General features: G+C 36.6%; 3 protein-coding genes across 3 annotated transcripts in view; 1 reads left to right on the forward strand and 2 right to left on the reverse strand.

The window, feature by feature from the left end:
* Positions 1–39,943: 39,943 nt before the first annotated feature.
* Positions 39,944–41,127, reverse strand: LOC149235227 (RING-H2 finger protein ATL8-like). The gene has a single exon (XM_089461313.1). The coding sequence runs from the start codon at positions 40,795–40,797 to the stop codon at positions 40,090–40,092; it is 708 nt and encodes a 235-aa protein (XP_089317439.1). The 5' UTR covers positions 40,798–41,127; the 3' UTR covers positions 39,944–40,089.
* A 9,401-nt stretch (positions 41,128–50,528) lies between these two features.
* Positions 50,529–51,382, forward strand: LOC149235228 (casein kinase 1-like protein HD16). The gene is made up of 3 exons (XM_089461315.1): positions 50,529–50,720; positions 50,866–51,054; positions 51,151–51,382. The coding sequence occupies exons 1-3, from the start codon at positions 50,541–50,543 to the stop codon at positions 51,208–51,210; spliced, it is 429 nt and encodes a 142-aa protein (XP_089317441.1). The 5' UTR covers positions 50,529–50,540; the 3' UTR covers positions 51,211–51,382.
* A 19,966-nt stretch (positions 51,383–71,348) lies between these two features.
* LOC149235229 (RING-H2 finger protein ATL80-like) overlaps positions 71,349–72,089 on the reverse strand; it is a 1,351-nt gene continuing 610 nt past the window's right edge. Inside the window, exon 1 of the mRNA XM_089461316.1 lies at positions 71,349–72,089. This exon is cut by the window's right edge and continues 610 nt beyond it. Within this exon, the coding sequence (XP_089317442.1) occupies positions 71,663–72,089 (427 nt within the window). The 3' untranslated portion in view covers positions 71,349–71,662.

The raw sequence follows: 72,089 nt of genomic DNA on the forward strand, positions 1-72,089 counted from the left end.
AGTGCTTATATTTCTTCTATAAACTCCTATTTCCCCTTTGTAGCCTAAGATTTCTATCCTTAGCGCTTTCTAAACAAAATTCACATTAACTTCTAACTTACTATGTAAATCCCTATCTATTTCCCCTTCCCCTACTAAAATATGTTAAATATCCCCCTTATATACATATCCCCTCCTCTGGTTGAAATATAACCATAAGTATTGCTTGGGAATTACTAAGTTTGCCTGAAACTTAGTAAGAACCCTCATTTTGCTCACCTAGCCCTCTTTCCATGCTTCAGACCCCTTCCGATGCATTAAAAATCCTTCAAAGGCATTCAAAAACCCTTTGAGTTCATAAAACCCCTCTCCGATCAAGGGAATCTCCCTCTGATCGCATTGACCCTCTTCCGATTGAATAATTCCTCCTCCGATGAGCTTTCCTCCTCTCCGACGCGATATCGCTGTCAGAGGTCGCAGCATTCAATTATCGGCCCCCTTTTATAACACCCTGATATCATTACGCGGATGCGATTTCGCAGTCGGTAGTTGCAATGGTTTAATTCCCTCTAACATTCCTCCGATCACTTCCACCGATGCGATATCGCTATCGTATCCGAAGCGATATCGCAAGTCGCCCCATTCACCCCGCTGATGCGATATCGCCGACTTAATCTTAGCTGTCTAATCGCCCCCTTTATCCAACAACCCACATCTAATCGCTCCATCGCTATTTGTTAAAAGCCTCCACCCCCGATAGTCGATCGCCGATGCGATATCACCAATCGCGCGCCAGCCGTCCGATCTACCCCCCTCATCAACAGCTCATATTATATCGCAACCCCCATTTTGCTATCGCTTATATAAGAGGCTCCGACCCATTTCCCTTCGCTGATGCGACATTCTGAATCATCCTCAACCGTCCGATCCGCTCTCCTCAATCCGATGGTGGACGGAAGCAGTGAGCTGGCAGTGCGTTGGCGTCCGATAGAGGGTGGTTTTTCCGCCGTACGCAGGGACGCGTGCCCTGTTTTCATTGCATCGGGCCTCCTCTGACACTTACCACCCCCGTACAATAAGCGGTCCGATAAAACCGCTTACCGCCGTCTGCCTCCGCCCCCATGACCCCGCCGATTGCGATATTGCGATTTGATCGCAACCGTTGGATCTGCCCACGCTAGATCCAACGGCCCTGATTTATTCTGCGCTACAGTGTCGCTCCCGCTTGTTTTTCATTGAAATTCCTTTGTAAAGTGGTTTTTACTTTATAAAGGAAAAGGGGGCTTTTTCTTATGTTTTTCAATCTGCGCCCGCGCGCGCTCCAACTCCAAAGGATTATGGTCATTCTTCATCCATTTTTTATCGCTCCAGCCCAATTTTGCTCCGGACAACGAGCACGGCCCCAGCACCAGTTATTAGTATGCAAATCCTCCTCTATTATGCGGTATTTCTTCCTTTGTGACAGTATTTTGATCGGCCAAGCACCGATATAGTTCTAAAGGCCACAGAAAGCACAGTAGCAGTCAAATCTCGCCATAAAGTGGCAGGCAAGGGCGATTTTGCAGTTAAAAGAGTGTTAGAGTAGCGTCAAAGAGTATCAGTGGGGCACAAGAGTCCCAATTCAGCGAAAAGTGTATAAGTGGGCATAAAAGCCAAAGCAGAGCATTAAAGAGGATCCCCACAGGTCAAAGAGTATCAGTGAATACTTTAAAGCTACATCAGATCAGTTTAATGCACATTAAAACCCACCAAGAGCAGCAGAATCGACTAAGAAGTGCAGATAAGAGATTAAAAGCGCAGTTATTGTAAAATGGCCAGCACACAGCTAAAGGACACCTTCAGGCCTCAATTTTGATGCGGCTGCCTCCAGCGCAGCAAAAACAGATATTTGTTACATTTATTTAAGGATAAGTTAGGTTAATCAGGGTTATTGCTCCAGATCTTTTATCAGATCTGTTTTGTAGATATTTTTCTTATAAATACCACCCTGAGCAATGTATTAAGGGTTGGTTGGTTGGTAGTTTTCCTGATTCTAGACTTGCGCTGTAAGCCTGAGAGTTTCTATAATCAAAGATTGCTGGAATATTTGCTTCTGAACTGGTTGGTTGTGGTTTTAATGGCTGAAGAGCTTAATATGGAATTCTCGTGCTTCCTCATGGTTCAATAAGTCTTTCCTACCTCTGTTTTTCAGTTTATATGTGTCTGTATCATCTATATATCACAATCTAAGCTGCAGAAAGAAAGAATAGCTCAGAACTCTTTCTATATGCTCTGTGCTCAATTTCTGTGGTTTTATATGTTTTCCTCTGAATTAGTGATGAATATGCATACTTAATTGATCATGTTTAAGCTATTTCTCTCATTTTTGAATGCTGTCTAGGAATCCTTCATTGCTCCTATTTAGCCTTCATCCACTTTCCCTCTTTGGCTGGATGAGAGATCCTTAATTGCCTCTCATCCCCTGACCTCCATTTCATCTTAATTCCAGCATTTAACATTGTGCCATGTGTAGCTATCCTGCTCTGTATTCCTCTCTTCTACCAAAGAAAACACACCTATCAGTTCACATTCATTGACTCCATGCCCAATGGTCTGAATTTCTCATCCTTTGCATGCCAACTCTGTCTGAAGCATCAACCATCCCACCAAACTTAATCAAACCCATGTTCATCATAACTAGCCTAAAATCATCCCTAAACAAAGCTAAATCATAAAGAGAGAGCCCTCTCTGATTGCAGGTAGGCTAGGACCTGCAATCCAAAGATTGGTCTGTGGTTACCTCGGCCGTATTCCCTTAGGAGTCAAAGGGAACAACCTGAGTGATAACATCATTGGCGACTCCACTGGGGACCTGAATCATTTTTGTTTATCATCGCAAATCTAAGTACTTGATCAGTTGCCTCTTGAATAAATCATAACATTTGTTTTGAAAAATCACAAAAAATCAAAATAATCCGAAAAATCTCAAAAAATCTCGTTCCCTGGAGAAGATCCCCTTTTTCTTCAGGATTATTTCATGTTTAGCTCTGATCTGTGATGGTGGACAGAGATCAGGCACTTCAAAGTTAATTCATCCACCTGGCGACTCCACATCATTTTCAATCAAGACTCCACTGGAGGAACGAACCTGAAAGAGAAGTATCAAAATATTTTTGTTCAGAGATCCAGAGCTTCAAGTTTCAGAGCACTTCTACAGCCAAGTCATCCATATTCCAAAGCATTGATAGTGAGACAGGATGACCGGGTTTGTGGAAGATCGTTCAGTAGAACAAGCTTTAGATGAAGCCAGGGAGGCGTTATCGCAAATGGAGCCTGATGAAGAATTTTTCAGATTGGTGTTGTTAAAGGTCAAAACAGCAGGACTCTCGCATAAGACCAATATCAATTTTCTTGAATTAGTCATTGAAAGATATGAAAATGAAATTGAACTTTTGCATTCTCAAATTCAGCCTTATGATTTTCGCGACCCTAAAGAATTCTTGCGAAATCTTCCTTCTCCAAGTCATGAGGAAATTGTACTACCTTCTGATTTGCAGATTGAGGATAATCATGCTTTCACATCTACCTCTCCAAGCACCTTTTCTACACCTTCATCCACTACACCTACTCCTTCTATTATTTCCTCTTTCATCCCAGCTGTTCCAGCTGTTCCATTTCTTCCTGTTGTTTCATTTATCCCTGTAAATATGGACCAAGAAGGCCCAGAAGAAGCTATCACGCATTATGCTTTTGTTGATCCTATAGCAGATTATATGGAGGTTCTTCTCAACTCCAAATCTTTAGCATGTTTTCTCTATGAGGACCAAATACATCAGCAATGGCCTTTCTATGTCACAATTTTGATTATAAGGGCACATGATCGAATTATGCCTCTAATTTCACTAACTATCAGTCAAGCAGTTCATTTGTTTCTGCAGTTGCTTGATTGGCTTCATTGGCACTTTTGCGTTGTTTAATTCAACCTGGTTTTCAATAAATTAGAGTAGGTAGGTAGGATTTTTGGTTTTTTGTTTGGATAGCAACTTGCTGCAGTCGAAGCCCGAAGAGAAGGCCCTAAGCTCCTCAAGTATGCTGTCATGTTCATAAATAAAGCAACCAGCAAAGGGAAGTTTTCAGTTTACAGCAAATAGTTGAAGATAAGGCCATCTGACCTGTTGTTCTTGACTTTTCACAAGGAAAAGCCATCCCCAAGTGGAGCCACTGTTAGCCTCCTATTGCAATAGGTTTCATATTTCATGATTGACAGTGGAAGTGCCAAAAATGTTCATCTTTTCCATGCTGCAAAAGTTCCATTTTTGAAGGATTTCACAGTTAAGGGAAGGCCAAACAGCTTAATCTTGGCTTCCCTAGGTTTAAATTGCTTGTTTTAGAAGATAGAGAATAATATCTGTCCAAACTGTTTAATCTTGGCAGATCATTAGATAGGTAGAGAAGCTAGGGTGCTCAACAGCTTAATCTGAGCCCCTGGAAGAAATAAGGGTAGATTTAGATAGGAGGATAGCCAAAAGAAAAGAGGAAAAGCTGGGTTTGCTAGTCTAAGTGCACCCAAACAAAAAGAAGAAAAAATGTTAGGTAAGTAGGCTGGGTAGGCAGTTTTGAGGTTGCAGAATGAAGAATTGTGATCAATTTTGTGTTTCAAAGTGTTAATTTACTTCAGATCACATGTATAAAGACATATCCCCTTGGAGCAGCTCAAGCGAGGCATGACTAACTTCCCCTTCTTCCTTTTCCCCAAATCATTCACTAATTTCCCCTAAAAGATGTTAAGATCTGCTTAATATCTCAAAAATTCATCATATTCCATAAACATTTGCCTAAGTAAAGATCTGCTTTACTTAGGAGTGCTCATATTTCTTCTATAAACTCCTATTTCCCCTTTGTAGCCTAAGATTTCTATCCTTAGCGCTTTCTGATCAAAATTCACATTAACTTCTAACTTACTATGTAAATCCCTATCTATTTCCCCTTCCCCTACTAAAATATGTTAAATATCCCCCTTATATACATATCCCCTCCTTTGGTTGAAATATAACCATAAGTATTGCTTGGGAATTACTAAGTTTGCCTGAAACTTAGTAAGAACCCTCATTTTGCTCATCTAGCCCTCTTTCCATGCTTCGGACCCCTTCCGATGCATTAAAAATCCTTCAAAGGCATTCAAAACCCCCTTCGAGTTCATAAAACCCCTCTCCGATCAAGGGAATCTCCCTCCGATCGCATTGACCCTCTTCCGATTGAATAATTCCTCCTCCGATGAGCTTTCCTCCCCTCCGACGCGATATCACTGTCGGAGGTCGCAGCATTCAATTATCGGCCCCCTTTTATAACACCCCGATATCATTATGCCGATGAGATTTTGCAGTCGGCAGTCGCAATGGTTTAATGCCCTTTAACATTCCTCCGATTGCTTCTGCTGATGCGATATCGCTATCGGATCCGAAGCGATATCGCAAGTCGCCCCATCCACCCCACCAATGCGATATCGCCGACTTAATCTTAGCCGTCTGATCGCCCCCTTTATCCGACGGCCCACATCTAATCGCTCCATCATTATTTGTTAAAAGCCTCCACCCCCGATAGCCGATCGCCAATGCGATATCGCCGATCGCGCGCCAGCTGTCCGATCTACCCCCCTCATCAACGGCTCATATTATGTCGCAACCCCCATTTCGCTATCGCTTATATAAGAGGCTCCGACCCATTGCCCTTCGCCAATGCGACATTCCGAATCATCCTCAACCGTCCAATCTGCTCTCCACAATCCGACGGTGGACGAAAGCAGTGAGCTAGTAGTGCGTTGGCGTCTGATAGAGGATGGTTTTTCCGCCGTACGCAGGGACACGTGCCCTGTTTTCATTGCATCGGGCCTCCTCTGACACTTACCGCCCATGTGCAATAAGCGGTCCGATAAAACCGCTTACCGTCGTCTGCCTCCGCCCCCATGACCCCGCCGATTGCGATATTGCGATTTGATCACAACCTTTGGATCTGCCCGCGCTAGATCCAACGGCCCTAATTTATTCTGTGCTACAGTGTCGCTCCCGCTTGTTTTTCATTGAAATTCCTTTGTAAAGTGGTTTTTACTTTATAAAGGAAAAGGGGGCTTTTTCTTATGTTTTTCAATCTGCGCCCGCGCGCGCTCTAGCTCCAAAGGATTATGGTCATTCTTCATCCATTTTTTATCGCTCCAGCCCAATTTTGCTCCGGACAACGAGCACGGCCCCAGCACCAGTTATCAGTATGCAAATCCTCCTCTATTATGCGGTATTTCTTCCTTTGTGATAGTATTTTGATCGGCCAAGCACCGATACAGTTCTAAAGGCCACGGAAAGCACAGCAGCAGTCAAATCTCGCCATAAAGTGGCAGGCAAGGGCGATTTTGCAGTTAAAAGAGTATCAGAGTAGCGGCAAAGAGTATCAGTGGGGCACAAGAGTCCCGATTCAGCGAAAAGTGTATCAGTGGGCATAAAAGCCAAAGCAGAGCATTAAAGAGGATCCCCGCAGGTCAAAGAGTATCAGTGAATACTTTAAAGCTACATCAGATCAGTTTAATGCACATTAAAACCCACCAAGAGTAGCAGAACCGACTAAGAAGTGCAGATAAGAGATTAAAAGCGCAGTTATTGTAAAATGGCCAGCACACAGCTAAAGGACACCTTCAGGCCTCAATTTTGATGCGGCTGCCTCCAGCGCAGCATAAATAGATATTTGTTACATTTATTTCAGGATAAGTTAGGTTAATCAGAGTTATTGCTCCAGATCTTTTATCAGATCTGTTTTGTAGATATTTTTCCTATAAATACCACCCTGAGAAATGTATTAAGGGTTGGTTGGTTGGTAGTTTTCCTAATTCTAGACTTGCGTTGTAAGCCTGAGAGTTTCTATAATCAAATATTGCTGGAATATTTGCTTCTGAACTGGCTGGTTGTGGTTTTAATGGCTGAAGAGCTTAATATGGAATTCTCATGCTTCCTCATGGTTCAATAAGTCTTTCCTACCTCTGTTTTTCAGTTTATATGTGTCTGTATCATCTATATATCACAATCTAAGCTGCAGAAAGAAAGAATCGCTCATAACTCTTTCTATATGCTCTGTGCTCAATTTCTGTGGTTTTATATGTTTTCCTCTGAATTAGTGATGAATATGCATACTTAATTGATCATGTTTAAGCTATTTCTCTCATTTTTGAATGTTGTCTAGGAATCCTTCATTGCTCCTATTTAGCCTTCATCCACTTTCCCTCTTTGGCTGGATGAGAGATCCTTAATTGCCTCTCATCCCCTGACCTCCATTTCATCTTAATTCCAACATTTAACATTGTGCCATGTGTAGCTATCCTGCTCTGTATTCCTCTCTTCTACCAAAGAAAACACACCTATCAGTTCACATTCATTGACTCCATGCCCAATGGTCTGAATTTCTCATCCTTTGCATGACAACTGTGTCTGAAGCATCAACCATCCCACCAAACTTAATCAAACCCATGTTCATCATAACTAGCCTAAAATCATCCCTAAACAAAGCTAAATCATAAAGAGAGAGCCCTCTCTGATTGCAGGTAGGCTAGGACTTGCAATCCAAAGATTGGTCTGTGGTTACCTCGGCCGTATTCCCTTAGGAGTCAAAGAGAACAACCTGAGTGATAACAGTGAAGACAATTGTTTTGCTACGCAATACCTTAATCAGAATGGCCACATATATCAATTTCATTTGGGATTCATAGATTCAAGATACAGAGTAGAGTGTGTTGTTGGACCAATGGTGGTTTTATCCTTACCAACAAAATGCTCCCAAACACACAACTATTTTGTAGTGAATCCATTTACAAAGGCATTTAAAAACATAGGGCCAGTACGAATTGGAGACTCGGGGTTCTTTTCATTATTGGAAAATGTAAGCAGTAGAAAATATGACTGGGTTGTTCTAAAACATATCTATGACGGAATGCAGTTTGAATTTTATGTTTGTAGTAGTCTTGATAGGGTATGGCAAAGGGTTGTTGTTCCATTTGGTGGCACTTCACCCCCCAAGAATGTAGTGTTTTATAAAAGTAAATTGTTTTGGCTGTATCTCGACAAGGAGTATGAAGATTATCCTCGGTACGGGTATACAATCTACTGGTTTGACATAATAAAAAATGAGTGGGGTTTTTCATTTGTTCCAATCACTGACATACGTTGTATGTCGTTAGCAATATACATGAATCAGTTGATATGCCTTGTCAATGATGGGTCCACTTCTATATGGTCAATTGAAGAATTAGATCATTTCCAATTTGGTCAGCCGTGTTTTGAACGAAGAATTGACTACTTTGAAGATGATTGGGGTTTCAGATGGAAGTTTTTGGAAGAAATTTCTGCAGATATAAATAGCAAATGTCCTGGCTATCTTCTGTTCCGAACAGTCCATGGTCTAGTTCTTATGTGCAACAGCAGTGAATTTCCTTTCCTATTATATGACATGGTAACTTGCATCTATTTTCTAATAAATATTGATAATTCAACTAATGAGCGGATGTCTCGGTTTGGTACCCAGCACAAGAGGACTCCAATGATCTGATTGAGTATGGAGATGTTTTTGCAATCGCTGCTCGTATGGATTCTGTTGATGAGATTCCACCATTCGATATGGTGATGGATTCTTAGGATATTAGTATTCTTGGGAGTTCTTATAAATATTTCCATTTTATATACTCTCTGTGGTTATGGAAAATATTTCCATTTTTGCCTCTATACATACTGTGTGTCTTTATGGTAATACTTTAAAATTATGTTTGTATCAGGGAAAATTTTAAGAACCCCCCCTTAAATTTATAAATATAATAAATGGGCGAATCTCCATGGTATATAGGAAAAATCGAAGGCGATTTTATCAATAATATAATATGTATATATAATTTTTTGGCGAATCTCTCACCAGGCATGGCGAATATTTTACTCAATTATAAAATCTTGTAAGATCTTGGCGAGTCTTTCACTAAATAATAAAACTTTGTAAAGTCCTAGTGAATCTTAGCATAGGCTACATGCTGGTTTAATTCCCCCATTTAAATAGGCTACATTCCAGGTGAATACCATGGGTCAATACCATGTGCCATTTTGGTGAATACCATGGGTCAATACCATGTGCCATTTTTATTTTTATTAATTCTAATATTATGGTTAATAATGGTTTTTTGCATGGTATTAATAACAATCTAGTCCATGGTATTTGTCCCATAGTATTTTGGCCATAGGTTTCACCTAAATATAACCCATTTTTTGAGTGTTCGTAAATATAAGGTGACTTATGGAGTAAATATAAAAAAATGTTTTATTTGTTTACCATACCTCTCGTTTATTTATATTTTTATTAATTTACCATACTCTTTTACAAATATGGTATTTGGCCCATAGGATTCACTTAAATAAAACCTCTTTCTTGAGCCTTCATAAATAGAACGAGGGTTATGGACTAAATATAAAAAGAGGTTTTATTTATTTATGATACGTCTAGTTTATTTATATTTTTATTTATTTACCATACCGTTTGAGTAAGTATAAAAAGACATTTTATTTATTTACCATACCTCCACTTTACTTATATTTTTATTTGTTTACACCGTTACATGTATATAAGGTGACTTATGGAGTAAATATAAAAAATGTTTTATTTATTTACCATACCTCTCATTTATTTATATTTTTATTAATTTACCATACCTATTTTATAAATATGGTATTTGGCCCATAAGATTCACTTAAATAAAACCTATTCTTGAAAATGGGTGAATGGATTCACTTAAATAAAACCTATTCTTGAAAATGGGCGAATGGAAGGTTGTAAGTCCTAATTTCAAGGGCTAAATTTACCTTTTTTACCCTCTCCCTTAAAATAAGGTGGGCTATTCGAGGTGATTTGTAAAAATGTACTATGATACAAAATATTCGCCCACTAAAAATTTAAAGCGCCTTAATTTCGCCAAAGGGCGAACATTCGCCCCTAAAATTATCCTTGGTTTGTATAGATCTTTGTGATGTAAAATATTAAATATTGTTTCGGCTAAAGTTTTCTTATTTACATGTAGATGTTTCTCAATTTTATGCTTTTTTCTTTGTTTGTATAATTATAATTTCTATGATTTATGTTATACATTATATTTGTAATGGTTTTTGTCATTGATTCTCAAATAGTTTTATATGTTTATGTTCATTTTAATATTTATATTTATATTTTGATAGTATATATAGTTCCAAATTTTTAGATTCTTGTGTTGCAATAGTATGGGTTCCATTTTGATTATAATATGATACATGGAAATTTAGACTTCTTTTTTTGTTTGAGCCATTTGGAAGAATTCATTTGTTTTTTTTGCCATTTTGAAATTATTTGTTTTTGTTTTTAGGCATTTGGAAAAAGCCTTATACATTTTCATAAGTTTATATGGTTGGAAAAAAAATAAGATATACACTTTTTATGTTCGATGTTTATGATTGCATAATGAATAATTATTATTCATTGTAGACATGTCATATGAAGGCACAAGCATGCGTGCAAGAAAAAGAACTTTGTCATCACAATCACGTGAGAGGTCTAATGAAAGTCGTCGTTTGCGGTATCAACAAAATAAGGATGCGATAAATGAGCGTAGGAGAGCTGCATATAAGAGAAAAATGAGTGAAGCCACTCTTCAAAATGATTCTATAGTTCCTTGTAAGTATCGTAGTATGGATGATATAATGGAAAGAACATTTCCTATTGATAGTTCATTATCAAGATATGCTCCTCCTCAGCATAGTCTTGTTGTTCGATGCTCATCTGAAAATGTTCATAACATTGGGGAAACATCTTGCAATCGGGAAGAATGCCATATCGATATTGTGCATGCAAATGTCCACCCTAACCCTTTCATGTGTCCAATTGCATGTTCTGATGGCCAAAGGTTGCAAATAAGCCATGGTTGAGGTAATGATGACATTTTGTGTGATGATTTGAATGATAGTTTACTTGGCCATTTGTTTGATAATTTGGATTCAGCTGCTCAAAACAAAATACCTTCAAATCCCGCTTCTCAAAGTAATGTGGTCCCACCAAGAGAATCCATCATCCCTGATAGCATTTTTTGTGGCACAATGGAGGTAACACAATTATATTTTGGTTTTCGCTGCAATAGTGGTTGTTCAGCTACATTCCAAACTAATGTAAATTTTCAGTGTTTTTGATTTGCTTTTCATTTTTTAAATTTCTAATTGCTTAGACAATGAATTTTATGGCATCTTTTATTTTCTTTGAATAGGACAGAAGTCATTCCAATAGAGGCATAGAAATTAACTTCATAGATGTTACATCTACTGATGTTAGAAGTGAAGAGGAACTATCTCATAGCATTCATCCACATCGCCAAACAAATGTAAATGTTGAGTGGATTTGATATTTTTCTCATTTTCTCATTTACAGTTGCCTTGAAATTGTGTTTTCTAACATTTCATGGAGAAACCATGATGTCATCTCGTTAGGTTGGCCAATTGGAATCCAAAAGATCAAATTGTAAAACTATTGTAGATGTATTTGATTTATTTTCAATTTTTGAATCTTTCTTTTTTGGACATTTAGTTTTATAACGTATTTTATTTCTTTGAAACAAGAAACAACTCATTTGAATAGAGGCAAAGAAACTACATGCAAAAATGTTCTGTCCACTGTTCTTAGAATCCAAGAGCAACCATCTCATAACCCTCATCCACGTGAAGATAGAAATGTAAATTTTGAATGCATTTGATTCTTTTTCATTTTCTTCATTTATAGTTAGTTGCAAATTAAATTTTAAAGTCTTTTATGACAAAGAGACCTTTACATCCTCTCAGATTCGCAAAATGCACACCATAAATTTGGAAACACATTCTCATAGATGCATTCCACGCGCTTCAAATTTGCGAAGGGAATCTCATGTTCTTGAAGATGAAGTAAATGTTAGAAGAGATTTTACTCATCAAAATGGTTTTCAACATGGTTCGACGAGTAGAGATCATATTCATTTTGATGAAAACATGATTGCAGTGCATAAAAGGTTTCGAGCAAAGATAGATAGCTTGTCAGTTGTCCAGATGTGCCACATTTGCCAAGAATCATATCCCGAAATCCTTGTTGTGAGACATTCTGAAGGACCTGTTTGCAGACGATGTAAGAGTGAAAGAGGAGCCCATCGTTTTTTTTGGTATAATAACATGGATCCTGGTGAGCAACCTCATATTTTAAGAGTTCTTACTCAAGTTGAAGAAATGCTAATAGCACGTGTGAATCCCATTTTGCAAGTGACACATGCTCGAGGTGGGCAATATAAGTATAGTGGTCATACAATTAGCTTTCCTCAAGATATTTCTACAATTGTACGAAGCCTTCCCCGACGTGTTGAAGATATTGACTTTCTAATTGTGAGGAGACATGGCGCTGAGTCTAAATATTATGAATGTTATGTCAAAAGATCTCAAGTGATGGATGCATTGCTTTTCAAAATCCAGTGTGATCAATACTATCGAGATGTTGTAATTGATTATGATTCAGTGAATGCTCTACCCGAAAGATCAACAGATGTCTCCTCCAGGCTTAAATTTGTTGATTGTCATATTGAAGAATCTGAGATCAATGAAACTAATAATGAAGAGTTTCATGCTGAGCATTTGCCCTCTCATCCTTCTTCCTTTGTTGCTCGCCTACCAAATGAACGCAGAGAAGTGGAAGAAATTAGAGCATTTCTTGATAATGTTCATTCTTCACATGTTCAAGACATGGATTGGCCCACTATTGGAACCTCTCCAGTGAATGAATATAATACAGAGGGGTTGTTCGATATGGCATTCCCAACATTGTTCCCCACTGGTGATGCTGATTGGTTGCAACCATGTATTTGTAGTGTTGAAGTTCATGAGTATGCATTGCATCTTCTTAGGTACTATGATCAGAGATTTGGAAGCCATCCCCAGTTTCAATATTACCTATTAAACATGATAATGCGGCATCGGAGCCAAGCAATTGCTGCAGTTTTTGTAAAGAGACATTTACATGATAACTCACCTACAACAGTTGAGGAGTTGCGTCACCAACTATCCGATTTACCAGATAATAAGATGGCTGAGCATCTTATGTGGTTTGGTTCTTCTCTGAGAGGTACAAGGGCATATTGGACTAAGTGTCGATCTGAATTAACGGACATGATTACTCAGTTAGGATGTCCATCTTTATTTTTTTACTTTGAGTGCAGTTGACACAAAGTGGCCAGAGTTACATAACCTCACGCCCATACATTCACATTCTCATTCTTCAAATGAGAATCATATGAAAATTAAGAATGTTATCCAGTACCCTCATATTGTTGCAGCATTTATGCACCACAGATTCAATATTTTTCGAGAGGAAGTTATCCAAAAATACCTTAAAGCTAAAGACTTTTGGTACAGGTTTGTGTTGAATTTTTTTTCTATACTTTTTCAACTTTTATTGTGATTCTATTTATATTGTTTGTAGTAACTATATGTTCATTTATTTCAGATATGAGTGGCAACACAGAGGTTCAGCGCATATCCATGGTTTCCTATGGTTAGAAGGTGCTCCTGACATGGAAATACTTGATTGGTCAAATAGTTCTGATGTACAACTTGCAAAGATGTTCTTCGACAAATATGTAACTGCATGGAATCCACGTGACATACATCGTCACAACATAATGGTTCCATGAAGCCTCAATGATGACCCTTGCCTGTTGAATATTAGTCAGATTTTCTCTTGTAATCCTCATAATGATTACAAAGAATTGTTAAACCGTGTCCAAAGGCACACAAAGTGTATTATGGATTCTTGTTTGCGCAAAAAGGGCGCTATTCTAACATGTCATACAATGCTCCATGGGATCTTTGTGGTGAATCAAGATTGTTCATAGATGATCAAGGAAGAAAAAAATATGAGCTAGCAAGAAATGATGACAGGCTTAATGTACATAACATTGACCTTCTAACAATGTGGCATGCAAATGTTGATTGCCAGCCAGTGCTTTCTCGCTATGCTGTGTTGAAATACATTGCTAAGTATGCATCGAAAGCAGAAAAAAGGTCTGAAAGTTATCATCATATGTTAACTAGAATTTCAAATTCTATTAGCTCTGAGGATCCTGCTTTATGTGCATATAGAAAGTTTCTTGCAGAAACGATTGTTGACCATGACATTGGAGCACAAGAAACATGCCATATGTTGCTTAAGCTGCCTCTTGTTGTTTGTAGTCGGAAATTTGTTTCCTTAAATGTTGGAAGAAAGGTTTTTAGGAAAATATCAAGGGATGGCTTGCAATGTTCATCTAAGAATACTTTCGTTCAACATTATCAGAAGAGACCTTTTTTCCTTAAACATCTATCTTTGATAGAAACAGCAAGATCTTGGACATTTGATAGCAAGCGTAAACAAGATCCATGGAAGGCTAGAGATGTTCATGCTATTGTTTAGGTTTGGCCACGGTTTTATTCTATTCTCAGTGAGGCTTCAAAGGAATTTGAAACCTTTTGCTGGTCATAATTGCTATTGTACAAGCCATTTCATGACATTTCTGCAGAAATTGGCCTTTCAGCTGAAGTTATTATTGAAAGTTGGAGGAATTTTTGATATCGAGCATGGCATGTTGATCGACTCCCATCAATTATAGACAATATTGAAGATGAAGAACATGGTGATTTTTCTAACCACGAAATGAATGTTGAAGATGATTTTCAAGAATGGCAGATTTTCTCTTGTTTGGTTCCACCAAACGATGTGAATGTTTCTGATCTTCACACCCTTGGTCGAAGGGACTTTGATGTATCCTTTGATTGGGAAAGTACAACTATTTATGACGACCGTGACATTGGAGCACAAGAAACATGCCATATGTTGCTTAAGCTGCCTCTTGTTGTTTGTAGTCGGAAATTTGTTTCCTTAAATGTTGGAAGAAAGGTTTTTAGGAAAATATCAAGGGATGGCTTGCAATGTTCATCTGAGAATACTTTCGTTCAACATTATCAGAAGAGACCTTTTTTCCTTAAACATCTATCTTTGATAGAAACAGCAAGATCTTGGACATTTGATAGCAAGCGTAAACAAGATCCATGGAAGGCTAGAGATGTTCATGCTATTGTTCGGGTTTGGCCACGGTTTTATTCTATTCCTGGTGAGGCTTCAGAGGAATTTGAAACCTTTTGTTGGTCAGAATTGCTATTGTACAAGCCATTTTGTGACATTTCTGCAAAAATTGGCCTTTCAGCTGAAGTTATTATTGAAAGTTGGAGGAATTTTCGATATCGAGCATGGCATGTTGATCGACACCCATCAATTATAGACAATATTGAAGATGAAGAACATGGTGATTTTTCTAACCACGAAATGAATGTTGAAGATGATTTTCAAGAATGGCAGATTTTCTCTCGTTTGGTTCCACCAAACGATGTGAATGTTTCTGATCTTCACACCCTTGGTCGAAGGGACTTTGATATATCCTTTGACTAGGAAAGTACAACTATTTCTGATGATGTTGCAGAGGAAGCTACTAATTTTATAAGGAATGCAAAATCAGCGGGTGATATTGTTGACCTTTCAAACAAAACATTTGCATCTCCAGGTTCTTTGTCAAAAAAACAACGACTTGCTTTTGAGATTGTGTTAAGGCACTTTGCTGAATATGAAATTCATGAAGCTCTTCTTATGATTATTCAAGGCACTGCGGGCACTGGGAAGTCTTTCCTTATCCATTGTATTTTTGAAGCTCTTTCTAATTCATCAAGTGATGGAAGAAGCCCTTTGCTTCTTCTTGTGCCAACAGGAATAGCTGCTTTTAATATACATGCAAAAACAATACACTCGGCTCTAAAAATCCCAATTAAAGATATGCAGCCACTACAGGGGCAGTCACTTGCAGTATTCCAAGAAGAAATGTGACATGTTAGATATATATTGATTGATGAAATGAGCTTTTTAGGATCAAGGTTGTTTATGCAAATAGATGCTCGGTTACGAGAAGCATTTCCAGAGAAAAAGAATTGTCCTTTTGGTGGGAGATCCATCATCCTTGTGGGTGACCTTGGCCAACTGCCTCCTATCAGAGATAAGCCTTTGTATGCAGGTAATACAACAGGGAAAGTCTTGTGGAACAAATTCAACATTGTTGTCACTCTTGACACAATCTTTCGCCAACAAGGGAATAATGAGAAACAATCTTGTTTTCGTAGAGTCCTCAATAACATAAGAAACGTAGAACCTATTCTTGAAGATTGGGACTTTCTTATGTCTCAGGTTGATATGAGGTTGCATCCTACAGAAAGATATTTATTTAATGCAGCAATTCACATGTTTCCAACAAATAATTTGGTGTCCTTGCATAATAGGCATATGTTAAAATCATTAAATTCTCCAATTGCATGATGTGTTGCTGAATATTCAAGGCATTCAGAATTCAGTGATGTTGATGGTGATCAATTGGACCGTGAAGTTTTGTTGTGTCGTAGTCAACGTGTTATGTTGACATATAATTTATGGGTTGAAGCTGGCTTGGCGAATGGTGCACTTGGTTTTGTTAAGGATATATTCTATCCGCCTACCTCTAAGCCACCTTGAATTCCAATGTTCACAACTGTTGTTTTTGATAAGTATGTTGGTGTTCCATTTGATGCAAGAAATCCAAACATTGTCCCTATCACCCCAGTGATAAGAGGAAATCGAAAACAAATTCCTTTGAAGATGGCATGGGCTCTTACAATCCACAAGTCACAGGGATTGACTTTAGAACGAGCGTCAGTTGATATTAGGAATAAAGAGCAGCAAGGCCTTACCTTCACAGCCATATCAAGAGTGAAATCAATAGATGGTTTACGCATTGCACTGCCTTTTTCTTTCCAACGTTATGCCAAGATGAAAGATAGTGCATATGTTACAATTAGGAAGAAGGAAGAGGAGCGATTGAAGTCCATATCACTATGAAATACAACTAATAACATTGTGGCCTTCTTTATAGTTTTGAACTTCAATTTTGTAGTGGATTATTTGATGTAGACAAAACAAAAAATTATATGTTAAGACTCAATGTTCTTTCTATGGTTGCAATGTTGGTTAAATTGTGATTATTTAAACACTAGTGTTGTTTTTATGTACAAAATTGTATATCTCTGGTCTTAAAGTGTCCTATTATGTTGTTCTTCTTTAAATCCAATGTGTGCAATTTAGATGTGTTTTTTTCATTTATGTTGCTTTGCTCCAATGGGAGTGTTACTATTTTATATCTTTCTCTTGCATTTCTGATTGTTGTGGTCTTCTGTGTGGATCCCTTCGCTTTGTTCACCAGGATCCATAAATGAAAATATTGTTTACATTTATAATATTATTGTTGGGATTTCATGTTCTAGGTGTTTATATCAATATTCTTGAGATTTATACTATTAATACATTCATGTATTGATATCAATGTATTTATGGCCTAAATTCTATTTACTGTTTACAATGTAGTGATATAAATGTGTTATTATTAATGTAGTCATGATTTATCATGTTTTAGTGTTTTATGGTTTGCAATGTGGTTCTTATATTGGTTTTGGTTTAGATCACAATCGAACTAATCTATTCTGACTCTTCTATAGGAAATATTAATATTGCCACAAGCATCTTAAACAGCAGAGTAACATTTACTTCATCTTCAAGAACATGAGATTTGCTTCGCAAATTTGAAGCATGTGGAATGGATCTATGAGAATGTCTTTATCCTACAACTCAAAAATATATAAATATTCTTATCTAAGCCATGTAATTTATAAACAATGCGATCTTTGATTATTCCTAAAAGACAAATAATCATATAGATGGCTTACTTATCAAATAGAAAGATGCATTCATATAATGATTACTTTGTTTAAGAAATTAAACAAAGTAATTATAAAAACATTATCGCATTACTAACATATATCCTTTGAAATATAACAATTATGAATCTTCAGAAATGATATGATAAAGAATTATTTGAGAAAAAATACATATATCAACAATAGCAATTTTTAAAGAAGTGTTCATTCACATAAGGAAATAAGACAAAAACAGTGATAGAAGTACCACATGCATTTGAATCCTTCCGATGTGAACAACACTTCGATTCCACTTTCCTATTTGAGAAAACCTCCAAAAGATGCAAAAGTGCAAGTCTTGAAAAAGCTTCTTGGTTTGCAATGTGGTTCTTATATTGGTTTTGGTTTAGATCACAATCGAACTAATCTATTCTGACTCTTCTATAGGAAATATTAATATTGCCACAAGCATCTTAAACAGCAGAGTAACATTTACTTCATTTTCAAGAACATGAGATTCGCTTCGCAAATTTGAAGCATGTGGAATGGATCTATGACAATATCTTTATCCTACAACTGAAAAATATATAAATATTCTGATGAACAATTTGGACCAAGTTAATCTCCCCGAGTCAATTTTAAAGGGGGGATTGTCAGGGTGGTTCAAGTAAACTTGATTTGGTTAAGTTACCAATGGTTTTCGAGTTCTAGATTTATGAGAACCCATGGATTTTCCTATGGTATTCATCTCTAATATAGCCTATTTAAAGGCAAAAAGGCTCAAAGTAAATTGATATTGATGACTAGGATCCTAGCAACAATTTCTTTAAATACCACCATTTTTCTTCTTAGTTAAAAAATTGTGATCCACTTAAATTTAATCTAAGAGGTACTTTTGCCAACTCACCCTATTGACTAGCTAGGAAGTACTTTTGCCAACCCACCCTCTTGACTAACCCTTAAGGAACCCCCTTTACATTTTTTTTCCTACCCTTAAATGAAGGAACTGGCATCCTACACTCTCGAAATATGAAATCTGCACACCTTTTCTTTGGTCTCTAATGAAACAATTGGCATCCTACCTTTCTAAAATTCGATACTGGTTGGTGGCACAGCAGAAATTATTCTTACGGTTATAAAGGAGGATGATAGCACCGTAGAAATGTTGGCACTCAGCCCTTAGCATAAATGTAAGCCAAAATCCATTTGTAAAATTACTAAATTACTTTGGCAATATCTAAAACAATGTATTTATCATGTCTTTACATAGGGAAAAAAGTGGAAACTTTTAAGTAATTAGCCATGAAGCTTAGATTTCTCAACGTTAAATAAAGATTATAGTTTTTTTTAATGTGATTAAACTTATTTTAACGAAGTGAGGGAGAATTGTAATTACTGGCTCCTATCAGTTAATTTCGATTAATTAAAATATCAGTTGAATTAACTTATTAACGTTTAATAAGAGGCAAACCTTCATTGTTACAAAATTCGTACATGTGTTGAACATATAACTTAATTCTTTATATCCTAGGTCCTAAGTCCAAAACAAAAATTAATACTTCCTCGAAAATAAAAACAAAATATTTAATAAAATAGTTTTTATGTTTCAGAAGCAAAACAAATCAACGAGAGAAAAGTGCTTTTATTTTAAGAAACAATCAACCAATAGAGGGACCACTTCCCGCTCGCAACCTGTTGAACTTCTAAGTTTAAAAGTTGTACCGTAGGCGTGGCACACATCGATGGCACGAAACCATTATCTTTCTTTCATTAGTTTAATTTAATAAATTCTTCTACTCTCCTCCTCGATTGCAACCATATAGCAGCTGTTATTTCGGGTCGGCTATTTTCTCTATTAAATCACCAAACTCATGTAATAATTTCGAAATTCATGTGAAGTGTTACAGTGAAATCAATATGAAATGTTACAAATAAATCTGGCAACACTGTTCTATAAACTCAGATACCTTGGACTATTAACTTGTCTTATATAAATATATAAGAATTAAATATATACAAATTAGCCGCTTGTAAGAGTGTTGTCCCCTTGGCGATCAAATTTATTATGGCTAGTGTTTTATGGGCTGGGGTTTTCTCAAATTGGTATCAGAGCCAATAACGTCTGGTTTAAGAGGTTGGTATTCATAAACTTCTCATAAAAGAAATGGATCCATTCTGAAAGTTTGTTTCCTTTCGTGAATTGAAGAAAGAGAGTCATTTGCAATAGAAAATCCACTCAGAGATATGTTTGCATCAAGTTCTAGTCATGTTTTAAATCAGGCCGAACTAGAATACGAAGAGCCACAACCTTCTGCCTGATGGCAACTTCCTAGTATCTCTGCATCTGAAGTTTATGACGATCTGTTTATTTTCCATCTAAAAGCCACTACTAGAATTAGCATTAAAGAGTCCATTACCCAGATTCAAGAAAATTCTGATAGTATTTAGTCTATCCCTCTTTTGAATCCAAAACATTTATAGGCTGAAGCTAAGAGGTTAAATACAAAGTATTTACATTTGGGATGTATAAGAATCGGAATAAATCCTCTGACTCATCAAGGCCTAAACACCTTTGTTCTAGCCACAGTCAGAGATTTAACTCATAACAAATATACCGATTCATTAATATGAGGTATTGTCGCCCCTCTGTCAAATGGTCCAGTCTATTTTGACTACTACCCTAATTTCTCTGTATATGTCTTTGATGAGACCATCGAACAAATCTTGCAGTTACAGATTCAAACTACAGGATTTGACATGCAAAAGAAAAGACATAATATCGCCATCCAGACCAGAGGATGTTTCCGACCTAACAATATTTTATATCTGACTGTCTGCCATACACCCAGTCAAGATTCAAAAGCAAGTGTTGTTGTTCTAACCGACTCAAAAAATCAGAAGATAGAACACCAGACCATTAGATGGGAAGATCTTACTTTCCCTGAGCGTTGGGTAGTCTCAAATCCCAAACCTCCAGCTCTCAAGAAAATAACATCTGCAGATACCCAAGAAAGCCAATCCTCTGCGATATTATCTTTTCCAAGAAGATCCACGATAGACCACAGAAGAATTGAACAAGCCTGCAAAAATTCTCGTTTTTATCGCAATCCATCCACTGTTAATACCGCCTACTCAAGTTCTATTTCTTGTAAACATATTTATTTATTTGAATTTGCCCAAATTGTAAATTTCTCTTCTCTAGAAGTAAAGTGTCATGAATGTCAGTCTGTTATAAATTTGTGCACCCTTGCTGAATCCGTCATTCATGAAAACCATCATCCAAGGACTGGAGAAGCCCCTCCTTCTACATCTGTCAGTGCATGTCCCAATCCAAAATGTTTAGACATTCCTTTTCCTCATGAGCCTAAGTCTGACCATATATTGATGATGCATGAAATTGTCACCTTAGAAAATGAAGATCCAACGCTGACAGAACAATTCAACATAATGAGGCCAACTAAGCCAAGATATGGATTAGGCTATTCAGAACAAGTAAAAGGTCTAATTCCTCCATCTAGATTTGGCCCCATTCCAAAAGATTGTAAAAACCCTATAGTCATGGAAATGCATCAGTTTTTTACTTTGATGAATGGTTTCCTAAAATCTGAAATAAGTTCCAAATGGATGAAAGACATGTTGAATTGGGATTTATTTACTCATCCGGAAGCAGAACAGTTTGGTCTCAGTCATACCATTGAACGAAGAATTAAGTTATCTCAGGATTGGAAATGTTATATGGAAGTAATCAATTCCTGGATCTCCTTTTATGAATGGAAAAAAGAAGTTTTCCCTGAAGTTGTAATGGCGGGATCATCTTCTTCCTCATCTACCAAACATGCCTGGACTGCTTTAGATGGCAGCAAAGTGGAGACATCATCTACCTTTCCCCCATACAGAGGAATCATCATAGGTGAAAATCAGAATGCAGCAAAAGCAATTCCTCTAGTTCAAAAAGATGATACTGCATTGGGAATAGATGGAAGAATTCAGAAGGCTAGTGAACAGATTAACTGGACCAATACTGCAATTAAAGGCTTGGAAATAAATGCAGCAAAGACTGTTGAAATAAAAGAACAGTTTGACACTGTTCAAGTTTCTCTCAATGAGGTAAACAGAAGCCTCAATGAGGTTCAATATTCTTCATCAGTTGTTAGATCATATGCCAAAGAATCTTTGAATAAAATAGAAGAAGTAGAAGAAAAGATAGTAGACCACATTGGTACTACTAAAAGCTTAATAACTGGTTTAATTGAAAAAGTTGAAAAAATAAGTTTGTCTAAAGTTGATAAACCAGTTCCTACTTCATTTCTTTATAAAAGAAATATTAAGATTCAAGATCTTGTCAAACCAGTTGACAGATTTCCGGCATTATTTCCGAAAGAAGTAGCCCCCTCTTCAGAGGCTACAGAGAAAATTACAATTGCTTCCTTATTCAAGGAAGAAGAAGAAGAACAGAAAGAATCTGAATCTCAGATCTTTCCTATTTATGAACCACTGGAAAGTAGGTTCAGTAAATATCCTGCACCAGATATTGAAGGAAATGCAAGTTTCCAGAATCTCAAACTTTCTTCCCTGAGTCACATCATGAATGAAATATTGATAATCTGAGTGTTGGTCAGATTAGGCAATTGATTGATATGATGTTTACATAATACAAATTCATGTGTCTTAGAGGCAAAAGTGAAATTGAAGCATGCAAGACCATCATTCAGTGTTTTACAGGAACACTACTCAGATGGTGGGAGACAGAGTCATCTCCAGCATTATTGGTAAAAATGGAGGCTGAAGTCCTCAAGGATGAAGCAGGAGATGTGATTCATAATTCAGATGGCACAACAACAAGCAACATGATTGGAGCTCTAACTTCCATGATATTAGAGCACTGGTGTGGCTGTGAAACAGAGATTGCAGATAAACATGAAGTTATTCTGATGAATCTCAAATGCCACAAAATGTCACAATATGAAGACTTTCACCACGACTGGATGCAAAGAATCTATGAAGTGAAAGATTCTAAAAATCTATTATGGAAATAGGTATATCTTGCTACTCTTCCATCTAGATTTGTTGACTATATCAGATTGCAAGAAATCTTTCAGTTGCCATTTGAGTCATACACTTTGGGTGAGATTTATTCTCATATAACCAAGACATTAGTCAGTCTGTGTACAAGTTCCAAAGTAAACAGATCATTGGAAAAACTTTCCAAGCTTCCAGACAGAAAGTCCATATGCAGTAAATATGGACTCACAATTGATGATCCTTTGGTCCGAAGAAGGAAAGCGAAGAAAAGAGCCAAAAAGGAATATAAACAGACTGTCAAATCTCATAAGTATCAAAGAAAGCCTTCTCACAAGGCTAGAGGTGCTTCTATAGCAAAGAAGGGATATTATAGATATGTTCCCCGAACACATTATTATAAACCTTCTGACATTCATCTACATACATCCAAGCAAGAAAAATGGAACAAGCTTACTTGTTGGTTATGTTGAAACATTGGACATACATCAACTAAGTGTCCAGAGGGAGAAGAGTCAAAAAAGAACAGAGGGAAAAAGTCACAAGCCCTCTTCTAAAGAGGTAAAAATGTCAAAACAGGAGGACAAATACAATGTATGAAGTGTGGTGCCCGCACTCATAGAACAGAACGTTGTCCTAATGTGGTTATTAAAGACCAAATCCAACAACAACAGCTCGAAGAATCATCTCTCGATTCTTATAGTTTTTCTTCTGAAGAAGAATTACATGCACATATGCAATGTTGCTCGTGTTCAGAATCAGAACATTCTTGTTCTTGCTCAGAATCAGAAAATTGTGCTTGTCATATGTACACTGAATCTGATTCAGAATTATATAGTGATTCTAGCATTGAGAAACTACCACAGAAATAAAAAGCACTGATGGCCACCACAGAAGAAGAAGAAGAAATAAAAATCCTTTCTCAAATTCGTACAATGAAAGATGGAGAAATGAAGAACGGGCTTACAGAGGCATTCATGGATCAGCACAAATCCAGTTCTTCAAAAAATCTAGCTAAAAAGCCAGTATTTATTGACGCCTCCTTTGAACGAAATACCAAGTCATTCCAACGACATCAGGAGAAGACAGACAAGGTTCGTTCACTCACCTTGGGAGAGGTAAGTAGAGAAATCCATATTATCAAATCAGAAATCTCTGCTTTAAAATCTCAAATGGCTAAAATCAAAAAGGTAAAACAAGTAGTCGAAGAAATAGAAAAAGCATCTCATCCCTGGGATACTATTGCATATTCTCAGAATCCTAATATTGAAATCACTGAAGGAAGAAAAGATCTTGTTTTTGGATTTCAAGAAATTAGGATTCTTGCCATTGCTTACCAAAAGCATCATGTTAAAGTTAACATATGCATACAGGGAGAAATGTTTGAACTAATAGCACTTCTTGACTCAGGTGCTGATGTGAATATTTTAAATAAAAAAACTCATACGAGCAAAATATTGGGTTTCTACAACTAGAAAAGTTGTGGGATTGGGTAACAAAACGCTTAATTATGAAGTTCCCAAAGCTTCTATTTGCTTTGACCATCACTGCAATAATTTGAAATTTGCAGTAGCAGAAATTCCAGTTGATCGCATTCTAGGAAACATTTTCCTAGCAGCGGTTGAGCCCCATGGATCAACCAGATTAAAATAAAACAAGGTTGGTTACGTCATTTCAATTCCCACATCATGAGGAACAACAAAAATGATTGAGATGCCATATATCTCAAATCCCAGAGTCTCCACCATGATCCAGACTGTCCATGAATTGGACAAAGCAGAAACAAAATTGACAGATCTAAAAGATCTGAAATCTACATTGAATGTAGATGAACAATTGAAAGTTCCTCAGATTCAGAGAAAAATTGAGGAATTAAAGAAACAAATCGAAGAAGAATGTTGCTCAGAAGAGCCAAATGCCTTTTGGCACAGAAATCAGCACACAGTCCAACTCCCTTACAAAGATGGATATACAGGCAAACCCTAAAAAAGTAGAGCTATTCCTATGAATAAGGAATATAGGGATTTGTGTGAAAAGGAAATTCAACAGCTACTGAATCGCAAGCTCATTAGAGAATTTGACAGTCCATGGAACTGTTACGAGTTCTATGTCAATAAAAGAGCAGAACAAATCAGAGGAATCCCAAGGTTGGTAATAAATTTTAAACCTCTAAATTATGTTCTTACAGATGACACCTATGCAATTCCCTACAAAGGAGAGCTAATGGGAAGGATAGCAGGAGCCAAAATATTCTCTAAATTCGAATTGAAGGTAGGATTTTGGCAAGTTGCAATTTCTGAAGAAGATAAATTCAAAACTGCGTTCAACGTTCCTGTAGGTCATTATGAGTGGAATGTCATGCCCTTTAGACTGAATAACGCTCCTTCAAAGTTCCAAAAGGTAATGGACAAGATCTTTAAGCCTTATTTTGATTGGCTTATAGTTTATATTGATGACATTCTAATCTTTTCCAAGAATTTCCAAGACCATTGCAAGCACATTCATACATTTGTATAGCTAGTGAAATATAATGGTCTAGTTTTGAGCAAAAAGAAGATAGAGGTCTTCCAAACTTCTATCAGATTTCTTGGCCATACCATCCTTAATGGCCAAATTACACTGCAAAAACATGCACTGGAGTTTGCCAATAAATTCCTAGATGTCATTTCCGACAAAAATCAGCTTCAGAGGTTTTTGGGCTGCTTAAATTATGTCAGTAACTTCTACTAGGATTGTGCCAAAGACAGAAGTTTACTCAACCAGAGACTCAAGAAAGATCCACCCCAGTGGTCAGAAGAACATACCAAAGTTTTTCCAAAAAATTAAAGCAAAGGTGAAAACCTTTCCTATCTTATATATATCATATGACAATGCATTTAAAATTGTAGAAACCGATGCCAGCGATATAGGTTGGGGAGGTATCCTCAAACAGAGGAAGGATGGCATTGAACAAATTTTCCAGTTTGCATCAGGCACCTGGAATCTTGCTGAACAAAATTATTCCATAAATGAAAAAGAGGTAAAAGCTGCGTGGAATTGTATCAGCAAATTTGATATCCATTTGGTAAACAAAAAGTTTCTTCTTAGAACAGATGCCTCAACTTTAAGAAAAGTCTTGACTAAGGATATAAAGAAGCCTGGTGAAGCAAAATTTGCTAGATGGCAAGCCCTCTTTGCCAATTTTGATTTTGAAGTCGAGCATATAAAAGGCTCAAAGAATTGTTTACCAGATTTTCTCAGTAGAGAATTTATCCAGCAACAAGAACACTTGATGATTATTGTTACAGAATGGGACCAAAGCCAGAAACAAGAAGTTTTGCAAACAATACCAAAGAACCAGGATTGGGAAGAATACAGAGATAATTGGAAGCCAACATGGCAGCTAAGAAACACAAAAGTATTAGATGCAAACCTGCAAGCTCATACAAATATTTTGCATCTTATACCAAAAAGAAGAGTGTACCCAAAAGGAAGCAGATGGATACACGACATGATTTACACAAAGCCAAGATTGATGCACAATATGCCGAAGATGCTCTCAAAAGAGATTTTCATGATATCACATGTATCTGGTCTCATGGAGGAATCCACAGAGGCATTTATGAAAAATATTTTTGTATAAACCACACCAGGAATCTTGCATGGCCCATGCCTACACAAATTGTCATGTTATGGCTAGGAGGAGATCCAAAATTGATTTTTCCAGATACGGTCTATGATTTTTGTAGCTACAAACAATTATGCTGGGATCTAGTGAATGTAGCTGACAAAAAAGAAACCCATTATACTAAATTAAAATTTAGTACAACTGGGATAATGCAAAGAAATCAGCAATGTGACTGGTTACAAAAATGGTGGGCTGACTATGGAGTCAACAGGACGGCAATGGACCCATCATATCATGAGGCATACTGCAGACTTCATTGTGACATATGCTTTGAGTACAACATTGGAGATTGTTTCCACCTGCCATATAAAACTGTAAATGAAATGACAGCAGGAGAATGGTCACCTTTTCATGATGAAAATAAGACCTTAAAAGAATATATGGCCAGACATTATGAGTGGCTTGTGTTAACCAAAGTTAAACATCAAATCATCTTGGGAAAACCTATGATTGCACGAAGGATTTTTACCAAAGCTTGGGATGAACTGCTATACAAAAAATATAGATTCCCAGAAATTATTTTTTCTGACGGTTCTCGTGGGCTTAACCGATAAAAGCATCCATCAATGTAATCATGATGTCCATTCACAAGGACTAAATTGTGGTCAGCTTTTCTCGTGGGCTTTGCTGTGCAAAAGCATCCACTATGTAAATTATGCAGTTAGCATATTTTCCGTAAGATTTACTTTTTGGACTTGGAATCTTTGTGCAGATGTCACCTCGGTGTTACCCGAAAGCAATGATTCCATCCCTTTGTCAGATGCTCAACAGTAATGTTTGTCCCCTCCCTTTTGCTATAAAAAGAGGGTAAGGCTCATTGTTGAGGCATTCAGAGTTGGAGTGATAGAGTTTTAGAATATTAGAGTCTTAGAGATCTGAGAAGCCTGCGTATCAGTGTGCTCGGCACTGGTAAGAACCTAAAGTGGCCAGATCTATCAGAGTTCTTAGTGAGTTTTTTGATGAGTCTGTAAATTCTTAGATAAAGCCTATCTGTTGCCAGGAAGCCTTTGGTAATGCTTACTCCTCAGTGAGAAGCAAAAGTCCGATAAATGCAACAATAGTCTATCTCTGAAAAGAATACTCTCTGTAATCTGAATCTTTTTCTGATAAATAATATGAGAAGACATTTCCGCATTTGAATACCTGTGTGTTATTTTCAAAAGTCTATTGTATAGTAGTTGTCTCATTATCTTCACTCGAAGTTCACTGAAAGTTCATCAGAGGTTCACCAAAGGTTTGAAGGGACGCCAGACCATTGAAAGGCGAGGAAGCCATGTGTAAGGTCGCAGAGCGTGAAAAAACCAAGTAGGTTCATGCTGAGTTCACGTTGGGTTCACCAGAGGTCGATAAGTGAAGGCAAGCGAAGAGATACAGCAAGGCCAAGATAGCAGAGCATGGAAAATAAATACCACTTGATTGCTTGGGAGACCATTGCACAACCAAAAGAGCTTGGAGGTTGGGGATACTGCTCACTGTAGCTTTTGGCAGATCACTACTTACTAAATCACTATGGCACGCTTTATTTGGACAAGGTATCTGAGCACATCGTATCTCAGCAAAATAGTAGTCACACATATCGATCCAGCGTTGTATTAAGTTACAAAAAATAGGAATTAAAAGGAGCTCATACATATGGAGGGGCTTTTAGAAAATAAAGGAATGGTTAATACATAGAGTCGAGTGGCCTTTTGGAAACGAGTATGCACTTACAATTAGGAGGGAAATGATTGTTGGTATGCTAGATTCTATTACTCTATCAGCTGAAACAGTTGAGGCTTTGCATCGGTGAGGACTTTAATGATATATCAGGCCATCACGGGGTGGAATGGGGTTCGGGGAGGTCTTCTCTCTGTGGTGAGGCTGGAAACAATTTCACATCTCTTCTTTCTCTACAGGTTCGCATCCAAAATGTGGAAAGAAATTTTTGCTTATTTCAAAATTGGTAGTGGACACTTCAACACTCTGGAACAGAGCCCTTGATGGAGGCTGGGCAGGAGGGGCAAACACTATTATATCTTTTTATTTGTAATCTGGGAAATATGGAAGGCCATGAATCATCAAATTTTCAGAGGGAAACAATTTAACACTCCCAGTATCTGTTCCAAGATCATTGCTTAGACGGAGAGAATCCACCCTGGGGAGAAGTGTCACAAAAATATTGTGGGAGGCATTTAAGCACGTGGATCATACTGCTTGCTGGATTTTTTGATGGTGCGACACAAAGGGGGCTATGTGGTTGTGGTGTCTAGATAAGAATCACTGAACATTCTCATTACAAGTTACACTAGTGTGGTGGCTTGGGGTCCAATACCAAATTGGAATTGGTGGCATTATGGGGTCGGCTATGATTTGCCACGGAAAATCAAATACATGGCATCCATGTATATGAGTATTTCATGACTATTATATAGGGAATTTCAGGTTCTACATCATTTGATCCACAGAGCTTAGGGATGGCAAGAGAGGGTGGATGCACTCATTCTGTCTCTCACAAATTTCAACATCCAATACATCTACAGGGAGCAAAATGTCATGGCTGATTACTTATCCAAATAGGGGTTGGAAGATACTGATCATAGCTTCATACACTACACATTTTTCTTCTTTGATAGAACACCCACATTTTTGTTTGATGGAACACCCAATGTAGAGGGGCCTATTGCAATTCCTTAATCTATCTGACTGTAATTTTGTTTTACAAATAGTGTCCAGGCACATCTCTAACTTTTGTCTTTTTGGAATATTGTTAGTTTTTGTTCATGGGTTAGCAAGATAGTCAGACTTTTACTATTGGACAACATGTTTTTATTTTAGTTTTATGACTATATGATTGTATCTTCAAAATGCAAATAAACGACTATACGAATTATGTAAGTGGTTTTATATCTTTTTTTCATCTGAATGAATAAAAAAAAAAGTGTTGTACCCTTATTTTTTACCTGGAATAGTCTACATAGTGATCTTTTTTCATCTGGAATGGTATCCCCTTAGTCTACATAGTGATCTTTTTAACTAGGAATGGTATACCATATTTAAAATTATCAACTGGGCACATAAAATTTTGGACAAATGATAAAAGATATAGATTGTGGTGTAGGATTTGAAATTTAATCGACGATAAAAGATAAAAGGGGGTATATCATGAAATTTATTTAATAATGCAAGTTGTATAAGAATGTTTTAAGTTGAAAAAGTAAATTAGTTAATAAAGACTTTTTAAATATGTAGAATTGTTTTTAAATCGGTATATTATATTAATAAATACTAAGTACTATGTAATAAGTACTTAATAAGTTAAATGATTGTTTTATAGTTTTTTTTATTGGTATTAATTAACGATTTGTTTTTGGAGGTTTTTGCCTAAATTCAAGTAAAATAATTTTTAGTGAATGTTATCTTTTGTTGTTTAAAATATTTTTTTGAATATATAAATGTCGTAAAAAACTCTAAAAGCTCTAAAACATGATTGTTGAGAGTTTATAGTTCAAACTTATGATTCCAACAAATCTTCCAGCGATATATATGAAAAAAACTCAAAAACTAAAACAATTACACTACAGCTTTTTTTTTGTTTATTGAATAAAATTAATACAATATTTAGAAAATAAATTAAAACAAAATAAACCAATTATTACTTCCTTACCGCATTGTGATTAAACTAGCAATTGCAACACATGTTGCAAAGGAAACCTCGTAAGGAAATAGCACAAGGAAGAGTAGCGTTGACGAAAGAAGATGTGATATGTAATGCAATTTAATTGAATATTTAAATTATAAAGTACTCCACTCCAACCTTTCATTCTCAACCAACCAACCAACAAATTAGTCATTGTGATTAAACTAGCAATTGCAACACATGTTGAAAAGGAAACGTCGTAAGGCAATAGCATAAGGAAGAGTAGCATTGATGAAAGAAGATGTGATATGTAATGCAATTTAATTGAATATTTAAATTATAAAGTAGTCCACTCCAACCTTTCATTCTCAACCAACCAACCAACAGATTAGTCCTAATATAACTTGATAGTTCTAACATTGTGACTTTTTGTTTCAATCTTGAGATGAAGTGTGGCGATCATCCCATATAATGTGTGTTGAGCTGCAATCTGTTGCAACAATTTGAAAGAACAAATGAAACCCATCTAAGTGGAGGGAAAACCATTTGAATGTTATCCAAATAAATGGAAACCCATTTCAATTAAGTTAAAACAAATGACATTGATTTCAATCAAACAAATCGGATTTTTAGTGCAATCCAAAGAAATGAAGGAATATCATTGAAGTTACCTCTCTTATTGTGAATCACATTGGGCATGAATCCTTTATAGTAATGGGTTTTCTTAGCTCTCTGGCTTGGATCCTCTTTCTGCATAGCCCCACAATAAGACCATTCTTCTTACTTTTCCAAGCCATCACAAAAATAGTCAAAAGGCCAGTAGATCAACACCCATTATAAGCAGGACCAAGTTCAACCTTGCTGTTAGGTATCTGTCTATTGCAGTTAGGTGTTGAGCACTTGAAAACATATTTTGAGTTACAACTATCTCAATAAACCAATAAATTCTCTAGTATATACAAATAACAATTACAAAGATAAAATAAGTCTTAGTTAATGTATAAAAAGATATGAAACAAATAACAATTACAAAGATAAAATAAGTCTTAGTTAATGTATAAAAAGATATGACCATCCATTGATTGAGATTTTCTTTGATTAAAGGAAAAAAGACTTAACTTGCCCAACTATCTCATCATAGAACTCTAAAAGGAGACTATGGTACCATCCTTCAAATAGATATTCTAGATTGCTTGGGTTCATTCATGAACTTTATTTTGGCTAGAAAACTAATATAACAATAGATTTCTTGGGTTCCTTCATGAACTTTATTCTTACAAACAAACTAATATAACAATATCATGTCTTCTAGTACTTGCAAAATAATAACAGTTTGTCCCGCCGCCTCATGAATTTGAGGATGTAAAAAGTCATCGAACCCACTCCCATTGGAACAGAGAACAATGGTTGAATAATAACAGTTGCCATGGAATTGAATGCAAAGAGGGAAACATGGTGGCGCTGGAATCTTGCAAGCCATATATTTATCGTTAACAGGGAATCAGCATTGCGGTTAGTGGAATGGTTTCTCTTTTGGACGGGTGGGCTATCTCCCCAAGTATGCAGATAGTCTGATTTTTGCATGCTAACCTCTACGTGGCTTAGTTCTATAGTCTTCTGTTATATATACTTCATGCTCTGTTATTCTTCGGGATCAACTCTGCCTCACTCTATGTAGTGTAGATAATTGGTTTCTTTGCTCCTGTAGTTACTATATTGCTCGCATATTTTTTAGATTGATGGCATGGGGATGTCCTGAATCCTGTGTAGTATGAGATAATCCTGGGTATACATCCTGAACATTATATACAAATTTGGTTCCATAGCTTTATGTATATATATACATGCTGAGGTTTTCCATTTCAAGCTGCTGGGGGACGATTTCAACCTCTCTGAAGAAATTTTTCATCATTTCCAAACCATGCGCTGATTTTCGTCTCAGGATTGGTCATTGGTGGTGTGTGTATGATTTTCACTGTTGCTGCCTGTTGTGCCCGATATCGTCCTCCTAAGACTGGTCGTCGTGCTGGTGCGCTCTGGAACATTTTTCTGGTGCCGGAAAAATTTGAATTTTCCGTTGCTGGGTTGCGGATTTAGGTGGCCCTCATTAATATGGTCCATTCCTTAATTAAAGCTCGCGGCCTCATTCATTGTAGCCTCTGCTTCCGAGGGCTTGCAGCATGCTATCCGTACTAAGGGATGTTTCTAGTGTCTGGTGGTTTCCATAGTTGGCAAATCTCACTACTTCCACCTTTTATGTGTGCCCATCCTATCCGGCCACGGGAGTATCTTCATAATTGGATTTTCTTGGATTTCATCCCTTTTTATATTAAGCTTTGAGATACTGCATATCTCGGGAGAATCCAATTTTGGTCCTTGATATCTTTCTCAGGTGCTTATTATGGATTTCCCTTCTGACAACTCTGTGGCCTCGGCCTTTGTGAGGGCCACTGAGGAAGCGGAAAAGTCCCACAACTTGCCATCTGCAAAGTCGATTTGGGCGGCACAACTGCAGGAGGATATTTTTCCACCCTATCAACAGGGCCTGTCACACATTGTTGAGGGACTTAGCCGTCCTCCGGGCCGCAGACACCATAAACCGGTTAAAACTTCTCCGCCGCCTGAAGCAATCAATTTGGATGGGCCTCAATTATTCGACAGGATATCGAGCCTGCAGAAGAGGGCTCTCGTGGGTCGCTGGCATTTTCCGTCAATGGAGGAGTCACAGTTTCGTCACTGGATTGCAACCAAATGGTCCTCCCTTCTTGGATATGCTCCTACCATTGTCAAACATATGAATAATTGGTTCAGTTTCTACTTTCTTTTAGAAAGTCATCTCGAATATATTTTCGCCAGGCCTTGGGTTTGGGATAGGAGTTTCCTGGCTCTGCATAGATGGTACATTGGGTTCAACCCTCTAAGATCCACTCCTCAGAATAGCTACATTTGGCTTAAACTGCCGGGATTGCCTGTTGAGCTATGGAATAAGGAGTCAATGGAAAAAATTGGAAATGCGGTTGGAAAGTTCATCTACGTTGACCCAGGCTGTATTGGGGCAAAGGATAAGCGGGTCGCGTGGGTTCTTATAGAGAAAGGATTTAGGGGTGGTTTCCCTGAATCGATTGAGCTAAACTGGAAGTTGTCTAATGTACACCAGCGTCTGGACTATTGGGGAGTACCATTTAGGTGCTCAACATGTCATCGGACTGGCCATCTTCTTCCTCAATGCCCCCGCAGACATTCAGTACGATATAAAAACAGACTCACTGTGGAGAAATCTGTTGGAGACATTGCTGGGAGTGAACACCAGGAACAAAAATGCAATATGACCCCTTTTCGGGTTTTCAATCCCATATCACATTCTTCACAGGGTAATCAATCTTCTGATCGATCTCTTGGTCTTTGGCACTCTCGGTCACTATCTTCTGGACCACGAGGGAGGAGTGATCCTCATGTTGCTAGCGGTCCTCGAGCTATCCATTCTCCTGGGACCTCTCTCTGTCCACTTATGTATTTGTCATCCTCGCTGATGGGTCTCCCTTTGCCCTCGTACCCTCCTGAACCCTCCCATGATACATCTGTTCCCATCCCCCCACAGATGGAGAAACCATCGAGGGCGGGGCCCACTGAATCCGTCCTCTGCATATCTTCATCCCCACAATCCCCTACCTCTTTACCTCACCTTCTGCCTGAGAAATCGTATCCTACTAGGAAGTGCTCAACGGAACCTAAAGGGAAAGCTATATGTATAGCAAACACTCCATGTAACTCCCCGCGGTCTTCGGATATAAATTCTTTTGATTGTGATTTATATATGCTGTTACAGAGGGTTTCTTTAAACTTGGAACCCCTCACTATCCAAAAGCCGGATCGATCCCCATCGCCTATTATCAGCCCAAGATCAGCGGGGAATATTACGGTCAAGTGCAAGGAAAATCGAGGTAGCATGCATTTTCGTGGTCGAAGAGGAAGGAAGACAATGTCTCCTAAAGATCTTAATCTGATCGATGTTCCTATAGCAGATATAGCAGGGGAAAACTTCTCTTCTAGAGGGCCTCTTAGAGCAAGCCAGCCCACTGTGGGTAGCGATGTATAACATCATTTCCATGAATATTCGGGGCCTAGGTGCCGGCCCGAAATATTTGGCCCTGAAAGACCTTTTTTGCTCTACTAAATCCAGGATGATTCTAATCCAAGAAACAATGCATGATCGGGCTCAATCCATCTCCTATTTTAGAAGGATGTTCCCTTCTTGGCACATAGTGGCCACTGATGCTGTTGGTTTGTCGGGAGGTTTGGCGGTCATCTGGGACCCTAAATGGATCAAAGCTGTTGCATTCAAATGCTTTGTTGGCATCCTTATTTATGCTCATTTCCGAGATTGCCATGAACCGGTGCATATTTTAAATATATACGCCCCTTATAAACAACGATTTCCTTTTTGGGAAAAGTTTCTGACATCTGAATTTATGGACATTGATTCCTTAATGATAGGAGGTGACTTTAACTACACTTTGTGTATCAACGAAACCTGGGGCTCTGGTAGGAAGACAGATCCGATCGGTTGCATGATTCGAAATGCGATTATTCAAAACAATTTTATAGATATCCAGCCTGTTAGCCGGGGACCTACATGGGACAATGGACGGGTTGGCGACTCTTACTTGGCTAAAAGATTGGACCGATATATCATCCACTCAAAGTTGATAGAGAGATTTGGCGCGCTGATGATGAAGATTGTTCCTGAGCACATATCTGATCACCGACCGATATATATTCAGTGGAAGGATTCCGGATGTAAGTTCGGTTACCCCTTTAAATTCAATCGCTCATGGCTATCGGATGAACAGTTTAACCAACTTATTAAGGAGTCGTGGACGCAACCCACGGTTTCGCCTCAACAACAGCCTCTGGATTTTATTGAGCGCTTGGCACTTTTACGTAGCATTGTAAAAAAATGGCAGAGAGAAAAAGCAGAATCAAACAGGAAGGAGTTGAAGGATATTGAAAAGGAAATACAATCTTTGTCCTCCCGTTATAAAAGTAATTGCATATCCTCTAATATTCGAAAACGAATATGGGAACTCGGGAAAAATAAAAAAAGGATTTTGGCTGTGGAGGAATCCACCTGGCACCTTAAGAGCCGTGCTATATGGATCAAAGAAGGTGACAAGAATTCGAAGTATTTTCATAGATTTGCGAATAAAAGGAGGCAGGCTAATATGATATGGGAAATAAAGAATGCAGCTGGCAATTTGGTTTACTCGCAAGGGGATATAACTCGAGAAGCAGTTAACCATTTCAAAAACGCATACAGCAGAGAAAATGGAAGCTGCATTGAAGACATCCTTTGGGCTATTGACCTATATCCCTCTATGTTTGATGAAAGTCAAAATGCTGCCCTTTTCTCGGAGGTCTCTGAAGAGGAAATTTTGGCCACGATGAAATCCTTCCAAAAAGATAAATGTCCGGGCCCGGACGGTTGGTCCATCGAATTCTTCATCCATTTTTTCGAACTGTTCAAGGAAGACATTCGGCACTTGGTAGAGGAATCAAGAACAAAAGGCTTCATAAACCCTCGTATTACCTCCACATTCATTGCTTTGATCCCAAAAAAGCCTCTAACTGCAACTTTTTCTGATTTTCGACCAATATCATTATGCAATGTCTTGTATAAGACAATTTCAAAGATCATCGCTATGCGCATTAGAAATGTGCTTTCAATGCATTTAACTTCAGAGCAGCACGGGTTCCTAAAGAACAGGAACATTATGGACGTTGTGGCCATCACACAGGAGTCAATTCATTCTATTCATACAAGGAAGCTGGCGGCTGCTGTTTTGAAAATCGATTTAAGAAAAGCTTACGACAGCGTTGACTGGGGTTGTTTGTGGTGTATCCTCGCCAAGATCGGCCTAAATCACAGATGCTCTAGATGGATAATGGTGTGCGTGGAAGAGGTCAATTTTGCTGTACTTATAAATGGTTTTCCCTCTCCATTTTTTAAAGCTGCCAGGGGACTCAGGCAAGGATGTTCCTTGGCCCCGCTCCTTTTCATTTTAGTGATGGACTCACTCAGCCTCCACATCAGAAAGGCGACCCAACAATATTTGTGCCGCCCACTCCCCATTTGCAGAGGTATTTTTCATCTCACAGTTTCTTTGTAGATGATATTCTCTTAACTGCGATGTTATGCAGGTCAACATGGATCTGCCTCCACGGCATTCTGCAAAGATTTCAAAGTGCAACTGGCATATATGTGAATGAAGGGAAATCTTCCTTCTATGTTGAAGACACGAGTGGGGACTTTGATTCGCTATCTCTCCCATCTCTTTAACATTCAAGTCAATCCACTTCGGAACGGGATCAAGTACCTAGGTTTCAAACTGAAAACATCAAGTTACAGGGTGGCAGATTGGTCTTGGATGATCGACAGAATATACAAGAAAATTGCAGGTTGGGAAAATTTGTGCCTGTCTAAAGGCGGTAGGATGACCTTGATACAGGCTGTCCTTGTTCAATCGATAGTTTATTGGGCACATTTGTTTTTTATCCCAGCTACTATTATCAAAACATTGAACAGGATGATTGCCAGTTTCATCTGGGGTTGTGGCAAAGATCACTACAAATTTCATTTAACCAAACTATCGGCAATTACCAGGCCTAAAAATCTGGGAGGATGGGGCATTCTAGAACTGGCAAATTTCAGGAAAGCCATTTTATGCAAATCAATGTACAAGGTAGTCATGGGCGATTCATTGTGGAGCTCTGCAATTCGCGCCAAATATATGTATAACAGGGACATGTCTTTCTGGATAAGGATGGACCACATTGGAACCCCTACTGGATCAACTATTTGGAGAGGTTTTAAGAAGTTGGAACCACAATTTAGAAAGAACCTCATTTGGAAGTTCCAAACGGGTTCTCATATCTTGATTGGCAGAGATGTGTTTGCAGGAGCGGCAGGGAAATTACATGTCTCCCCTCGTTTATTAAGAGCACTCAATAACAGGGGAAATTTCTATTGGGCCAGCGTCATCCGGCAATGGGATGGGGCCATTCCCATATGGAAATCCGCGGATGAATTGCAACTTAGTGGAAACATGAGGGTGCAGTGGGAAGGGGTTTTATCAGCACTGCATGGCTACGGGATTTTCCGCTCGGCAGACAAAGACCAGATTATTTGGGGTGGTATGGATGGCTCTCAACAGGTGCGGGTAAAATATATTTATTTACAGTTTCTATATGCTGGGGCAGAGATTCCTGGTGATATTTTTCCTCCTCTTCTGTGGAAATCAGGATGCCCCACCAAGATTATCATTTTTGCTTGGCTGGTATATTACAACAAGAATACTACATGGGAGAACCTACAAAAGCGCAACTGGCACGGGCCAGCCATATGTCCACTGTGCAGAGATGGCTGTGAAGATAATTTTCATTTATTCCTTGGATGCAAACAGGTGCGGCCAATCTGGCAGAATCTTGTTGAACATTTTGGTTTCCCTTGCGGCAATTATCCATCCATCTCTGAAGCTATTAAAAATTGGGGGTCCATGAAGAAAGAATGGAGAGCCATTCCTTTATTGGCATTATGGGGCATCTGGAAATGGAGGAATGAAAAAAAATTTAGCTCAAAGGGGGATACCAGCTCTTATGTTACGGATTCTATTATTGCCCTGTACTATGCCCTCAAGATTCATGGGAAGACCAGCTACAATCAAGGTAGGAATTATGAGTTATCCACTGACAAGAATGAGGTATGGAGCACATCCTGTTCATCATCTGTTTCGTCACCTCCATGTGCGTTTTTCGATGGAGCTGCCCAACAGGGGATTTGTGCATGTGGTGTTGTTATCAGTACAGAAAATGCTCAAGCCATTGAAATATGCTGGAATGCAAGGCTCGGAACAAACAATAGAGCTGAAGCTATGGCATTAGCGGGTCTTCTCTCAATATGCAAATTCCTTGAAATCCCAAAACTGCAAATATTCGGAGACTCCAAGGTAATAATGGAACATGCACTGTCAAAGCAACAAATAAAAAACATTCACCTTGCTGGATGGCTGGACAGGATTGCAGCGCTATGGAGTAGTGAGAAGGACTATCATATATCACATATAGAGAGGCAAAAAAACAAGAAGGCTGGTGCCTTATCAAAATTGGGTCTGAATTTGCCCCAGGGATCAGGACGAATGCAGATAATAGTGGACGGCAACTCCTACCAGATCCAGGACTTCAAGATTCAAAGCATATGGTGAAAAATGGGTGAAATTTTGGTTATTTTTTCAGTTTATATTATGCATGCCTAACAGTTTCAACAGTATAGGTATTTCTTCTTATATACAACTTTTACTCTGCAGTTTTTTTTTTGAACCTTTTTTTGAGTTTTTCTTTTGGATCCTCATAGCCTCCCACCTGTTTTTGGATCTGCGATATTATATGTTATGGACTGTTTTTGACTGCTCTCTGCATGGAGACTCGATGTCTTTTCCCCTTTTTGGCTATCAACTGGTTGTTTTGACCGATGCCGCTGTAGGGATCATGCATTGGAATTACAGTGATATTTTGTATCTTTTTTTGAGCTCAATTTCAATTGAGATCCATGCAGAATCCACTATGTATCTGTTACTATGGAATCACATTGTCTGTTTCTGTGGGGATGGCGGCGTTATCTAACCGTTATCATCTACAGGATGTTGCTTGTTTATCTGTATGGAGCAGCTGTTTATGTAATCATCAAGTATTATAATACAAATATTGAGTTTTTTCGTGCTAAAAAAAAATAATAACAGTTTGTCTTCCAAGAAGTCAAAAATTTCTCCTTTAGCACTCACATAAGTCAATTATTTTCCTGTTTCATAGTGCAGAGAACTTCAATGAGGGACTCAGCTTGGGAGTCGGGTTTTGTGGAGCAGAGAGTGACAAAGCGAGGACTTGTTATTTTTCTCGAGTAATTCATCTCCTTTTGTCTTCTGTAGTGGTTAGTGTGTGGAATGCTCGATTAGTGTGGTCCAATTGACAATCAGAGCAGTTGGAAATGGGCCATTTTTGTTCTATGGATAGCCTTGGAGGGTGCACTCCCTATTCTTTTGGCTTGGATCCTCTTTCTGCATAGCCCCACAATAAGACCATTCTTCCTACTTTTCCAAGCCATCACAAAATAGCCAAAAGGCTAGCAGATCAACACCCATTATCAGCAAGACTAAGTTCAACCTTGTTGTTAGGCACTTGTTAGGTCCATGTCTATTGCAATTAGTTACTGAGAACTCGAAAATAGATTTTGAGTTGCAGTTATCTCAACAAACCGATCAATTTTCTAGTATAGACATAACAATTACAAAGATAAAATAAGTCTTAATTAATTTATAAAAATATATGACCATCCAATGATTGATATTTTCTTTGATCAAAGGAAAAAAAACTTAACTTTCCCAACTATCTCATCATAGAACTCTAATAAGGAGACTATGGAACCATCATTGAAACATATATTCTAGATTGCTTGGGTTCGTTCATGAACTTTATTTTGTATATGATGATGATGATTAATGTATAATTTATTGGTCATTAAGAAGATAAGAGAATAATTGGAATTCTTTAACATTTTATTTTTATACTTAAAAAGAAGTGACATATCGATCACCATAGTTTTGCTAACTAAAAAAATTAAACAAATTTGTAATGTGATAAGTATTTTGAAAACTAAATAGAATGTGAGGATAAGATGGACAATCTAGGAGGTAGTGTTTTTCATTTTCAGCCCTCTTAGGATTGTATAGGTGATAGACTCTCATCACAAGACATTTTGGGAATTGACAAATGCTCAATCTCACTATAAAGCTCATAAGAATTAATCGTTATTTTGACAATAATACTAATCAGACTGCAGCCGTGCTGCCCACTCTCTGTACCTTCCACACTGTACGCTCTCATAGATGCCCACATCAATTCGCGCATTATGTCCTTCCAAGACTAGCCAATTTTGCCAATCATGCTTTCCTAGTCTCAACTAAGTTACCAGATTCCAAGTCACTTGCAGATTTGACGGAACCCAGAGATGAAGAAGCTGCCATTGTTGAGTCGTCCGCAGAAACTTGGAAAGACCGAACATCATTTGCTGCAACACTCTCGTTTCTTTCGGTAACATCCATTCGCGCACTTTCCTCTGCCTGGGAGACCGCTGAGGGTCTCTTCGACAATGCACAAAGGAGAGAGTGTCGACATGAAGGACAAGAGGCATTTGAAAGCAGCCATGCGTCTATACAATGTGCATGGAAACTGTGACAGCAATCTGGTAATACTCTCACCTTTTCTCCTTCCATGAATTCTGCCAAGCAAATGGGGCAATCCACGGCTCTGAGGGGATACCCTGTGCGGTAAACCGTGACTGGAAGTGCTTCTAAATCTTTTTTCTCCATGCAAGTCTGAGCTCTTTTGACATCCATATTGAGAGATGGCTGGGACACCACTCGCCATCGCCTGTAGAGCCGTCTACAGCGGAGCAGGCCATTGAACCCCAAAACGCATAGTATTGAGAGGAACAGGGCGGCGATGCCAACGACTAAGCTTGGGCCGAATCTCGCATTAGCAAAGTCTGGAGATACCTCTTGCATCGGAGCGGATGAATGCGATTCCTCGCTATCTTGCAACAATTTCCTTCCCTGAACACACAATGAAAATGAAGACATACTCTGCATTTTGCTGGAAACGAGTTCCAATTACAGCGAACCTCGAAGGGGGTCAGGCACAAGGGCTTCGGAAACCATGAAATTCTCAGTAATTCAACCTGGGGACTGCCAATCCAAGAATATGACAACTGGGGACTGCAAATCTAAGAATATGACAAAAGCTCGGAGAGAAGCAAAGCATGGAAAAGTGAGGAAGATTCAGTGAGGAGAGGGCATTTAATAAATGGTACATAACGCCATAACTCCAGGTTTAGATCGGATTCCGCGGGCAGGTAAAGGCGGGACGGAGGCGCCCACAGAAACACAAAAGCCCCTGGAAGCCTCCACTCCAGACACGCAAGCCTCGGAAGACTGTTCGGTCCCCACTTTCTTAAAACAGATAGATACTAATAGATGGTGCGAGCGATGCAAGGTCATTGGACGTTCAAAAGTTATTGAAGGAGGCTCCTGTGATGTGATTGGAGATTTGTAATATTTTAGTGCTTTTATTAAATGTTATGGAAGGAGGCTCCTGTGATGTGATTGGAGTTTCGTAACATTTTAGTGCTTTTATCAATTTTGTTTTTTAAGAGTTCTTTAAATTATATTTGTATTCGAAAATTCAAATGTAACATCTTTTATCCCTTTGATAATAATCTAAAAATCAATGCAATATATATATATATATAATTTATTAAAAAAAAATATTTACCAATAGAAATATTAATTTAATGTCATTACTTAAATATTATTTTTTCTTTTATTTTATAGAAAATAATTAAATATATTGATGACATCGCTTTCACACTCTCATTTCCCATTCCACTATTAATACAACAGTCTTATAACCCTTTCGTTATAAATTCCCTACGTGATTCCTCAAACCTATTTCAATGAAATCCCCCTTCCACGAGACTCCTAGCCACACCATATGAATATTTATAATTTATATCCTATCCAGACCATATGAATATGAATATTTATATTTATAAATGTAAATTAATTTTTTATTTAATTAATATAATTTATTAATGCTATGTAGGAGGGCAGATTTTCAATCTTATTAAATTTGTTTGAGTTTAATTTTGAACTCAATAAAATTAAAAATTAAAAGTAATTTAAAATTTAAAATTTAAATTAAATAATAGAAACCAATTATGTTCAATAAAATTATGTGTTTTTAATAATACCTAGTTTTAATTTTATAACTAAATCAAATTCAATTCAAATGAACGGTTAAAAACTTTAAAATGAATCCTATATTATAATAAAAAATTAATGGTTTTATTTAAATTAAATTTACATTGTAAGGTGTTCTTCTTTGTTACGTCGTAAGGCGTTCCCATTTCGAATCAACTCCTCTCTTGGCTTATCAACTCCTCTCTTGGCTTACGTGCCATCATTAGATTAAAGTTCTCGTTATAATTGAACTATACCTATCTTACCTCTTGTGTAGGTTTTCTGAAACATTGTTCTACAATCCATGTCCGCTCTAAGATATCACATGGGAGTGGCGAGTACTTGTGTCGTTCAAGATCTTGCTTGAATCTGTTGGCCACTGTGTAAGCCTTGGCCCTATGGAGCGTCGTGGATCAGACGAAAAATATTGAACTTGTGGGCGTCTTCTGGATTTGGTTGCATCAGTTTTTTGTTGATGGCATATGTGCCCAAAGAGAATTTTGCTTACGCTTTAGGGCCCTTCCGATCAAGGTACCATTCCGTCAATTGAGCACACTCGTTGCTATTTTATCAATTTCATAGAGATATGTGTACGGTGATATTGATTGATTTTTGCAGAGAGAGATTGTGCAGCAGATCGAATCCCTAGAGCGAACAATTGTAGTTGAGGGTCGATCCCATTCATGGGGACCTAGACGAAGAGAATAATGGATTGCATCATAAGGTTTCCCAGCTCAAAAATGTAGGCCATGCATCCCATATTTGTTAACCCTTGTTTGTCTACAAACCCCAATAAAGGGATCTTGTATTGAGTTATGTACTGAAATTGCTCTGTAATTTTCGAAATAGTTTGTGAATGTAATCTTGGCCTTTTTGTATTATTTTCATCAACTTCCAGATAGCTCAGGAGATAGAGTCAGAGGCTAGGTTCCAAAATGGGTTTCTCACCCAGCTGGTAAGGATGAATTCTCTCAATATTTCCTTTTCTTGAAAATGATGCTCAAACTTATCAGAAATGTAAGCATATCACAAATATATGATCACCCTCTAAGGAATTTGATAAACACGCCTCAGGGTCAAGGTTTCACCACATAACACGAACTTTCTTCTGCTCAAGTGCCAGGCCTGATGGCTTTCTGTTCTACCAGAGTTGCACAGGACTTACACTGTCCCTTACTCCTTTTTGGCATGCCATTCGGGTGGGGCAGACTTGAGCAAGAAAGAAAACCCCAATGGATGGCGTAATTTTTACTTTTGGGTTACCTAGTTTTTGGTTAAATTGCATGTAAGATGGAATGTGGTATATGTTAGCTCCCTTTACAGCCGCCGATGATTTGGAAACCGTCTGCCATCGATTCCAATAATTATGGAAACCATCTATCGTTGATTAATTTCTTGTTGAGAGCTCCTGGAGTGGTCCATTACTCCCTCTGCAGTTCTCTACCATGTTCTGTGGAACACTTGACACATAGCCAACAAAAGCTTGATGAAAGCTTGGCTATAAATACTTTTGTTTGGTCCCCAAGCTCACTACTCAATCCCCTTCAGCCTTACACCATCAAATCAGAGTGAGTAGAGCTTGGAAGTGCCACGTGGGTGAGAGAAAAAGTCTGTAGAGGGTGAATGGCCTTGTGTCTTTGAGTAGTCAGATCCGTTGTGTTGTGCACTATACTGTTTGGCATTAGCGTTATTATTTGTATGCGTTTTGAATGGCTTTGCGGGAGCTCTGATCATTATACTCTCCCCCAAGGATTCCAACAACGTTCAAGGACCCAATATCTCCATTCACAAAGATTTTTCCGTGTCATTTTCTGATGGAATAATAGCTACTGCAATAACTGCAGCAGGCCCAACAAGCAGCGATTTGTAGAGGAATACTTCGTCTTTGCAAACAAAAGGGAAGGGACTGCCTCGAAGCGTAGCAGAAAGTCTGGTACTGCGTGAGCTTTGAGCTCAGGTAAACAGTATCAGAGTGTGAGCAAGCATCAATGGCCGGAGGTATGATTTCTTGGGTATTCAAGTTTTCAATTCTTTTAAGTGTTTATTCCGCATTATAGAATCGTTATTATGTTTTCATTTGGTATCAGAGCAATTTGTTATCTTTGCCTTGGTGTTTATAGACATGCTATGTTTGGCTCAATGCCATATTTTGAGAATTTTCTAAATTAAGAAATTTATTTGGAAATATGTCTAATTTTCCTCAATTTTTATGCTTATAATATTTATTTGGTTTAACTATATGCAATTTGGATAATTGTTGTGCAAATTTATTAACTATGCTCATATTTAATTTGCATGAATTGATTATATCTGCTCTAATTAATACATGCTATTTTGGATGAGTATATGAGACCCATCGTTGAATGTTATGCATGAATATTATAGTTTTATTTATGCAATTTATAATTATTCTCATATCAAGTTAATTTTTATGCATAAAAGAAATAATGTCTAGTGATCCATATGATTTTTAATTGATTAGAGAATAGTCGCAGCATCTCTAATTAAATAATATTATATATTATGATTGATTAGGATCACATAAAGAATATTTAGACATTAATTGTAATTAATTATACTAGATACAATAAATTTTATCCCACATGAATTTTTATTATATTTATATAATTAATTAGGATAAAATATCAAATTATTCATAACTTACCCACAGGAATTATGAATTAATAGTTTTATCATAAAGTTCAAATCTAAGATAGAATTTATATCAAATTATAATCATAATATACCCTTTAGAATTATGAATTAAGTGAATAATTTGATAAATTCTATCATAAAGAATAATTGAATCTGCTTGAATTGAAAATTTAGTCCACAGACAATTTTTATGTCATTAGATTCAATTTTAAGCATGATTTACACTAGCAAAGCATGAAATTTTATTTAGGCCTCAATTTTAACATAAGCATGTAATATTTAATTTTATGCAGTTGTACAACCTGCAAATTTCTCTGATATTCATTGTGATATCCCTGAACTTAAGGGAGATAACTATAAGGTCTGGAAGGAGAGAGTTCTCCTTCATTTGGGGTGGATGGACATAGACTATGCTATTAGGAAAGATGAACCACCGGCACTCATTGATACCAACACTGCAGTGGACATCACGCTTTATGAACGATGGGAGCGATCTAATCGCCTAAGCATGATGTTCATTAAGACTAAAATTTCAGCTGGTATTCGTGGTTCCGTTGATCAGCATGAAAAGGTTCGAGACTTGCTGAAAGCCATTGACGATCAATTCGTCACTTCAGACAAGGCACTAGCAAGCACCCTAATCATGAAGTTCTCATCCCTAAGGCTCACCAATGTGAAAGGTGTACACAAGCACATCATGCAAATGAGGGACACTGTGGCTCAATTGAAGAAACTCAAGGTTGAAATATCAGAGTCCTTCCTGGTGCACTACATCCTGAACACCCTTTCGCACCAATACGGACCCTTCAAAATCTCATACAACACACATAAGGATAAATGGTCAATTAATGAACTCATGACCATGTGTGTTCAAGAGGAAGGGAGACTGGTGATGGAACTGGGAGAAAGTGCAATGCTGGCAATGTGTGGAAAGGGAAAATCTCAAGCCAATCAGAAAGGGAAAGGTAAAGTACCTCCCCAAGCCAATATCAAGAAGGATTCCAAGTGTTTCTTCTGTAAAAAGAAGGGACACATGAAGAAGGAATGCACCAAATTTCAGAAATGGCTTGCGGACAAAGGTAATCCAATCTCGTTTGTTTGTTATGAATCTAATATGGTTAATGCCAATATTAACACCTAGTGGATTGATTCTGGATCAACAATTCACATTTCGAATTCCTTGCAGGGTTTGCAAAACCTAAGGAAGCCAGTGGGAAGTGAGCAAAGCATCTTATCAAGAAACAAGATGGGCTCGCATGTGGAAGTTATAGGAACATGCTATTTAACTTGAAGTAGTGGCTTTGTTTTAGAATTAGAAAAGAACTTTTATGTTCCAAGTTTTTCTAGAAACTTGATTTTAGTTTCAAGGCTTGTACATTTTGGATATTCCTTTAACTTTTCAGAAACATCTTTCAGTTTATTTTATAAATCTGATTGTGTTGGGAATGGTATTTTGTCTAATGGTATTTACTGCATTAATTTACAAAACAATGTCACTTATGATTCAATGCATGTTCACACTGGCACTAAAAGATGTGTTATTAATGAAGATTCCTCTAAATTATGGCACCGGAGATTAGGTCATATCTCCATAGAAAGAATTAAAAGATTAGTAAATGAAGGGGTACTTAATACTCTGGATTTTACTGATTTTGAGACTTGTGTGAACTGCATAAAGGGAAAGCAGACCAACAGGTCAAAGAAAGGTGCCAATAGGAGTTCGTACATATTAGAGATCATACATATTGATATATGTAATCCAAACATGGACTCACATGGTCAAAGATACTTCATCTCTTTTATAGATGATTACTCATGATATATGTATCTCTACATGCTTCATAAAAAGAACGAAGCATTAGATGCCTTTAAGATCTTTAAGGCTGAAGTAGAGAAACAATGCGACAAACAAATTAAGATCGTGAGATCAGATAGAGGTGGAGAATATTATGGTAGATACACAGAAGATGAACAAGCACCTCGGCTATTCACAAAATTTCTTCAAGAGCATGGGATTGTTGCCCAATACACCATGCCTGGTTCACCCGACCAGAATGGTGTAGTAGAAAGAAGAAACTGAACATTATTGGACATGGTGCAGAGTATGCTTAGCAACTCCAATCTTCCTAAATCCTTGTGGACTGAAGCACTTAAGACAGCAGTGTATATATTAAACAGGGTTCCAACCAAGGTTGTTCCTAAAACGCCATTTGAATTATGGAAAGGTTGGAAACCGAGTTTGCGACATATGCGCGTTTGGGAATGCCCGTCTGAAGTGAGAATATATAATCCACAAGAGAAGAAGCTGGACCCAAGGACCATTAGTGTGTATTTCATTGGATATGCTGAAAGGTCTAAAGGTTACAAATTTTATTGTCCATCTCACAGCACTAGGATTGTGGAATCAAGAAATGCAAAGTTTCTTGAAAATGACTTGATCAGTGGGAGCGATCAAACCAAGAACATAGTTTCTGAGAAGGATTATTCAGAATCTCAACCTTCCACCTCACATGATAGATTGGTTATTGTTCACAGCACCCCTCAAGTACAAATTGGTGTTGAACAACCAATTGTTGAAGTTCCACAAGCTGCTGACGACATTCCAGTAGATCAGGTAGTTCAAGAGTTGCCAAGAACTTTTGAACAACGAGTTGAACCACGTACTTCTCAGCAATATGATGGTACAACATTAAGAAGATCTATTAGACCAAAGAGATCAGCAATTCCTGATGATTATGTTGTGTATCTACAAGAATCTGACTACAACATTGGAGCCGAAAATGATCCCAAGTCCTTTTCACAAGCCATGAGTTGCAAATAATCAAAATTATGGTACGATGCCATGAAGGAAGAGATGAATTCTATAAAGAGTAACGAAGTCTGGGATCTTGTTGAGTTGCCTAATGGTGCAAAAGCCATTGGATGTAAATGGGTCTTTAAGACAAATAAAGACTCATTGGGCAACATTGAGAGATACAAAGCAAGACTTGTTGCTAAGGGATTCACTCAGAAAGAAGGAATCGACTACACAGAGACTTTCTCTTCTGTATCTAAGAAAGATTCCTTGTGCGTTATTATGGCATTAGTAGCCCATTTTGACTTAGAGTTGCAACAAATGGATGTGAAAACAACATTTCTCAATGGAGATCTAGAGGAGGAGGTTTACATGAAACAACCTAAAGGATTCCCCTCTAGTGATGGTGAGCAATTGGTTTGCAAGCTCAAGAAATCATTATACGGTTTAAAACAAGCATCCCGCCAATGGTATTTGAAATTCCATAATGTAATTTCTTCTTTCGGTTTTGTAGAAAACATTATGGATCAATGTATATACCTAAAAGTCAGTGGGAGTAAAATATGTTTTCTTGTTTTATATGTGGATGACATTTTGCTAGCAACCAATGATAAGGGTTTGCTGCATGAGGTGAAACAATTCCTCTCTAAAAATTTCGATATGAAGGATATGGGTGAGGCATCTTATGTCATTGGAATTAAGATCCATAGAGACAAATTTCGAGGCATCTTGGGTCTATCTCAGGAAACCTATATTAATAAAATTTTAGAGAGATTTCGGATGAAGGATTGTTCACCAAGTGTAGCTCCCATTGTGAAGGGTGATAGGTTCAATTTGAACCAATGCCCGAAGAACGACTTTGAAAGGGAACAAATGAAGAACATTCCATATGCTTCTGCTATCGGAAGCCTAATGTATGCTCAGGTCTGCACAAGACCTGACATTGCATTTGTTGTGGGAATGTTGGGACGATATCAGAGTGATCCAGGTTTAGACCACTGGAGAGCTGCAAAGAAAGTAATGAGGTACCTTCAAGGAACCAAAAACTACATGCTTATGTATAGACGGACGGACAATTTGGAAGTAATTGGCTACTCAGATTCTGACTTTGTTGGATGTGTTGATTCACGCAAATCAACATCAGGATACATTTTTATGATGGCCGGTGGAGCTGTATCATGGAGGAGTGCCAAGCAGACCTTGATTGCCACTTCCACTATGGAAGCCGAGTTCGTCTCCTGTTTTGAGGCTACTTTACATGGTGTATGGCTTAAGAGTTTCATTTCTGGGCTTAGAATTATGGATTCTATCTCTAAGCCATTGAGAATGTATTGCGACAATTCAGCTGCTGTTTTTATGGCTAAAAACAACAAAAGTGGGAGTCGAAATAAACACATCGACATTAAGTATTTAGCTATAAGAGAACATGTTAAAGAAAATAAAGTGGTCATTGAGCACGTCAGCACTGAGTTGATGATTGCTGATCCTTTGACTAAGGGCATGCCACCGTTGAAATTCAAGGATCATGTAATGAATATGGGACTTGGTTCCATTATGTAGTTTCTCATTGTATGGACAATGTTATTTTAATGAAATTCTTAATTATTGTGATGTTTTCCTCATACTTATGTGCACCTTAATTTGATTTGAGAGAATTCATCTGTGTAGGACCAAGAATAAACATAAGGTTTATTCATTAAGAAATTGTTGCCACATAAATTATAATAGAAATAAATACATAGTAATACATGGAAGATAATACTCATCATTAGAGGACTTATCGCCATGATTCATGTATCTATTACTTAATACAGATTATCAATGGGTTTTAAGATGAGACATTAGATTGGAAGTATGGACCAAGTGGGAGAATGTTAGCTCCCTTTATGGTCGTCGATGATTTGGAAACCATCTGCCACCGATTCCAATAATTACGGAAACCATCTGCCATTGATTAATTTCTTGTTGGGAGCTCCTGGAGTGGTCCATTACTCCCTCTACAGTTCTCTACCATGTTCTGTGGAACACTTGACACATAGCCAACAAAAGCTTGATGGAAGCTTGGCTATAAATACTTTTGTTTGGTCCCCAAGCTCACTACTCAATCCCCTTCAGCCTTACACCATCAAATCAGAGTGAGCAGAGCTTGGAAGTGCCACGCAGGTGAGAGAAAAAGTCTACAGAGGGTGAATGGCCTCATGTCTTTGAGTAGTCAGATCCGTTGTGTTGTGCACTGTATTGTTTGGCATTAGCGCTATTATTTGTATGTGTTTTGAATGGCTTTGCGGGAGCTCTGATCATTATACTCTCCCCCAAGGATTCCAACAATGTTCAAGGACCCAATATCTCCATTCACAAAGATTTTTCCGTGTCGTTTTCTGATGGAATAATAGCTACTGCAATAACTGGAGTAGGCCCAGCAAGCAGCAATTTGTAGAGGAATACTTCGTCTTTGCAGACAAAAGGGAAGGGACTGCCTCGAAGTGTAGCAGAAAGTTTGGTACTGCGTGAGTTTTGAGCTCAGGTAAACAGTATCAAAGTGTGAGCAAGCATTAATGGCCGGAGGTATGATTTCTTGGGTATTCAAGTTTTCGATTCTTTTAAGTGTTTATTTCACATTATAGAATCGTTATTATGTTTTTAGTGTACATTATTGTTTCAGTAATAGAAAATTGCAAGCATATTTTGAGACATTAAGAAAATAATGTAGGACTGTATTCATGGTCTCAACAATCGGTTTTTAATTTTAAACAACCTTTCTTTGATAGAACCTATATAGCATTCTAACTTCTAAACAACTTGAACATAACAGGGAACATTGTTGAATTTAAATGCATGCATAGACAAAAATGGTCCTAATACCTTAAAATTAGATCTCTGTGCCATTAATATTTTTAAGTTTAAGAGTATAGATTCTAGAAGCTAGATATCTCGAAGTTAAAGAGTATAGAAGCTAGCATAAATGTTTGCTGGAGTTTGATTTAGCCATAGTAGTTCCTAAAATAAATCAACCCATGTTGTTGCAGTTGGGGTATTGATTGTTACTCTGGACTGTTGGAGTAATATCTGTAATGTTTGTGCTTCTGGGAAATACTCTTGATGCTGAGGCTTTTGAGTGTTTACTAAACTTCCTTGTAGTGATCTGATGATGCACCGGTTTATCTTAGGTACACTCTATACTCAACAATCATATAAAGTGAGCGATTCATTTCCATTTAAATGGATTAGCAGGAAATGGAAAGAGGGATTTTATGTGACATCAATGGCAACTGCTAGAAATCAATGGGGTATGGTTATGTCAAGGAATGCAGGGTTTTCAAATCAGGTGATCTTTTGTTCTGAAAAATTAGATAGCATTATTTTTATTCTTCACAGAAGTTCAGGTTGCATTTGCCATGCTATTTGCTTTATAATCTGAATCTCTTTAATAAACCATTATTTCTCATTAACTACTAGTTGCACCTGTTCAGTCTGTTGAGCTTGATTTTCTCTATCCAAGTGAAGGTATTCACAGACGCTGGGACAGTGGCTATCGAATAACTTCTATTGCTGCAACTCCTGATCAAGCTGCATTCATCCTGAGCAAGCCGAAAAAGAAATTGTCAAGTGAAGTACAGGAAACGCTTCGAACATCTGCTTTTCCCAACACTCATGTAAAGGTTTGATTTATACTACTAAATTTGATTCATCAAAGTCTTTTAGGTTACTATAACTGCTGGAAACTAATTTGCAATTTTTTTATTCTTTATTTTCAGGAAAAGTGGTGTAGGAATCTTTACATTTTTTTGGTTTGTTTTGGCCGCACGATCTCATAATCCATATTTTGATTATCAAAAAATTATGTGCAGAGTCAGACCCACTGAGGAATGATCGGTTAAAGCAGATGCAAATGTTTTGATATAGGCGATTCGAAAAGCTGGAGGGATCATTTAGTCTCTATTTCTTGTGTGAGATAGCTATCAACCTGTTATTGGTGGAGATATCTTATATTGTGATGGCTACCCCTTCTTTATAAGGTTGTGCACTCCTCCGGGTATCTCCTTGTCAAAATGCAATAGCAAAAGCATTGTGTTGAAAAGTGGCACAAAAGTTGGCTAGTATATAATGTTGGAGAAGTTTCGACAAAGTTTATTTTTTAGTTCTTTAGAATATTATTCTATTTATATTACTGAATTAGATGGTACTTCATTTGTGCCAGATCCCGACATCAAATCAAAATCTAGGGCCCTGTACTGTACAATTGAATATGTTAGTTGATAAGTATGTCATTGGGTCTTGACGCTGTACATACATGAACATGTTATACACATGTTTATTTTTGCTGACATTCATTAACATCTTTTACTTTAGTCGCCATTATTGAGGACATGAAAGATGTTTTCATTTGTGGTTGGCCTCAAAAATAATATATAAAGGTTGAATGAATAATAATTTTTGTTATATTCGATATTTTGCCAATATGCCATGTAGATTTTGTTTCTTAATGTGTATTCACGTATTTGTTCAACTGTTCACAAACCTTTTTTTTTTATCAATGATATGCAGAGCCATCTTGAAGTTTGATGGGTGTTTCAGATTCTAAAAGGCTGAACTTGCATACACAGAAGTCTATATATAAAAGTGAAGATATGATAAATGATAAATTTTATCATGCTTTAATAACCAACTAGGGTTCCCTATACTTTATTCATATTTCCACTTTATTTTTCGTGGCAAACAATGTCCTATCTAATGCATAAGGCTTATGGTGGGCCACACCAACTTTAGTGACATGAATTTGTGTTATACATTATGATAAACATGTTTCTTGTGTCACTTTTGTAGGATGACCCTAGCCAGGAAAAGTCATTTTGGGTTTTTGTGATTTGATGTGGGCTATTATAAGAAAGGTCTTGATGTCTTGGTTCTGTTCTTAAAATGTTAGGTCATTAAAGTAATGGTCAAATTTTGAAATTAGTGTACATGAAACAATTGTGTATGGTATAATTTGAGGGTTTATAAAATGGCAAGTCAATAAGAGGACAAAAAAGGCTACATATATGGTGAGAGAGATTATAGGAATTGAAAGGTCACTGGACAAATAAAGAGTCATAGGAATTGGAATGTTTAGTGCTAAAAGCTTTATTATCTGTTCACGCGCTTCCAAATCCTTTTTCATTTTCACTGTCTTTGTAATAAAATTGTCAGTATCTCATTTCATAGTATTTATGCAATTTAGTTCCAATGACAACATGATGCTGATGTGATTCAATTTGACAACATGGCATCAGAGTTGAAGCATGTGTTTTTGGAAAGCAGAAGATGGATAGCTTTGAAATATCTAAATTTAGAGCAACACAGATCTTGCGTTAGTTCATAGTGACATTTGTGGTCCTATGAAACAAAATCAGTTTGAGGAGCAATCTATTTCATCACTTTCACTAACGATTTCACAAGGAAGACTTGGCTTCGTTTCATGAAGACCATGTCTGCAACACTTCACAAGTTTAAGCCTTCAAGGTAGAAGCTGAAAAGTTCAGTGACAAAAAGATGAAGAGTCTGAGGACAGGTGATAGTGGAATATTTTTCAAGATATTTTTTAAAGATCACCAAAGCACCAAGGCATAAAAAGTAGCTGACTCTTCCATATATGCCTCAATAAAATGGGGTGCCTAAATGAAATAATAGAACCATGATGGTAATTTCTAGGAACATGTTGAAGATAAAGGCCTGCCTAACAGGTTCATGGTGAAAGCAACTAACACTTTAGTTTCCTTATTGAATTGAAATCCAAGTAAAGCAGCTCTAAGGAAGGACATTTGAAGAAGTGTCACCCAAGAGAAAATATTCAATCAAATACCTTATAATTTTTGGTTGCCCTGCTTATAATTGTGATACAAAACAAAAAGCTAAAAAGGCAATAAGTACGTATTTGTTCAATTCATTGATTTTTCAAAGGCCTATAGACTTCCTGATTCCAACACAAATAATATTGTTGTAAGTGGAAATGTTGACAGTAGGATACAGATTAGAATAGAGTTGGGTGCATATACAACAGAATAGCTTGGGATATGGTTGGGTACATGCAGAACAAGATAGAGTCTTGAGCAGTTGCAGACGAAAAGGTGGCTATGGTACAGGATACTGGAACAAGATTCTGGTACATATCTCATGCACAAGTCACAGGTACAAATCAGAAGTGTAGAACGCAGGTAGAGAGTACAAGATGTACAGGGTACAATATTCTCTTTAGCTTTTCAGGATCAATAAAATTCTGTAAAAGGAATCTTCAGTATCACATCATTAGAGAAGGTTGTACGAAATGGAATAGACTCTAGCCTCTAGGACATCTTCATTGGACTGTTGGGAAGGGATGTTTTTAGCTATGTTTGTCATTGTTATGACCATCAAGAGTGGTTTCACAGTGTTATGGAATTATAGCAATGGTCACATTATGTAAATTGTTTACATAATACATTAGTGTGTGTCAAAGAGATAACATGGAATGAAATGTTATTGGGCAAGTAAATGGTAATAGGAATTGGAAGTTAAGTGTGAAAAGCTTAGTTATATCTTCATATGCTTCCATATACAATTTGCTTTTGCACCATCCTCTTAATAATATTGTTACTCTTTGTCTCATTTCATGATCCTCAGTGATGTGATTGCAATGCTACTGTGATGTTGCATTTTCAATTCAATTATAAATACCTTACTTGTTTAATTGCCCTTTTATTTACCTTCCTCTTCCCTTGCTATGGAAAAGTATGCTAGATAGCTAATTCCACCTCGAGGTACACATTGGCTTCTACCCCTTTGGATAGATAGTATTGTAGTTAGTTTATTTATTTTGTTTCCTTTTACCTTTAGTATTTTTTGCATTTCAATTTTAGTGTAGCCTCAATTTACAGGTTAACATATCAGAACAAAACTTACACAACTGTAGTTTGATGCAATATTTATTTTCTTCCTTTTTAGAAGTTATTTGATAAACATGCCTCAAGTTCGAGGTTTCAGCACATAACACGGACTTTCTTCTTCTTAGGTGCTAGGCCTGATGGGTTTTTGTTCTGCTAGAGTTGCATAGGACTTACATTGTCCCTTACTCCCTTTTGACATGCCATTCGGGTGGGGCAGACATGGCTTAATTTTTACTTTTGGGTTACCTAGTTTTTGGTTAAATTGCATGTAAGATGGAATGTGGTGTACATTATTGTTTCACTAATAGAAAATTGCAAGCATATTTTGAAACATTAAGAAAATAATGTAGCACTGTATTCATGGTCTCGGTAATCGGTTTTTAATTATGATAGAAATGTGAAGGAAAACCTCGTTGTTGGATTACTGTGTCAACCAAAAGAATATCATTTGAGGCTTTTCAATTAAATTTGTGTGAAATGCATATTCTAGGTTGGAATTTTGCATTCACTAACTTATTTTTGTAGGGAAGAGAAGTCTCTCAAAAAAATCAGAACAAAACAGAGATCTATTTCCAAATTTTGTTTGAGAGTCAATAAATTACAAAACTGAGTATACTTTGAGTATATATTTTTGACCAAGAAGGATTGATGTCAGAACCCTTTTTTTGGATTATTTATGTAATGATTCCGTTTTTATTGTTTAAGCAATTGTCCTGTCTTTCATTATAAAAAGAAATTGAAGGAAACCTGGAAATAGGAAAAGACCACAACAGGGGTGTATCTTAAGAATTTTCATGTGAAACTGCTGATCAATATGATGTGAGAAGTTGGTAAGGTATTAATTCTTGGTTTAGGTCTTAAATATTGTCGGGGTTGTGATTTCAACCAGAATTGTGCATAAGCTAAAACTTTTCCCGGTTATACTTGCTAGTTATTTTTTCATGGTCCATTTAAATCAAGGATTAGGTTTCAGTGTTGGCATTCTAAATCTTTTTCAGCATTTTCTTTCGTGCATTGAACCTCCATTTCTGGATGTTGTTTAGTCTTGAAATCAATAATTCTTACAACATTTGGGTTTAGAAATTAGAAACAATGAAATCTATTTTAAATTGTAGAAGTAAATCAATTTTATCTCATTGATGAATTCTCAATCCATGAGACAACTGCAGTTGAAATTAACTCACTAACATGTTGATGATGTAATTGATACAGGTTTGTGATTTTTTATTCTTGATAGCTTCAGCAAGCTGTTAGTTTAAGTCAGATCGAAAGGATTCTTTTCTCTCACCTATAACCAAAATATAGGAAAATGCTAGGTCATTTACAACATTTTCACATATAATCAAAATACAGGAAAAGTTCTAGGCCATTTACAACATTGCACAGTTATATTCTACTGAATGGTTGCTTCTTGTTCTTTTGGGTATTTGTTATTAATTTGCGTCTCTAATTTGTGTAGCTTATTTTTAAAAGTTGCCTTCGTTATCTGATTATGTAATGACATGGTTGTCACAGGAAATGAGAATGATCAAAGCTCAAGCTGGAGTTAAGAACAACATGAAAAGATTAAACATAAATGTAATACATAAGGGTTCTAATCATGTAATGCATGTAATTATCTTTGGTTTGTTATGCTTCTTCATTGTATATCTGTTATCCAAGGTGTGGAGAAGACGAGCAATTGTATTAAAAGTGACAATAAACTTCTTTTTTAAGGGTTGAAAATGAATGGCTTAAGGTTCCGTTTATATATGAAAGATAAAGATCCTTCTTTGAAATTTGGATAAGAAAAATAATTTTCAGTGTAGAGTTGGGAAAGGAAGATAAGTTGATTTTGAACTATCATAAACATAGCACAAGGGACTAGAGGTTCTTATAGGTTTTTGTCTATAAAAAATTGCGTACTCTATTTTAAATGAGTTCTATGCATTATTATACTAAGTTATAAGAACTATAACCGGACCCTTTTCGGAGTGTCCAAAATTACAAACCAGACCAGAACCTGCTGAAAAACCAGTTGAATAAAAAACACAATGTTTAATTTTAAATAAAAATTTAAGTATTCATGTACATCAATGTATATATCATGTAAGGGTGAAAACAACTAATGGCATTGACATGTAAGTTCAGATACAGACAAAGTTTTGAAAATACACAAACATCAAGACTATAAATGGCCTTTAGAATTCAAAAATAATTGTACTACAAATAAGTCACTGCATGTCCTCATTTAGAGTTAAAAAATAATTGTATTACAAACAATTCACTTCATGTCCTCATGATCATCCCCTAGATCAAGATGCTCTCTTTGAATGGGTATCATCAACCTCTGACTTGATGGTTTGGAACTTGTGGTGGTAAAAGTGAATGCAAATCCATCCAGCTGAAGTCATTCTCTACCAATGTTGCATGGCTGAATTTCTATGATCCGCTCCGAGGAGGATCAATATCCTCTAAGATTATGGGATTTGAGTCTGGTGTGGTGTCCAACAACCTGTTGCACCTCAATCAATGGTTATATTGCATAAAGACTAAAGCATTCAATTGTTGTTTTTCCAATTGGATTTTTTTTTTTCATTTATATGTTCTTTAACACTTTAACTATGCACCTCATACCCAAGTTTGACACTGCCAGGGTTGCAGCATCCCCATCCTCATTTGGGCATTGGAGAGGAAGGAATTGGGAAACAGATCAATGCTAGTGTTGAGGGGGAATTGTGACCATGTTCTTATTTCTAACTCCAGTGCGTGGATTTTGGTTATGTATTAGAGATGAATAAGACCTTTCAAGATCGTACCTTCTAGAGAAGGCAAAGGACCAAGATCCATGGTGAAAATTTTCAGGCTGCTTGAATGTACTCTGGTACTCTGCTTCCTATTTATGTATGGTGTGATGCTTGGACCCATGCCCTCTTGTTTAATATATGTTATTATGTATATATTTCTTTATGATGGGACGACCTTGTAATTAGTTTTGGTGGGATATTTGTCTAGAGGATTCTTACTGCTATCACAGTAGTCAAGATGGTCACTTCTAACTTTCTTGTAGTCAAATCACATGGACATCATTGGATAATGGAGATCATCACAATGCAACTTGCTGCAAGAATGCTTGGGACATTGAAGAAGCCATCAGATTTTTTGTGCCTCTTGCCATCTGTCCCCTCCCTCAACAATGGCTTACAACATCTATGGTATTTTATACAAACTTTTGTGCAAGATCAAGAGATCCATGCCTAACAGTCAACTCGACTTATCATGACTTTAGTCTTACAAAAAAAAAAAACATAGATAGATAGATACATTGATTTTGATTAGAATTGTAACTTGTTTCCAATATCGATTTTTATACAATATCTATCATATGTTTATTGTAGATATTATCTAGCACCATTCAAAAGTTGTTTCCAATGAAAGTACCTTCAACATTCTCATTTGTGTCCTCATAGGGTGATCACAAGCCTATTTTCCATATCTTTATATTGTTCTTTGTCGTGGTATTAAATGTTGATTGAATGATCTGGGACATTATAAATATATAATTTTGAAACATTATAATGATGTGTAGTGATTACACTTCAAGCTACTAGTTCTTTTTCTATTGCCTTACCATGTTTTCTTTGTAACATCTGGTGCAAATGCTAGTTTTAAATATCTTTTACTGAATGACTAAATTTATTGAATGGCTAAAGGCTATTAGTTAAATGAATGAATCACCTCTAAGGTTTTGAAGCGGTTGCATTTTAAGTTGCCAATAGAGTGCAGCTCAACAGTTAACAAATATAACAAGTGGTGAGTATTTATTTATTTCTTTTAATTTATTCTAACGACTTTTCCATGTTGCAAAAAAAAATACGATATGTATATATATATACTTTTTATAAAAGAGAATGGTCATCTATTTGGTATTTAAATCTGGGAATTTTAATAGTAATAAGTTTTATAAATGATAATTTATTAATTGATTAATTTTGATTTGTAAATATAAATAAATTTTAATAATAATATAAAAATAAGGAATTTTAATAATAAAGTATTTTATAAATTTATAAAAATCAAAATGAAATTTCAGAATAGGTTAAAATGTTTTAGTATTTAAAATATAAATATGAGTAAATTATATTTAGAAATTATATTTATTAGATATTTTGATATTGAAATATCAGTTATTTTAATTAAATTTAGTTTATAAAAATAATTAAAATTTGACATATTTATAATAAATTTTAATAATTTATTAGATATTTTAATTTTAAATGTGATTTTAAATTTTAAATAAATTTATTTTTTATTAAATAATTGAAATCACACAATATGTTGTTTGGGAAATATAAATGTTAAATTACACATATGTATTGAATCTCACACAAATCAACTAGTCTATATCTTATGGATTATTAGTTATGGTAGTCAATATGTTGGAGAGTATGGAATTGAGTACAACTACTTCAGGGATGTTTTTGTGGTTGTATGATATATTCTTGTTGTAGAATTATTTATTATTATTTTAATTTTTTGAAATAGGGGAATTAATTTTCCCAAAACCTTGTTTTGAATTCCTTGCATTAAGATGAAGTAGACTTACCATTAGCTACATTCAATGATCAAGAAAGTTTCAAGAAAATAAGTTAAGATAGAAAACATGAATGCCATCTTCCTGGTTAAGTTCCCGAATAATAATTTAAAAAACTCTGCTAAGCATCAATCACATGGAACAATTCTTGTGTTATTTTCTTCCATGTGATATGAATGCTAGTAGCTATGGTTTGGGCTCACTCATTTTAAATTATTGGTTTCATTGTATTTGAGAGAGATAACGTGTCCTGGCATTATTTTTTTAGCTTTATAATATGTTCTTCACTCATTTGATCTTGGTCGACAAGTGAATGTTTAAGTGGATTTTATTTTGTCCTTGACCAGGTATATTGGTTTAAACATCCACTTCACGGGAACTGAAACTCGATGTTAGATGTTGGTCATCATGCCCATGTTTTCTCAATTATTTGTTATTGATACTTGTTCATTTATAAATGTTTATATTAGTTTTTTTAAGAAGGCAACGAAATTTTTTTATGTTGGTCATCATGCCCGATTTTCTCAATTATTTTTTATTAATGTTTGTTGATTTATAAATGTTTATATTAGTTTTTTTTAAGAAAGCCAGCTCATTTTTTTTTATGTAAAATTTGAGATAAATTTTGATCTTTTCTAAAAGTAATAAAGAGAATTTGTTTGGATGCAGAAATGGAGATACATATGCAGGGGAGCATTTTGCAGACAAAATGCATGGCTTTGGAGTTTATAACTTTGCCAATGAGATGCATGGCATGAGGGGAAAAAGCAAGGTCTTGGAATGTATACATTTAGAAATAGTGAAACACAATCTAGACACTAGTATTGTGGTGTGCTACAGAGTCCCAATACTCATAATTTTCAATCAGGATTAACCAAGGGGGTGAGCCATGCATAGCATATCTGCAACAAACCCTGTTGACCCCATCAAGTACTGGGATATAATTTATAATCAACAAATTATTTATGATCGACAACCTAATGTACATGTTATCTATGTTTGGTATATCTATGTTTAGTATTTCTTTTGTACTTGGCCAACTTGGCCTACATCTCAGTGGTTATGTTTCTAGTTTTTTTGTTGTTACTTTTCATTTGGCACACTCTTCTCTAAGGAGAGTCCAATTTTGGATTTGGTCTAGTTTCCTAGTGAAAGACCAACCAGAGTTTTGTAAATTATTATATAATCCCTAATTGTTTTGATTAATAAAAATATTTTCCCCAAATACAAACAGTTAGTTTATGAGATGATAAAAAAAAATTAAAATTAAAAATTAAATTAAAAACTTAAAACAAAACTAAAAAATCCTATAAACAATTGTTTTCCCAAAAAAAACACCTAAACAAGTTCATTGGTGCTCATGTTAAAATATATAAGTATTATTAAATAAGCTCATAATTGCTAATATAGTATTATTAAATAAGCTTATAATTGCTAATATATGGGTGTACTATTTTAATAGACTTTGATTTTGTCAAACTAAAAGTTATACATGAACAAAATGGTCAAAACATTCTTAAAACCATGAGATAGCATATTTTTTATATTTTAGTTAAAGTTAAATATATACTAGTAAAACATGGGAGTAAGTGTTGACAATGCACTTCTTTCCTATTTAACTTGTTAATATTACTATTTAATATTCTAATTGATTTTGATTGTGAACTAATAAGACGTGCTTGAAAACGCACTTCTTTCATATTTAACTGTTGATATTACTATTTAATATTCTAATTGACTTTGATTGTGAACTAGTAAGACATGTGCTTATCTCTAGACTATGCCATCTTTATATGTGACAACCATCCAATTTCTCTCCATTATAAGGTAAGAAACCAATTTTTTCTAATTTTTTGTTTCACAAGTTTTTACAGATTGATGTATTAATCAAAATCTTTAATTCAGTGCAAATGACAGGAAGACTCAGCTCATTATTTGCTTTCACAACCTTCAATTCAATGCAAATGGCAAGAAGATCTTGACTCAGTCCATTCTTTGCTTCCGGATCACGGAAATAAAATATCATATCAACGTTTCCCATTGGGGTCACAATATAAACACAAATAACAAACAAAAGAGCAATTTAATTTTGGCTTACCAGACATATAACACTTCACAATTTGTTAAACATGAAAAACTTTATTAGTTTTTAATGATATTGACAAACGCTTTGTTGTTTTTTGCTATCTCATCCATCCTATAAAGTAATTGACAACCTGTTTAATCACATGCAATCTGGTATTGGTCTCTTTTGGCCCAAATAGAACTCCCCCTCATACACATCCCCGTTGTTATACCCTTTCACATTCTTGCTGCTTTTTTCACATTTAGGCTTGGAGCCAATGGTCCATGTCATAGAAGGATTTCCTTTAATTCTTCCTCTATGTTTATCATCACCCAAGAATGCAAATACACCCAATGGCTTCACCCATGAAACAACCAAGTGACCCCAGCTCTGCCCAGGCTCGAACCGGGACCAACCTCATGCAACGCAGCCTAAACCCAACCTCAATTCAGGGAAAGGGATCTTCAATGAAATTACAACTGCAGTCACAAAAACGAGGGCAGAGAAGGAATCAATAGACCTAGAACAAGATCGTGCCATGCAAAATTCGAATCCCAACTGCGGTTTTGCACTGGCCTCATATAAAACCAGATGCAGGGAACCGAAACCACCACCACAGGGGGAAGCAGGAGTTGAAACCTGAAACCACCTAGTTTTCTCCAGTTGTATGTCTGGATATTCGATCCCCTCCTGGGCCATTTGGTGGTTTTCGAGTAGTCTTCACCGTTATTCCCTTTCTCAAGGGAAGAGAAGTTGTCAATCCCGGATTTGATAGTGCGCGAGCGTAAAAGCGAACTGGGTGTCCTTGTTAACTTGGAAGGCGCAGCTTTGATGTGATTCGCCATCGCAAGCTGCTGGTTATGGCTAATCCCAGATTGCAAAACCCTCTTAATGATTCTCTTTGTTTTCTCTGATACTCCTCCCTTGAAAAAGCATTCATCCCTGCAATAAAAGAAAATCCCCTACTCTTCCTCCCTGTAATGATTTTTCCACTCAAAACCATTTTGGGGATCATTCTACTAGTTTGCAAAACCAACTGTGAAAAGCTCAATCCAACGAGTAGGAAAAGCCAAAAAACAATCAAACACCCCTTTGTTTAACAATGCCCAAGTTATTGTCTATTTCCCCTAATACTTTTGGGATTGCTTCTGCCACTGGCATTGGCGTTGCTGCTGTTGCCCTGAAATAGGCCATTACTTCTACTATTTCTGAAGCGAATCTGATTCCTCATGTTCAAGAAGCAGCAGGAAAATCAAAGAAAGCAGAATTAAAGGATGATTCATTGAGATGCATAATGTTTCTCAGCTACTGGGCTCCAAGCTGAAATTGAAATATAATTCAATTCTTTGACGATAGAGAGGTATAGGGAGAGGGATTGATCAGCTGCTCAAGCAACAGTAAAATGAAAGAAAACAGAATTAAAGGATGATTCATTGTGATGCGTGGTGTATCTCAGCTGTTGGGCTCCAAACTGAAATTGAAACACAGTTCATTTCGGTCACGATAGAGAGGACTAGGGAGAGGGATCGATCACCTGTTGGCGCTCCAGCATGATGTCTGCCCGACCGCCAGAAATTAAGAAGAAAACTTAGAAAATGCACCAACATGGACTATCAGGCGACTGAAAGAGGTGAAATTTTGAATTTGGGAGAGTTGGAGAGTGGCGGTGCAGCGTTAATGCATGCCCCTACAGCTAGACCGGGTCAGAGGCGACCAGGGGTTAAATTTCACGGGTCCCCTACCCGTCGAGAAATCCTTTTATGACGGTTGAATGAGTCCTTTTGCCCATCATTTTTTTAATGACGGTTTTATTTTTAAACAGTTTTTAAATGGACTTTTAATATTTAGTTTTCTCTTATTTTTTTTATAAAACCATAATTAGACAGATGGGCACCCTATAGGGAAATTCTGTTGGTGTGCATAAAATATTAGTAAAGTCCAAAGAAAGAGAGGAAAATTTGCTTATTTGCATTTCTTTCTAGGTTACCACAATTTGGAGGCTTGAAATAATTAAACTAGAATATTCATAGTAATCAAAGATAAATTTAGTATATTCCGAGAAAAACACCAATGAATGGGAGAACACTGGAAATGAAATCTGATTGTTGTATTTCTTTGCTTTTTCACCCAAATAAATAAATGCAATACAACATTGTTGAATTCACGGGATTTTACATTCCAAATCATACACCTTTATAATCAGTGAAATTTCAAACGAATCTTGGGCCTTGGCGTCCTCATACGGATGAGATCAAAGCTTCAAATCAAAGCAGAAAGTTTGAGATTTCTCATCACGGCAAAGCATGTCAATGAGTCCCAAAGATGGTCCACTCCCCAATGACTTCAAGCTCATTTATTATACAAGTTTAAGCATAAACTTCCTTTCTTTTTCCATGAAACATGGTTCTAGTGATTGAAAATGATGAAATAAACACAGGTAATCAAAATTTTAATGGTATCCAACATTCATGCTAAATGTTTTCTAACACATGGCTCTATTGTTTGTTCCCTAAGTTCCTTTAATAGAATGATTCCAAAAAAAAGAAACTGGTCAAAACAAACCTAAAAAATAAAACCTATTATGTAAACTTCTACACTGCACTACTAATAAATGCATAGACGATTTAATATTTATAATAAATTTGGTACTGAAACTAAGAGCCAAGAAAGATCATGTTGCAGAGGAAACATACATGCGTATACAATGAATACATCGAAGCATTTTCCAGTCCATTGAACCGTTCTCGCACAATATAGCATGTAGAACTACGAATATCAAGTTGAAGTGGCTTGTATAGCAAGGACCTACAACAGAAAAACACATTATCCTTCTCTTGAAACATTGCATAACTTTCTGGTAAATAAAACCTCAAAATACTTGTATACATGCACACTGAAGCCAAGAAAAAACATTACCTATTTGGGAGAGTAGACCACGAAGGTGCAAGCGCAGCTTCAACATCTGAGTCAACCCAAACAAACATACAGTTGTTCAGCATGGTTGGAAAACTACCAAACTTTGAGTCTGGTTTTATTCATTTGTAATAGGTACACATGCAAGAGCTGCTACAATAACTACACATTTATAAATTTCACATCAAATCCACCTTTCTTCTCAGCGTTGTTCAAATATTGCATTAAATGAGAAAGAAGAAAGAGAGAAATTATTTTAACGTCCACAAGGCTAAAGATAGCCTATGGAACAGATTGCTTCTTCATTTGCTTGATGTATTCGACCATTTTTCTGTGAAGCTTCAAAATAAATGCTCCCAGCTTCTCGACAAACCCCTCACTAAATAGATTATCCCAAGAGCTAGCTGCCAGCATATCTGTATAACTTTCCCTGTTGTCTTTGAAGGCCTCACATTCTAAAATGAAATGTTTTTCTATTTCCACTTTTCTGGAAGAACAAAAAATGCATACTCTTTCCTCCCACACTTCTTTTGGCCTTTTCCAATGTCCTGTTTCACAAAGAAGTTGATGAGAATTAGTCCTTAACTGAGCAATAAGAATTTTAGCTTTCCAAGAGATATTGGCCTCTATGTATGCTTTTGGTTGATGACTATGAGTGGGATTAAACACTTCAATATAGTATTTTTTCTTTCTTCCTAGCTCCTTATCCCAAGTGCGTTTGTGGAACTTTTCCATAACAAAATCTTTTCTCTTTGTTGTTTATGGGACACGCGTTCAAGCAAATACCCATTTACTAAACCATTTGTTATTTTGTTGCATCCAAGTTTTTTTGCTCTTGCACAATCTATCATTAAAGACAGCCTTAGGCCATGTACCCTCTTCCATTTGCTCAATTTTTTTTAAATATCTTATGACTCGCACCATAGCAATTGCTTCAATAGGAGCAGTCCATGTTTCACTTAACAAGATATAATAAGGAACTACACTTTTAATCTTAATTTGTTTGTAATCAAACGCTTCTGAATTTTCTCAATTTGTCTCCACTACATGCCGGATGTACTACTAGCCCATAGTTCACAACCATAGAGAATCACCGGAATCACTAGAAGCCCAAAAAGTGTTTGAGCGGTTTTTCAGTCCCATAATGCTACCTCTCTACGCCTATTTGAAAAGCATAAAATGCTTTCCAACCCCCCAAAGTTCTTTTCTTTCTACAACCATTCCAGCTTCGAGTTTTGTTGAAGTCAATTCCAAAGTATTTATAATCCATAACTTCTTCCAGAATGTTGCCTTCAAAGTAGAACTTATGCTGGTTATGTTTTCTTTTCTTAGAGAAGACCACTACTTTCGTTTTGTTGATATTGACTTGCATCCCCACACTTCTACAAAAATGTTCAAAGGATAGTAAGTGCTCTTGCAAACCAAGAGCCGATTTAGCAATCAGAATAAGGTCATCTGCATATAAAAGAAGCCTTATAACAAACTTTCCCAAATAGATACCATCACCCCCTTGCGAATTTAACCACTCCTCAAGCTTGTCGATATATAAACCAAAAAGGGTAGGAGACAGTGGGCAACCTTGCTTGACCTCGATATCGCTTCTAAAACTTTCAAAAATGCCTACTGAAGTTCTAATTTTGACTTTCACCTCTTCATACAACGTATGCACAGCTACTCTCAAATGTTTAGGAACCCCAAGTTCCTCCATTCTGTGCCAAAGCTTATCCCTAGGAACCATGTACCCAGTCAAACGCTTTTCTGAAATCAACAAAGCAGCAAAAGACTTCTTCCTTTTTCTCCCAAACTTTTTCAATGATGTGCCTTAAAGTTATACAATGATCAACTGTGGAATGTTTAGGTCTAAAACATGCTTGCCCTTTAGCACGCTTATCTCTTGCTTCTGCCCACTTGCTAATTTTTCTTTCTAGCATGCTTCCAAATAGCTTTGCAAAAAAAGGGTTTATCATGATGGTCCTATAATTGGAGGGATTATTGACGTCACCGCTCTTGAAAAGAGGTATTGCCAGACTAGTTGTCCAATCTGTGAGGAGCCCTTGTTGTATGATGTTGTTGAAGATTTTTGTAATGTGAGGTGCAAGAATTTTTGAGCCCCACTTTAGATATTCTGCTTGGAGTTCAGCTAAGTCTTTTGCTTTTCCAACACCCAACTTCTTGATACACATCTCTAACTCTTGTACCGTGAAGGGTTCAGTATCAGTGTTGACCAATGGGAGAGGGTCAACTGTGGGAACATGCTCATAGAGTTGTCTTGCATAGTCAAACCATTTAGAATCTGTAATATTATTTCCAATTTGTATCTTTTTTGGTCGGAGCTCCTTCCAAAATAATTTGGGATTATTTTTCCCAAGGAAGATTAGTTCTTCCCTCCTTGAAACCATGAAATCGGCCTTTTTCTTGCTTAATATCTGCTTGTAAAATTTGAGCTTTATGTTATCCTTGTTTGACTCTTTCCACATTCTCCTTGCTTTTTTGCATTGCTCGTCAAACCAAGCATTAACCGGAAAGAAATTTGTTTCAGACTTCTTAATTTTTGCTCTTTTGCACTTTGCAAGTGCACATTGAATTAAATGTGTTAATTCATGACTATGAAGGCTGTGAATTGTAATTTTCTCCTTCTCGAAGAGCCTCTCTAGCGTCATTTTAAAGGTATTACAATTTTTTGGGGTCAAAAGAGTTCTGCCCTGTGGGAGATTTTGTTGGACATGCTGAATTTTTTACTTTAATTGTTTCTTTCTTATTTCAAATCCCACAACTGATCTCCAATCAAAATTTCTTCCATTTTCTCACACAAACCATGCGAGCAAATTACATAATCTACCACACTTGCTCTATTGTAAGTATTGCAAGTGAAATTACTGGACTTTTCCCATCTAGTCAAGCCATTACAAATGACTAAATCAAAGGCCCCACATAGAGTAAGCAATTGTTCACCAAAGATATCGCAGTGCTTGCCCTCTGAAATTCTTTCCCACTGATGATTACTTTCTTCTGTAAGCTAAATAGGGTCACAATCATCTTTACAACAAAGAATGCTAGCTTTCTCACTTGCAGTCCTAGCATTGAAATCACCCACTATAAGGACTTCACCTAGCTGCAAATATGTTGCAATATCCACTTTTAAGGCTACAAATGGATCTTTGTGGTCAAGCCCTCTACCTTTGTAGATTTTTGAAACCTGCGACGCAAAATAGCATGCTGCAATGCTGATGTGGTTTCTATTTTCTGATATTTTAAACCAAATGAATTGCTTATTTGAGTCATCTTTCTCTAACTGAATAAGACGACCTTCTTTCTCCCTTACTAAAACCATGATACCTCCGTGCCTTTTGCCATTCCCTGTTGCCTTGTTCCACATTGCCATCTTCCAATATCCTTCAAACAAAGGTTTCTTGCACCCTTCATGCTCATGTGTTTCTATGAGGCAAATTATGGCTCTATCTTCCGCAATAGACCCTAACCTAGGTCCTCGTCTCCATGGGTAACCTCTGCAGTTCCAACAAACTAATCTTAAGGAAACCTGGGTTTGGCTTGATTGCTATTTATTTTGACACGCAAGACTCACATTTGAGTCTTTGTCCCTGCTTTCCCATACTGACCTTGCTTTCTGATTTCTTGTTGAAGAGTGTGTTGCCTCTTCTTTATTACCATCTTGCTGCTCTGTTCTAGAAGGAGGTCCAAATCACGCTATCACATCTTGGCCTTTATAAATCCATGCTATCTTTCCTTCATCTCTTGTTGCCCTAACCTTTAAAATTTCCTCCCTTCTTTCCTCTTGTTGTTTTATAGTTAAATCTTCTTCTAGGAAAAAACAAGAACCCCTCAAGAGATGTTTCTTGCTTAGAATGATATATTTATCACGCAAGCTAGGCACAATGACTTTTATGGGCCTGGCTCTCTCCCCATTAAACTTATCCACCCTCCATGCTTGGCATATTTGTCCTTGCCATAGCAACGTGTCTTTCAAGAAGTCTCTTGCAAGGTCAAGAGTACATTCATTTTTCTCATAGTCTTTCACTCCTTTAATAATTATGTTCGCTGCCCTATTTTTTCTTTCCTTGCCTTCACTATCTTACATGTTGTCAACCTGAATATTTGTTTCTCCTTTCTTATGAGCAGAATTGCTAATAACTTGAGCCCAAGTTTTGGAAACTTTAGTGGAATCTCTTTTCGTTTCTTCTCTTGTCTTTTCTTCATGGTTGTTTATTTGGGCAATCATTTTCCCTTTATCCTTGGATGATTTTGCTAATAACTTGAGCCCAAGTTTTGGAAACTTTAGTGGAATCTCTTTTCGTTTCTTCTCTTGTCTTTTCTTCATGGTTGTTTATTTGGGCAATCATTTTCCCTTTGTCCTTGGATGATCTTGTCTTTTCTTCATGGTTGTTTATTTGGGCAATCATTTTCCCTTTGTCCTTGGATGATTTCACATTCACGTTGTTTATTTGGGCAATCATTTTCCTTTTATCTTTGGATGATTTCACATTCACCACCTCTGTAGCTTCCTGTAGCAATGCCACTTGTTCTTTTAAAACTTTATTGTTTTCTGCTAAAGCTTTGTTCTCAGTTGTTATTATATAAATTTTATGATCTTTTTCCTGCCCTTTAGCCTCTAAAACCTCCAACCTTTGTTTTGCATTTAACAATTCTTTCACATAAAGATCAGATGACCAAGTGAGAGGTGTGAATGTGGGACTATATAAGGCAGAATCATCAATGACTTTTCCTTTAGACCTACTCCACGTTATTATCTTTAGAACTTATGATTTTATCTCATTCACGATGCAAGCAAACGCTATGGGTAGCCATCCCAAATCTGGAGAGTGTAATCCGACTAAATAAATATATAAATTTTAGATATATATATAATTTGAAACTTCTCATTTTTAATATGTCATCAATTTGACATTTTTTAAATTATATGCCAGTCAATCATGATGTGTTTATTTTTAAATAACCTGTATTTTATGTGTAAAACAAGAAAAGACGAGTAAACATGCGTCAATTTGAAAGGAGGGAGGCCACGCCGGGTACTGGATGGAGACCGTGCCGGAAAAGGACACATGCAATCGCTGACTAGCCGTTAGTCAATCGGAAAAGCACAAAAATTGACTACTTAACTTTTCAAAATTTCTCTTAGTTAGCCCACACCTGTCCTTTATACAGTTTCGTACAAAAGCGTTACCTGCAAGCCATACAAAACCATGCAGAAAGTTATTTACCAAGGTCACAAAAATTATTTTCGTTAAAATTTGGTGAATTTGTTTTTCAAAAAATCTTTAGCACTCAAAATTTAACACCGGTAACTCAAATTTCTCAAAAACTATTTCAAAATTTCCACTATTTCTTATAACCTCTTTAAACATCACGAATCTAGATAATATTGGGTATAATTTTTGTTTTTTTTGGAAAATGATAAGTTTCAGTTGGCATATCACATACAAATAGCGACAGTGCAACATGAAATTTATTAGGGAAGGCAATTTCTTAGTAGTATTCTCAAACATGTTTTTACTCTTTTCGGATGCCTTTAATTCGTATTTTATTTATAGATATTTCTTCTTTTATTTTGCTTTTTAATTAAAGTGAAAGAAACATACCTGTTTTGTGTAACAGTCAGCTGGCAACTTTGCAGCATTTGGGATTTCTAAGATGAGAGGGGAATAGACTGGTTTAAGACGGGGTCATCAATAAGTTTTATCCAATGTAGCTGTCAAACAAAAATTCATAAGCAGTCATTGGTCATCTTATTATTAAAGACACAATAGATGTTTTTTTTAAATTGTTTTAAATGTCTATGTTTAAGATGGAGTTAGTTTTAGTTATTTCATTTTATGAATTAAAATTGAATTTTTCTCTACATTTTTAAAAAATGTGTTAAAAATAATCTAAAAATTGATGTAAATTTTTGAAATGAAATTAACAAACAAATATCAAAAAAAAAAAAACATTAAAATTTCAATCACCCATCTATATCTTAATTTCCAATACATAGATTGGAAATTAATACCCTAATTTAGTATGATTGGTTGGTTGATGTGTAATACACCTAACTAACCTTTTAATGCCTAATTAAAATAAAAATACATGGTAATTTTTTTTTTCAATGTAAGACTATTCTATAAGGTTGTTCTCATCATTGAGAACTTTCATACTAAGTCATATCTTGATGATATGATCATTTAAATATTTTCACCCTTACACCAAGTTAACCTACTTTGCAACTAACACATGGCAAACACCCCATATCCATATGTCATCATGGGGTTGTGTAACGTCAGCACTAAGACTATTTAATTTTCCATCATTAAAGCTACTTAGTTTGCCATATCATCCACATACCAAAGATTAATTATCTTACATTTAAATTAATTTAATATTTAATTAATAACTTAATTTATTCAAATACATATAATTATGTTAAGTTAATAATAATAATAATACATTCAACTATAAACAATCGTTAAATTAATAAATTCTCCACATGGATAATTCAAAAATGATTAACCCATGACATTTTGCAAATCATGAGTAGAGTGAAAATCCTGTATGTGGACATTGATGCCCTCATTGATCATGAAAATTCCAAAATTTTACCAGTGAAAAATCTAAAACATTTATGCATGGTCTTCATTGTTAATCATGGATAAGCTCATTTGCAAAAATTCTGAAAAAAATTGTATTAGATATTAAAAATTATTAATTTTATTGAAAAAATTCAAATTTACCATCAACATTCACTAAGTATTAAAAGCAACACTGATAAATAATTTCCAACTGAAAATTGATTTTCAAAAAAACTTTTACCCCAACTATAAGCTCAATTGTACCAATGCCACCCCCTAGATAGACTATAATGCCAGAGAGGAAACTATCAATACTTGGATATTTGCCGTAGGAGAAAGTAACTCGGCTTCACAAAAAATAAACATCAAAAAACTCTTCTACCCGCTGAAATTGGGTTGCAACAAATTTCAAATGCTTTATAGAAATCCCTTCACTGCACATTGTGATTTCTTCATCCGTTGCTTATCATACTGGTTTAATATAAATTAATTCATGACCCCACAGCTTAGATAAGCTCCACAGCTCTCCAAAATGTTCCTAGGTTCCAATCCATGATAGCCATTTTTCTGTTCAAATCCACGATTGCCACTTTTCTGGATGTATTATGCTTGCTGTGTGTATTCAATTTAGTTAGGAGTTGTCTAAGGAGGTGGAGGATTGCCAGACGGCCAAAAGTGGCAGGAATCCGGGTAAAAAAAAATTCAAAAAATCTTGTAGAGACAGTGTTTGAATCATGTTTTTGATGGTGGAAATGGATTCAACACCATCAAAAACGTCTAAGACACTTAAAATTTTGAAGTTTAACAATTATAACTTGGATTTACAAAAATCCTTGCCAAATTTTCTGTGAATATAACCAAAATTTCCATACCTTTCTGGGCAACTCCTCCACCTCATTAGACTACGCGATTTAGTAAGTTATTCTAATGTCATCCTCGATTGCAGCTATTTAGTAGCTATTATTTTGGGTCGGTTGAACATGGTTTCAACTAACAATCTTGAAATCAATGTGACATGTTACAGTGAAATCGATTTGAAATGTTACATATAAGTTTGGCAACAATGATATATATACACAGATATTCCTCGAGCTCTGAACTAGCCCAATATATACATACAATTTAGCAGATTGCAACCGTGCTGCCCGCTGTCCGTAGCTGCCACACTGCACACTCTCATAGATGCCCACATCGATTCGCGCATTATGCCCTTCCAAGACTAGCCAATTTTGCGAATCATGCTTTCCCAGTCTCAACCGCGTTACCAGATTCCAAGTCACTTGCATATTTGACGGAAGCCAGAGATGAAGAAGCTGCAATTGTCGAGTCGTCCGCAGAAACTTGGAAAGACTGAACATCATTTGCTGCAACACTCTCGTTTCTTTCGGTAACATCCATTCGGGCGCTTTCCTCTGGCTGGGAGAACCCTGACGGTTTCTTCGACAATGCACAAAGGACAGAGTGTCGACATGAAGGACAAGAAGCATTGGAAAGCAGCCATGCGTCTATGCAATCTGCGTGGAAACAGTGACAGCATTCTGGTAATACTCTCACCTTTTCTCCTTCCATGAATTCCGCCAGGCAAATGGGGCAATCCACGGCTCTGAGGGAGTGGACTTTGCAATAAAGCGTGGCTGAAAGTGCTTCTAAATCCTTTTTCTCG

Source organism: Pinus tabuliformis, chromosome 8 (genome assembly GCF_031772625.1).
Source record: "Pinus tabuliformis cultivar Carrire ecotype Pingquan chromosome 8, CPIR1, whole genome shotgun sequence".
NCBI classification, from domain to species: Eukaryota; Viridiplantae; Streptophyta; class Pinopsida; order Pinales; family Pinaceae; genus Pinus; species Pinus tabuliformis.

Coding starts and splice junctions, on each gene's coding strand:
- LOC149235227 (XM_089461313.1), bottom strand. CDS start 40,797: ATGCAGAGTATGTCTTCATTTTCATTGTGTGTTCAGGGAAGGAAATTG.
- LOC149235228 (XM_089461315.1), top strand. CDS start 50,541: ATGATGCACCGGTTTATCTTAGGTACACTCTATACTCAACAATCATAT. Junction 50,721..50,865: donor ATGCAGGGTTTTCAAATCAG/GTGATCTTTTGT, acceptor GCACCTGTTCAG/TCTGTTGAGCTTGATTTTCT. Junction 51,055..51,150: donor TTCCCAACACTCATGTAAAG/GTTTGATTTATA, acceptor CTTTATTTTCAG/GAAAAGTGGTGTAGGAATCT.